This window comes from Narcine bancroftii, chromosome 5, assembly GCF_036971445.1.
Source record: "Narcine bancroftii isolate sNarBan1 chromosome 5, sNarBan1.hap1, whole genome shotgun sequence".
Taxonomy (NCBI): domain Eukaryota; kingdom Metazoa; phylum Chordata; class Chondrichthyes; order Torpediniformes; family Narcinidae; genus Narcine; species Narcine bancroftii.
In genome coordinates this window covers 209,308,834-209,380,922 of record NC_091473.1, presented here as the reverse complement: position 1 = coordinate 209,380,922, position 72,089 = coordinate 209,308,834, and the positions used below count along the sequence as shown (strand labels likewise).

Below are 72,089 nucleotides of genomic sequence, written 5' to 3'. Positions count from 1 at the left end.
TGCTTGTCGATACCCTGGTTTCGGGTGAACAAAGTGTTGCAGGTGGATATCCCGGTCTCGGGAGAACAAAGAGCTGCAGGTGAATACAGCGATCTCAGGTGAACAAAGAGATGCAGGTGGATAACCCTGACTAAGGTGAACAAAGTGTTGCAGGAGGATACCCCTGTCTCGGGTTAACTAAGATCTGCAGATGGATACTCCAGTCTTGGGTGAACAAGGAGCTGCAGGTGGATACTGTGGTCTCAGGAGAACATAGCATTGCAGGTGAATAACACAGTCTCAGGTGAAGAAAGATCTGCAGGTGAATACGCCGGACCGGGTGAACAAAGAGATGTAGGTGGCTACACCGGTCTAGGGTGAACAAAGAGATGCAGGTAGATACCCCTGACAAGGGTGAACAATGAGTTACAGGTGGATAATCTGGTCCCGGTTGAACAAAGAGCTGCTTGTGGATACCCTGGTCTCGGGTGAACAATGTGTTGCAGCTTGATACCACTGACCGGGTGAACAACGAGATGTAGATGGCTACACCGGTCTCGGGAGAACAAAGAGCTCTAAGTGGATATACCAATCGAGAGTGAACAAAGAGATGCAGGTGGATAACGAGTACTTGGGTGAACAAAGAGATGCAGGTGGATACACCGGTTTCGGGTGAACAAAGTTTTGCAGGTGGATATTCCGGTCTCGGGAGAACAAAAAGCCGCAGGTGAATACACCAGTCTCGGGTGAACAAAGAGATGCAGGTGGATAACCCAGACTAAGGTGAACAAGGTGTTGCAGGAGGATAACCCTGTCTTGGGTTAAATAAGATCTGTAGATGGATACCCCACATTCGGGTACACAATGGGCTGCAGGTGGATACTCTGGACTCAGGCAAACAAATAGTTGCAGGTGAATAACCAGGACTTGGGGGAACAAAAAGATACAGATGGATACTTTGGTCTCGGGTGAACAAGGACCTGCAGGTGGATACCGCGGTTTCAGGAGAACAGCGTTGCAGGTGAATAACCCAGACTCAGGTGAAGAAAGAGCTGCAGGTCGATACCCAGATCCCAAGTAAACAAAGAGTTGCAGGTGGATACGGCGGTCTCAGCTGAACGTAGAGTTACAGGTGGATAACCCGGTCCCGAGTAAGCAAAATTTTGCAGCTGGATACCCCAGTCTCAGGTGAGAAAGAGAAACATGTGGATAACCCAGCCCAGAGTAAACCAATAGTTGCAGGTGGATACCCCATTCTCGGGTGAACAAAGCGCTACAAGTGGATACCCCGGTCTCGGGTGAACAAATGAATTGATGGGATCTTCCCGCTCCGTCCCTGCGTTTCGTGTCCTAAATGCTGACAGGACTGAAACAAGCTCAAGCGTCTGCGCCTTGATATAGTTCCGAAATATAGTATCTCTATGAACTATTTTAGTAAAGGTAAGATTCTTGAAGTCCACCCTTACGTATCACTGCCGTTGTTGTCCTTGCTCTGTTGGTCGTTCTAAATTTTGCAAGAAGGCAACCGGCGTCGGCCCTCACGTTGACTGAGCCCAATATTTGCAAAGTGAACGGGTGGGAGAGAAGAAAAACAGCGAGCACTTCGGTACAAAATTTGGGGAGCAGAAGGGTGTGAGGGGAGAAGGTAATCATACCCTACCCTCCGGCCGATCAAGGGGCGAAGTAATGAAAACGGAGAATTCACATCGGACATCAGAGGGCCGTCTGCACCCTGGACCCGGCAAGACGTCACATCTCGGTCCACAAGTGACCGCTTCAACTCACTGGATGCGACACTGGCCCAGCTGGAAGGTGCGACGATGCTCTCGCAGCCGCCTGCTACTTTCTCCATGGTGATCGATGAATACCTCGGTTCCTCAAGTGATTTATGCACCGCAGAGCCTTTACTTGCGTCCACATTGACAGGAAGTCCCCATAGTCATTTCACGCAGCTCCGAATCATGGGTCCTCTACCGGCATCACCTACGGCTCCTACAACACTTCCACCAGCGTTGTCTCCGCTCCATCCTCAACATCCATTGGAGTGCTTTCATCCCTAACGTCGAAGTACTCTAGATGGCAGAGGTCGACAGCATTGAGTCCACGCTGCTGAAGATCCAGCTGCGCTGGGTGGGTCACGTCTCCAGAATGGAGGACCATCGCCTTCCCAAGATCGAGTTATATGGCGAGCTCTCCACTGGCCACCTTGACAGAGGTGCACCAAAGAAGAGGTACAAGGACTGCCTAAAGAAATCTCTTGGTGCCTGCCACATTGACCACCGCCAGTGGGCTGATATCGCCTCAAACCGTGCATCTTGGCGCCTCACAGTTTGGCGGGCAGCAACCTCCTTTGAAGAAGACTGCAGAGCCCACCTCACTGACAAAAGGCAAAGGAGGAAAAACCCAACACCCAACCCCAACCAACCAATTTTCCCCTGCAGCCGCTGCAACCGTGTCTGCCTGTCCCGCATCGGACTTGTCAGCCACAAACGAGCCTGCAGCTGACGTGGACTTTTACCCCCTCCATAAATCTTCGTCCGCGAAGCCAAACCAAAGAAGAAAGAAGAAGCATCCTGCTTCGGGAACATCTTCGTAGCGGGAAGGTTGGAGAAGTTGGCCTACGTCTCATGGTCCAGGGTACAGGTTGATTTAAACAGCTTCGAGGAGTTATTGCCCAGCTCCATCCTGTGGAATTACTTCATTAATGTCTGCGGGAAAGACTAGACTAATGAGGAAATCGTTAAGAGACTCGTGAAAATGAACGGCTCCAACTTCATTGAATCAAACCATGCACCGGAAAGGAAAACGGTAAATATCGCACTTTGCACTTAGTGCCCACCTAAACCTCAAACAGGCTATCTACTTTCGAAGTATTCTCCTGCTGGATATTCCATAAAATCATGCCTGCAGTACCCATCTGTCCATGCATCCGTCACCTATCCATACATTTATCCCTTCTGTCGCCCAAGACTTCTTCCCTCGGTTCTTTCTGTCCATGAGACTATCCATTGGGACACCCACCCACACATTCCTGCCTCTATCCACGCATTCGTCCCCCCCCCAAACCACCCATTGCCCAATCCCCTTCTATCCAGGCTGGCAGCCATTCATTGCTACTCCCTCACCCTCCCTCTATGCCACTCTCTATCTATCTACCTATCCATCCATCGGTCCGACCATGAGTCCCGACATTCCTCCATCCAACCAATATTCATCTTTTATTTATTCCTCCATGAAACGACATCCACAACCCATCTTCTCACACATCCATCCTCTCTCCAACCCTCTATTTCTCTAATATCCATGACTCCACCCGTTTCCCGCTGATCTCCATTTAAACACGAATCGGGCACCTCTTTCCTCTATGCATCTACCTTTCCATCCTCAGCCTATCTCTCCATTCTTCCATCCCACATGCCATCCACGCACCCTCTCCCTCCCGTGGGCATCCATCTGTCCGTCTCGCCATCCACCCATGAGTTCAACGCCTCCGTCTGGATGCAGTGGTGACACATCAGATATTGAAACTGCTGACTCGTTATAGTCCTGCTTGCCATTCTCCCCGTACCTCCCAGTCCAGTTAGAGGACATGGGACTCGCTCCTTCACGCACGCCAGTCTTTACTCCGAACACTCCTCATTTTCCCTCGCAGCTGATTCACATTTCTCCTTCTTTGGTTCTATACCCCTCCTCCATATTACCGGCTTCCTTCCTTCATCCCTCATTCCACCCAGACAATCATGCGTTGAGACCCGGAGAGGTGGTTCACTGGGTCCTATACAGTACTCATTGCTCATGTTGGAAGGATGGTCGCTATATTGTATTCAGATGCAGATCTATGTTTGTGCGTTTTACGCCCATCTGTCCCCAGCCACGTTCGGGAAGTCAGAAGAGTTTGGAAAGTGGCACACACAGTTCTGATTCCCGAGCCTCAGACTATTTAAAGGAGGTTCGTGTGGCGCTATGAGAAAAGAATGTCGATCACCCTAGTCTCATTCTTTGCACGGCTTCCTTTGCGCAGACAGCACAAACGCATGAGCACAGCATCGGCATAGAACATGGAACATTACAGCATTGTACAAGCTCTTCGGCCTGCGATGTTGTACCAACCTACCTGAAATAAAAACTCCCTACCTCATGATCCTCGATTTTCATTCAATCCATATGCATGTCCAAGAGTCACTCAAATGGCCAAATTGTTTCAGTCTCCATCAGCACCCACGATAATGAATTCCATGCATCCACCACTCTAAAAAAAATTGCCCCTGATGTATCCTCTAAACTTCCCTCTCTTCACTTTGTACACATGTCCTCTCTTGTTTGCTGATGTTACCGTTGTAAAAAGACGCTGGCTATCAATCCTATCTATGCCTTTCATAATATTGTCGACTTCTATTAAGTCTCCTCTCATCCTTCTATGCTCCGGAAAAGTCCCAGGTCTGCTAACGTTGCCTCAGAAGACTTGTTCCCCAATCCAGACAACATCCTAGTAAATCTCCTCTGTACCCTCTCAGAAGCAACCAGAGAGGGGGTCAAACAGGCTTTGACTGAGAGAGAGAGAGAATTCAGCTCTGCAGTTTTACAGTCAGTAGCAACAGCTGGGACTGGAACAGGACAAGCTGGAAACCTTGTTGGAAAACCCAATTTGGAAGACGGGTTGTGAGTGCTTAGTTCAGCCTGGTCAAAGCCCTTGTGGTCTGACAAGATGAGAGGACTGGCTGCCTAATATTTGACTTGAAATAAGAGAAACATAAAGGAACTCTGTGGTGACCTGAATAAAAGAGGTTATCATCTGGAGAACCCTGAAGGGGCAAGTTTCGTCAGCAAGACACTGAAGTGCCTGAAGGAAATACATCAGTTGTGGGTGTCCAGCGAACAACAAATATCTCTCTGAAAACTGACAAGAACCTTCCTGAGCGGTAACCATTTAGCTTTCAAGCACCAAAGCCTGGTAAACTTTATAAATGTTAAATACTGTGCACAATATAAGCATTTTCTGCAACAGTGAACTTGAAGGAATGAAAAGTGAGATTGGACTGTGAACCAAAGAACTTTTCTAAACTTACATACACATTACATAAATGTGCGCTTAGAATGAGAAGGGGATTAAGTTAGGTTAAGTTAGTTAATAGCGTTAAGTTAAAGTGTGATCCTGTTTTCATGTTTAAAGATAATTAAAAGCAACTTTTGTTCAAGTAACCATTTGTCTTTGTGAATATCTATTGCTGCTGGGGTTTGGGGTACACTGGGCTCATAACAATTGGAAGAAATATTGTATTTGAGGAAAAACATTAATCATAACACAATTTACTCTACCCATGAAACATATTCCATTTTTCAAATCTTCTTTAATTTTATTTTGTGGTGGCGCACTCTCTCATGGTGAACCGGCCCTGCATGTAATGCCTCATGGTGGGGCAGCCATGGAAAGATGGCACTGTCAGGATTTCTCCCTGCCTCACGTCTCCTGCCCAGTGCGCGCCTGGGGCAGTGATTATGATGTCACAATCCACAAGGTGACTGAGCTTATGCTGCCCTTAAAGGAGCACATGCTGAATTTGAATAAAAGCTGTTATTAACAATTTTCAATGTGGTGGTTGAGTCTTTCCTGGCTGTGTCCAGCACTACAATTTAATAAAAATAAATATTTTATTTTAAATATTTTTGTCAAATCTGATTGCATGTAAATACCTAAATATGTTATTACAAGTTCTGGCCATCTAGATTCAATTAGTTCCTTACATTTCTGATAATCTCCATTAGCTAATGACATAATTTCGTGCTTCTCCAAATTTAAGTTATATCTTGATATATCTCCATGTTATTTTATTCTAACTTTAAGTTGTTGCAAAGTATTTAAATAGTCTGTTAAATAAATCAAAACATCATCTGCAAATACATGTATTTTATATTCTTCTTGTTTCACCTTAATACCCACAATCTTTGAATCTTATCTTATTAATTCAGCTAATGGTTCTACTGATAAAATAAATAAAGCTGGTGACAATGGGCAACCTTGTTTACTTGATCTTATTAATTCAAAAGATGTTGAAATCTGTCCATTTGTCACTACCTTAGCAATAGGTTTTTAGACACCATTCTAACCCAATCTATAAACATTGAACCACATTTCCATTTATCTAAACCTTTAAAGAGGAAATCCCATTCTAACCTATCAAATGCCCTTTCAGCATCCAAAGTGACTGCCACACTCAGGTTTCCCCTTTTTTGAACCAAACGTATTACCAGCCCCCCTACATTATCTGCAGATTTCCGACCCATAACAAATCCAGTTTGATCCATATGTATCAATTTTGGTAAATATTTCACCAATCTATGTAGAACTGATCTCTGTCTGTCTGACTCTCTCTCTCTCTCTCTCTCTCTCTCCGAGAGAGAAAGCCTGTTTGACTCTTTCTGCTTTCAAAACCACATGATCCTCTTAGGACAGCAGGTTCCACTCCAGACAATCTACAGCTCCTATAAGCTCTTTCATCTTTTTCCTTTTAGTAAACTACAATCCATTAGTGAAGTCTCCTGGGCACTCTCCAAAGCCCTTGCAAAGGCTCTTCGAGCCGGACTCTCTAGCATGATCAGGGATCCAGTATTTTAAATAAGATCTGTTTTAAAGTGTTTGTATGTGACCTAAACTAACAAACCTTTCTCAATTTATCTCCCAAAAACATATCTATATTCTGTCACATCTGCCAACTATTCTCATTTCCATTTATATTATTGTCATCATCAAACTTCGATGTGGCGTGATCTATCTATCTGAGTTTCTCCAGCAGGTTGGTGGACTGCCCTCGACACAAGCATCTGCAGATTTTCTAGTTTAACCCCAGAGGCTCGTTGCTTTGTCTTTTGTTGACTGGGGAGGAGTATGGACCAACAGACAAAAGGTCATATGGCGAAGAGGCCTGGAGATGCAAAAGGTGAGAATTGACAGGGGAAGGTGGATTTGGTGCTGTGAATGCAGAGATGGGGTGAACGGGGCAAGGAAAGGGAGGAGAGAGACAGATAAAGAGAAAGAGAAAGAAGGAGAGAAAGGGAGAGGGAGAGAGCGCTACGGCAAAGGAGGCAGAAGGAAATATGGGGAGGGGGCGCTAACAGAATCTGGAGAACTCGATGTTCATGGTATTCAGTTGGAGGATGCACAGACAGAATATGAGTTGTTGGTCCTCCATTTTGCGGCGCTTTCTCCGAATCTAATTGTTACTCTATCTATCTATCTATCTATCTATCTATCCATCTATCTATCTATCTATCTATCTATCTATCCATCCATCTATATATCTTTTTTGAAGACTTTATTTAAAATTTTATAACATGAATACAATAGAGAATTACATTTAAAGAAAATTTTTTTAAAAATTAAAATGGTATGATTACAATATTACATCAGAAAACTACACTAAATACCCCCCCCCCCCATTAATTGTAACACAATATTAGTAATCTAACTTAAAATTAGTCCAGCCCTCCCCCCCAAAAAAAAATAAAGAGTGAAGAGTTAATAAAATTAACAATATTATATATGGAAAAAAATATACCCACTTACAAAAAAAGAGATAGAACTTAACCGAAAAAAAAATTCTAACAACAAAAAATTTTTTTTATCAATACTAAAATATCTCTTAAACATGTATTTAAATCAAACTTAAATGCATATAATTAGCAAACGGAGTCCACTTTAACTTATAAAAAGCCATCCTATCCTGAATTGAAAAAGATATCTTTTCCATAGTCAAACAAAATTTCATCTCCAAATACCACTTATCTAAAGTTAATATATTTCTATCTTTCCAACTAAGTGCTATACATTTCTTCACCACGACTAAAGCTAAATAGATAAAGGAAATCTGATAATCCTCTTAACCTAAATCAATTAATGATTGCATGTTCCCTAATAAAAATATATCGGGATCTAATACAAGATGGATATTATATAAACTGTTAAAAATAGATTGAATACCTTTCCAAAACTGTTGCAATCGATCACAAAGCCAAACAGTACGCAAAAAAGTATTGGCCGTCTCATCACATCGAAAACAAGAAATCAACTTACTAAGACCAAATTTTTTTAATTTCTCCGGCGTTAAATATAGCTGATGAATAAAATTATAATTAATCATCGCTAGTCTAGCGTTAATTAATTTCCAAATACTATTCTGACAAATTTCCATCCAAGCTTCTTCAGCTATTTTATGTCCTAAATCTTTTTCCCATTTCAACTTATCTTTATCCCAGACTTTTTTACTATCAATTTCTTGTAAAATACAATACAAATCAGATATATATATCCCTTTTTTGGTATTGAAAGTACATATTCTTCAAAACTAGATTCAGGTAATAAAATCATATGTCGACCACATGACTGTTTTACAAATGATCTTAATTGATAATATACAAATATAGAATTTCCACTAATACCATATTTCCTTTGTAATTCGTCAAAGGAACAAAAACAACCCTCAGAAAAACAATTTCTATCTTTACCCAACTAGGTGAGCCATCCATATTCATTAATGCACTAAGAAATTTAAATTGAGCTGCTTTGTAATAATGCTGAAAATTCGGTAATCTTAAACCTCCAAATTGAAAATCCCACATCAATTTTCTCATTGCTACTCTCGGAAATTTTCCCTTCCATAAGAATTCTCTAATCGCTTTATAAAAGTCCTTAAAAAAAACTTTTTTTTAAATAAAGAATTGATTGAAACAGATGTTGTATTCTAGGAAAAATATTCATTTTTATGGTATCAATCCTCCCTAGTAAACCCAAAGGTAGATCCCTCCACCTAATCAAATCTAATTTTATCTTTTTTATTAAAGGAAGATAATTAATTGAGTATAATTCTTGAAATTTCGTATTAACATTAATTCCTAAATATTTAATTTGTGTAGTCCACTTCAAATTTGTAATATTTTTATACACTGAATAATCATCTTTACAAATTGGCAAAATTTCACTTTTAGCCCAATTTACTTTATAACCAGATAATTGGCCGTAAATTTCTAAACATTCTTGAATTGCAGGTAAAGTATCCGGATCCACCAAATATAATAAAACATCATCAGCAAATAAATTAATTTTGTATTCCTCATTCAGAACTCTCATACCTTTAACATTTTCATTTTGACGTATTAATTGTGCTAAAGGTTCAATAACTATAGCAAATAAAGCAGGTGACAACGGACATCCTTGTCTAGTAGATCTTGTGAAACTAAAAGATTCTGAAATTTGGCCATTAACAGCAATTCTAGCCTTCGGGCTATTATATAAAGCCTTTACCATTCCAATAAATGAAGAACCAAAACTAAATTTCTCAAGTACTTTGAACAGGAACTTCCATTCCACTCTATCAAAAGCATTTTCTGCATCCAATGAAACCACTATTGGATAATTCAACTGAAATTTAGATTTATTTATCAAGGTTATTAACTGTAAAATATTATCTGACGTATACCTATTTTTTATAAATCCCGTTTGATCACCATGTATAATTTTAGGCAGATATTGAGCTAATCTATTAGCCATAATTTTAGCTACAATTTTATAATCTACATTTAACAACGATATTGGTCTATAAGAAGAAACCTGTAAAGGGTCTTTATCTTTTTTTGGTATAACCGTAATTATTGCGTTAGAACAAGACTCAGGTAATTGAAAAGTATTATAAGTTTGTTGTAATACATCCTTATAAATAGAAGATACATCAGCATAAAAAACTTTATAAAACTATAGAAAACCCATCTTCACCAGGTGCCTTTCCATTCGGCATATCTCTTATTGCCATTTCTATTTCATCATCTGTAAAAGGTTTATCTCACTCTTGTCTATCTTCTTGATTCAATTGTGGCAAGTTAATGTTTTTCAAGAAAGAATCTATTGTGTCTCCAGTTACATCTTTACATTCTGAAGTATACAATTGTTTATAGAAATTACAAAATTCCTCATTAATCTCCTTTTGATTAAAAGTAATACCTGATTTCTTTCTAATCGCTGGTACAATCCTAGATCATTGTTCCTTTTTTAATTGCCATGACAAAACATTATGAGCTTTCTCACCCCATTCATAAAACTTATGCTTAGTTCGATTCATTAAACATTCAAACCGATATGTTTGTAATTCATTATATTTAAATTTTAAATTAGTTAACTGATTCTTTTGCGTTTCGGTAGCATGTTTTTGAAATTCTTTTTCAGTAGCAGTTATCTTTTTCTCCAAGTCTTCAATCTCTTTAATTCTCTCCTTCTTTACTTTAGAGGCATAACTGATAATTTGGCCTCACAAAAAAGCTTTCATTGCATCCCATAAAACAAAATGACTAGAAACAGAATAACAGTTAATACCAATAAAAATTTCAATTTGCTGTTTTAAAAAACTAATAAATTCTGGTTTTTGCAATAGCAAAGTATTAAATCTCCATCTTGAAGCTTTCTGAACATCTTGTGAACTCAAATATTCTAATAATAGTAATGAATGATCCGAAACCAATCTAGCCTTATACTCCACAGATGTAACCCTATCCTGCATATGTGCTGATATTAAAAAGTAATCAATTCTAGAAAAAGAATTATGCTGCAAGGAATAAAAAGAAAACTCTTTCTCTATAGGATTAACTGTTCGCCAAATATCAATTAAATCCAAATCTGCCATCATATTAGTCACTTGAATTGCCATCTTTGACTTCTTAATTACTCTTGGGTACTTATCCAATAAAGGCTCCAACACCACATTCAAATCTCTCCCAATCATCACATTAGAGTTCGATTGTCCAAGTAATAAAGACATATCCACAACAAAAACTGTATCTTCAACATTAGGAGCATAAACAACAAGCAAAGTCCATGCCTCATTAAAGATTGTACAATTTAATTTTAATAATCTTCCACCATTTTTCTCTTCGTTCTGTTACTGGAATGGTAGATTCTTATGTACCAAAATTGCCACACCTTTTGCCTTAGAATTAAACGAAGAATAAAAAAACTTGCCCAACCCATTCACGTTTGAGTTTCAAATGTTCCTTATCTGTTAAATGAGTTTCCTGTAAAAAATCAACATCAACTTTTATTTTTTTTTAAATAGGCAAGTACCTTCTTACGCTTAATAGGATTATTTAAACCCTGAACATTAAGAGAAGCAAACTTCAATTTAGACATTTCTTACACTCAATAAAGCACAACAACAAAAAACAAACAACAAAAAAAGGAAAATAAGAGAGAAAAAAAGGAAGAACAAAAAGAAGAAAAAAAACCCTTAATTCCCCTTTGAAATTACAACCAGAGACACAAAAAAAATAAAAATAAAAATAAATTATGTATTTAAAAAATTAATTATTTAAAAAAAGATAATAATGAAATAAAGGCTTCACTCCCTAACCCAAAAATTAGAAAGAAAAAAAACAGGTCGGAGGTCACAATTACCTCCTCCTGTTTAAACCGTCTAATGCGGTAACTCCCCCAAAATATTGGGTGTGAGATAACTCACACGCAGCTGATGACTTCTGGGAATTAGTGCCCACCCAGTTCCCTCTCCCAACTCCCATCACTATTTGAAATCTTCTCAACAAAAATTTTTTTTTTAAATTATTTTTTAATCAACTTTGCCATTGCGACCACCGTTTCTTCCATTTTTTCTAGAAATCTGATTCCCATCTTGCAGCTCTGCCCTCTTTGGAGACCGTGGAGGACTACGTCGTTCCTGGAATTGTGTAATTGGCAAAGACTGAGCAAAATCCATAGCTTCTTTAGGATTGTCAAAGAACTTTGGTTGATATCCATCCTGAAAAACCTTCAGTACCGCAGGGTACCTAAATGTTGCCTTATATCCTTTTTTTCCACAGCAATTCTTTCACAGAATTAAATTCACGTCGTTGAAACATAATTTCCTGACTCAAATCCAGATAGAAGAAAACACGATTACTCTGAACCATCAAAGGAGATCTATTTTGCTGTGCATTTCTGATAGCCATACGTAAAATATTATCTCTATCACAGTAATTTAAACAGCGAACCAGAACAGGTCTTGGATTCTGTCCTGAAAAAGGTCTCCTTCTCAAAGCTCTATGAGCCCGTTCCAATATTAAACCTTCAGGAAACTTATCTTGTCCCAACACTTGTGGAATCCATTCAGTGAAAAATTTTCTTGGATCTGGCCCTTCTATACCTTCTGGCAAACCAACAATTTTCACATTATTCCGTCTGGATTGATTCTCCAAATAATCAACCTTTTTTGCTAGATTTTTATTCTGAATCTGTAACGTTTCAATTGTTTTATTCACATCTTGCAATTGATCTTGTACATCAGATAATCCTTGATCACACATCTCGTCTTTCAATAGTTTCGAATTTAAAAGCTCCATAATCAGCCATCTGTCGAGTATTAAAATCCACCAATGCATTAATCTTAGAAGTAAGATTGTTCATAGAATCACCTAAGTGCATTATTGAAGAATATATCTTATGTTCAAGACTCTTGAAAAGTATATCAGCATAAGTGGATTCAGACATAGTGGGATCCTCCTGTTCTTGTGGAATCAAAGGACCTTCTATCCCTTCCTTTAATTTAGTAGCTTTTCTTGCAGTTTGGCTCCGTGTAAAAAACCCCTGCCACAGACCCCCCAGAAATGTCAGGAGGCTGATGGTCAGGGTTACCTTTAAGCCAAATCTCATTAAAAAAACTTCATTACGTCAGTATCTGGAAGAGCTGTTGTAACTGGTGGTGCACTTCGCAGCGCCACCGCTATAGCAGTCGAATGACAGCTCTTTAACTCTCCAGCTGGTGGCGCCCCAGCTGATTCAGCTGTCAATGTCTCAGTAACAGCACTCACAGTGGAGGTTGTGTGAACTACACGCACCCGGCCAGCCCTTTGCTCTAAAGGCTGCCGAGTGCCATCTTCTGAGAGCCCTACCGGTACAAAGTGGATCTCCAGTGCCGAATCCTGCGCTTCTTCTCCTGGATCCATTCCACAATGAGTCCTGGCTTTTTGTAAACAGGTAGGCTCAGATAATTTCGGAAAATTTAATTTTTTAACAATCTGTTGATGTTTCCTTTTACTTTTTTTTAGCAAATGTACCATTAGGTGTTAATTCAACACCTCATACTATTTATAAACTTTTAAAAATGTTTTAACGGGCACTTAAAGACAAAACAATAAGTCAGAGTCAGGAGAGGACTGGAAGGCACGTCTGTTCCTTACGCCATCTTGCCACGCCCCTCCCCCATCTATATATCTATCTATCTATCCATCCATCCATCTATCTATATCCATCCATCCATCTATATATCTATCTATCTATCTATCCATCTATCTATACTTCTATCTATCTATTTATGTATGTCTGTCTTTATCTATCTATATGTCCTTCTATCTATGTATATCTATCTATATTTATATCCACTATCTATCTATTTATATGGTGTTTATATGTTTATTTGTTATGTACACATACACCACTTCGGTCCACGAGCCAGTCCCGCCCAATTTACACCCAAATAACCCACAACCCCTGGTACGCTTTGAACGGTAGGAGGAGACCCACGCAGACACGGGGAGAAGGTACAAGCCCCTTACAGACAGCGCGGGATTCGAACCCAGATCCCGCTCGCTGGCGCTATAACAGTTGCACGGACCGGGCCTCCCAATTGGCCTGTAATCCTCGCCCCGCCTATTTTGTTTTCTTGTATCTCGAAGAAGGGGTCAGGTCAGGAACGTTGGGAGCTGCTAGATCGACTGAGGTCGTCCCGTGTGTCTATGGTTTTCCGACAATGGCAGCGCTGCAGTCTGAGGTAAAATACGAAAGTCCACAGATACAGTGGTTGAAGTAAAAGCACAATACTGGAGAAACTCAGCAGGTCAAACAGTATCCCTTATATAGCAAAGACAGAGATACGTCACCAACGTTTCAGGCTTGAGCCCTTCATCAAGGTATGAAGAAATGGTAGAGGAGGGAGGCAGGGAGACCGTTATATGTGAATAAGGGAGGGAGAGCATACCAGCAAGCAAGGTGGGGCGGTGGGGGTGGCTCTGTGAATGGAGAGGGAAAGGGGTGGAGAGCTGGAGGAAAGAAGACGAAAACAAAGGGAAAGGGAAGGGAGGGAGAACTTAGAGCAAGCTGGCAGCAACCGGAGGTCGATATTAATGCCATCCGGTTGGAGAGTGCTCAGATGGAAATTTAAACGATACTCCTCCAATTTACGGGTGGTCTTGGTGGGTCACTTGATGAGGTCATGGGCAGACATGTTGGTTGGCCATTCTCGGCTTCCTCTCCGATGGGGGAACTGGCGTGATGACTGCTCCGGATTGCAGGGGTGGGGTAAGCAGGGGAGAGGACCCGTGTAATAATGAGACTCAGCATCCTCATGGTCATCGTCCATCCGCACGAACCCAGCCCCGCACCCGCCCCTCCACATGTCGCCGTCTCCCCCACACATGATAATGGTCCTTATCTGTGTGGGAATAGTCTAGTTGGCCTCGACGCTACCGATGCACGCCCGGGCAGTGTCCAGAACCTCCTGCATGAGCCACGGTAGTGCTTCAGACACTCGATTGGCTGAGCACCCTGCTGTGTTAACTCCTGGCTGCTCTCCCACTGTCAGGGATATCAGCAACCAAAGGGCTCCCGCACGACACCCTTCCCCCTCCGGCTTCGGTAATTCCTCATTCTCCAAGAGTGAGGCTACATGCTGGCCCAACCTCTGCACGCGGAGCTCCAGCCTGTCGTCTGGCATCGCGTGGCCACCCAGCCAATCCGCTAGCTTGCTGAACCCTTGACCATCGTCTGTCCACCCGAGGATCCTAATGTCCACCCACGACGTTTTCTGCAGTTCGCGGGTCGGCTCCTGCCGGCCCTATTCGTGACTCGGTAGACTACCACATATGCACCCGTCAAGACGTCCACACTCACATTGATCTCCCACATGTTAATTAGTTAGTGCGTGCGTGCGGCCCAGACTTGCCCACAGCGGCAATTATTGCGGGAAATTTATACCCGTTTCACAGAGAAGCGAGTCCGTCCAGACATGGGCTAACAAAGAAAGGATGATCTTTATTGTACACAAGGGAAACGAGGAAGACACAAAACAGCACTTTAAAAATATACAGGCTTTCCACATCGGATACCGCGATCTTCTATACCAGTGGCCACCTTCTCTCTCTCTCTCTCTCTCTCTCTCTCTCTCTCTCTCTCTCTCTCTCTCTCTCTCTCTCTCTCTCTCTCTCTATTACACACATGCAGAAATATTCAGTAACTTATACACTCTTACAAGACAGGAACACACTCTTCTTTATTTAATATTTCCCAAACAAAAACTTTTACAAAATCCATAATATAAAGATTAAAACTACAACTGTCCCACCCCTCCCCCCACCTTCAACAGACCCCACAAGGGAAGCATTAAAGAAAATAAAGAAAATACATACTGCGCCATTTAAGATATTACTAAATTCATATATTTCAAATAAGGTGACCACATCTTAACAAAAAAAATCATAATTATCATACAATTAGTATGTTATTTCTTCCATATAAATACAGGACCTCAACTCATTATGCCAACGATTTAAATTTATCTCAACTTCTTCTTTCCAGGAAGACGCAACACATTTACCAACTACCGCCAATGCTAAATGCAAAAATGCTGTCTGAAACTTATCTAAACCCGTCCATAAATGGAATAATATAATCCAACAAAAACATTTTGGATCTAATAAAAATTGAATTTTAAACAAATATTAAAGAAAGGCCCTAATTTTATACCAAAATGATTGAACTTTTTCACACAGCCAAACAGAATGTAAAAGTGTTCCAATACATGATCCACATCTAAAACACAACTCTGAATTACTAAATCCATATTTTATCAATTTCTCAGGAGTTAAATATAACTGATGCAAAAAGTTATAATTTATCATACTGTATCTTACGTTAAATAATTTATTCACACCGTTAAACACATCATCTCCCAGTCGGCCTGATCGATATCACAAGTTAAATCATTTTCCCATTTAATCCTGGATTTATCTAAATTTATTTTATCCATAGTATCTTGTAACAACGCATACATCTCTGAGATTAAACCCTTATTTGAAAAATGAGAAATCATGAACTCAAATTTTGTTAACTTGGGAATTTTAATTTCTCTTCCAAAATTATCTTTCACTAATGCTCTAATTTGACAATAAACAAACAGAGTTCCCTGAAATCCCAAATTTCTCTCTAAGTTGCTTAAATGATAAAAAAAATTACCCTCTTCAAATCAATCCTGCAATAACTTTATTCCTTTGATCTGCCAATTTCCTAAAAATCTATTATTCCATGTAAAAGGAATTAATTTGTTTTGATATATTGGGGCCTGAATCGATATTTTACCTTTTGAGCCTATCAATAAATTCATTTTGGTCCAAATCCCTAATAAGTGTTTCAAAACAGGTACATTGTATCTTTGTAATAAAACAGAATTCTATTTAAATACAAATTGATGTGGACAATGTTTCAATATTCTACCCTGGCCCAACTAAGGGGACACGAAACATCGAACATGTAAGTATAAATCTTAATTGAGCTGCCTCATAATAATTTTGAAAATGGGGTAATTGCAAACCTCCCAAAGCGTACTTTCAAGTCAATTTATGCATCGCTACTCTTGCTAGTTTTCCTTTCCATAAAAATTATTGGACTACTTTATTTAAGTCTTGAAAAAATGATTTCAAAAGAGAAAAAGGAATCGATTGAAAAAGATACTGAATTTGTGGAAAGATATTCATCTTAATACAGTTTACTCGACCTATTAATGACAAAGGTAAATCCTTCCATTTAATCAAATCAGCTTTAATCCTTCTCATCAGTGGTATGTAATTTAAATTATACAATGATTGAATATTTACATCAATCATTTTACTAAACACTTAGTTTTATCAGTCCATCGAAGTTTAGTAATTTGTCTGCACTGGTTGTAATTTCCTTCAGAAATTGGTAATATTTCACTTTTATCTCAGTTCACTTTGTATCCTGATAATTTACCATATTGTTCTAAACATTCTTGCAAGTAAAATAAAGATCGTTCCAGATTAGTTAAATATATCAAAGCATCATCCACAAATAGATTAATCTTATATTCATCATCTACTATCTTTATACCTCTAATATTCTCATTATGTCTAATAACTTGAGCTAAAAGTTCGATGACCAATGTAAATAGAGCTGATAGAGCTGGTAACAAAGGACAACCTTCATGAGTTGAACATGATAATTTAAAGAAAGAAGAGGTTTGATAATTTGTCGTCACCCTAGCTACAGGATTATTGTATAATGCCTTCACCCAACCAATAAATAAGGGTCCAAATTTATATTTCTCCAAAACTTTAAATTAAAAATTCCATTCGACCTTATCAAAAGCTTTTTCAGCATCTAATGCAGGTCAGGTTGCAGACATGAAGTGTTGATCAGTGAAATCACTCTAAGAATATTATCAGAAGCATACCTATTTTTAATAAAACCAGCCTGATCCGCATGTAACAATTGTGGTAAATACTTAGCAAGTCTATTGGCCAGTAATTTTGCTATTATTGGCCGATATGAAGCTACTTTCAAAGGGTCTATATCTTTTCTTTGGTATAATTGTTATTGTTGCACTTAAACACGAATCTGGTAAGGCTGGTTCCTGAGTTACCTGATAAAGAACGTCCATAAATAAAGAGGACAGATCATCATAAAAAAAACTGAATAAAATTCAGCAGTGAACCCATCGTCTCCTGGAGCTTTCCCATTCGGCATTTGTTGAATAACATCCTTTATTTCTAAATCTGTAAAATGAGAATCCAGTTTCCTCATGTCGTCTTTGCATAATATTGGCAAATTTAATTCTGACAAAAAATTATTCAATGGAACCATCTTCTCGAACTCCCTCAGATATAATTTCTGATAAAATTATTTTAAAAATTGGTCATTAATGTCCTGAAGTTTAAATGTAATGTAACTGAATTATCTTTCCTTGCAGCATTAATAGTTCTTGATGCTTGTTCTGTTTTCAATTGCCAAGCCAAAACTTTAAGGGCTCTATCCCCTAACTCATTATAATGTTGTTTAGATCTTTGAATCAAACAATTAAATTGGTATGTCTGTAATGTATTATATTGTAACTTCAATTTTGTCAAAACTGCCTTAATATCCTCTGAAATTCTTTTTCCAAATCAACTATCTGCTTTTCCAATGACCGAGTCTCTGTCAAAAATTTCTTATTTTCCTTTGATGTATAGCTAATAATTTGACCACTTGAAAACGCCTTCGAAGTATCCCATACAGTAAAATTACTCTGAATTGTATTCCTATTCAAATCTAAGAAAGAATCAATTTGATCCTGAATGAATTTTACAAATTCCTGTTTTTTCAATAACATTAAATTAAACCTCCACCAAAAGGTTTATTGAATAACTTTTGGTCCAACACAAGAAATGAATAGCAATGAATGATCAGAAATTATTCTACTCTTATATTCAGCTTGAATAAAACGTGATTGCAAATGTGCTGATACCAAAAAAAGTCAATCCTTGAAAATGACTCATAGTGAGAGGAATAAAATGAAAAATCTTTTTCAGTAGGATTTAACCATCTCCAACCCTCTATCAAGTTTAAGTCGTTCATCAGAGAAACCAATTGGGTCGCTGCTTTTGATTTTTTCACGATTTTCGGAGATTTATCTAATAGTGGATCTAATGCACAATTAAAATCTCCCCTAATCAAAATGTTTCCTTTAGCTTGACTTAAAGTTAAAAAAGCTTCAGATATAAATAGCTCATCATTGACTTTAGATGCATACACATTCAACAAAGGCCATGACTCAGCAAAGACTTTACAATTAATCATTAAAGTTTGGCCAGCTGATTCCACCAAAGATTCAAGTTCAAGTGGTATTTTCTTACGAATCAAAATCGCCATTTCTCTTGCTTTCAAATTAAAAGAAGATGAAAATACATGACCGACCCAATCTTTCTTCAATTTCAAATGTTCTCTTTCAATTAAATGAGTTTCCTGCAAAAAAAACAATATCAACTTTAATCTTTTTCATATAAGTTAAAACACATTTTTGTTATCGGATTGTTTAAACCATGCACATTAAATGTTGCAAAGTTCAAACTAGACATTGTTATAAGAATAAAACAAAAACAAAATTAAAAAACCCTCTTTCTATTCCTTCTATCCACACAAAAAAACCCTTCTCCAATAAAAGAAATTGAAGCTCCCCTTGCTAAGTAATATAAATTAAACAACAATTAAACCCCTCTCTAAACAAAGTAAAACTTACACAAGTAAAAAGGTATTTTTTTAGAAAAGGAAACTACAAAGGTAGTAACTCCCCATTTAAATGGGTGTGGAAAGAAATAAAATCCATCCCACAGGTAGCGGATGACTTCTAAAAACTCAACGACCTCCATCCCCCCAACCGGACTTATAAAATTATGTCTCAATCAGCTCACAAGCCCAATGAATTCAATCCCAAAGCTTGTTCCAGATCATCAAGCTCTTTGACATATTTGTCTTTCCATTACCATTTCAATTCATTTTATCAGATATCTTCCTCTTGGGTGAAGAGTACATTTCAGTAGCTCTGTCTGGCAAAGAATTGGCAAAAATTAAAGCATCGTGATCACTCTCAAAAAACATAAAAATGATTTTGAAAACTGCAGGATATCTAAAAGAGAATTTATAACCCTTCATCCAAAGCACCTCTTTAGCAGAATTAAATTCTTTACACCTTTTAATAACTTCTTGACTTAAATCTGGATAGAAAAAAAATCTTATTTCCTTATACCATCAATGGGGATTGATATCTGCATGTATTTTGGACTGCTACTCTCAAAATAGTTTCCCTATCTTGGTACCATAAACAATGAATCAAAGCAGCTCATGGTGGTTGACCTGTTAATGGTTTACTTCTTAAGGCCCTATGTGCTCTACCTAATTCCAAACCTTCTGGAAAAAATTCTAATCCCAATGTTTCAGGCATCCACTTTTTAAAATTTCTTTTTATTGGATCCAAACCTTCAATTCCTCCAGGAATTCCCACTATATTAACATTATTCTGGCAGCTTTGATTTTCCAAAGAGTCTTCAATAAGTTCTTCTTTTGAATTTCCATCCAAGAAAAGAATCTTCCACTTTTTCTATTTTTTTCTTTATTATGATCCACTTGTTCTTTACAAACTTGAAAGGAACCTTCCATTTCTTTTTAAAAAAACTTTATTTAGTATTTTTTCAATAAAAATAAACAGACTTTTACAGAATAAGTTGTCTAATAATAAAACAAAAAAAAACCCATCCCCTCCCCCCTCTCACAACAGATCCTTAAAGGGAAGCATTAAATATAAACAAAAATATTCAGTAATTTACAAAATTAATAAATTCATATTCTTCATATACGGTGTCCACATCTTAACAAAAAAATCATAATTATTATGTAAATTATATGTTATTTTATCCATATAGATAAACAACTTCAACTCATTATGCCATTAAATTACATTTAACTCCGCTTCATCTTTCCAAGACACAGCAATACATTTATGAGCAACTGTCAATGTTAGATGAATAATCGCCGTCTAAAACTTATCCAGCCCCAAGTCCACTAATGGAGTAAAATAACCTAACAAAAAAAATTGTATCTAAAGGAAATTGAATTTTAAACAAAGTTTGAAGAAAAATCCTAATTTTAAACCAGAAATTATGAACTTTATCACAAAACCAAACAGAATGTAGAAATATTCCAACACATAATCCACACCTAAAGCACAAACCTGAATTACTAAACCCATAATTTTTCAATTTTTCAGGGATTAAATATAACTGATACGAAATATTATAATTAACCATACTATATCTTACATTAATTAATTTAGTCAACCCATCATAACACATATTTTCCCAATCCACCCGACGAATCTCACAACTTAAATCATGCTCCCATTTAATCCAAAATGTATCTAAATTTTTTTAACCATTGTATATTGTAATAATGCATACATCTCTGATATAAAACCATTATCTGAAAAATCTGAAACCATAAATTCAAATTTAGTTAACTTAGAAATTTTCATTTCTCTTCCAAAATTATCTTTCATTAATGCCCTAATTTGATAATAAACAGACAGAGAATTCTCTAAAATCCCAAATTTCTCTTTAAGCTGATTAAATGATAAAATTTTACCTTCTTCTAAACAATCCTGCAATCTTTTTCTTCCTTTAATCCACCAATCTTCTAAAACTCTATTATTCAATGAAAAAGGAATCAATTTATTTTGATATATTGGGGTTTTAACTGATAAACTACCTTTTGATCCTATTAATAAATTTCTTTTAGTCCAAATTTCTAATAAATTCCCCCTCCTCCAGTTCCCCTCCTCCAGTTCCCCCTCCTCCAGTTCCCCCTCCTCCAGTTCCCCCTCCTCCAGTTCCCCCTCCTCCAGTTCCCCCTCCTCCAATTCCCCCTCCTCCAATTCCTCCTCCTCCAATTCCTCCTCCTCCTCCAATTCCTCACCCAGCAGAGAGTTCAGGTGACCCCACTGTATCGCTTCAGTGACTACGTTGTTTCGAGCCATGTAGTAATTGAAACAAGCAATCCAGTGTTTGAAAATTTCTCTGACCCTCGGGGCAGACTGGCCGATTATCAGCCACTCTATCTTTAGTGCTGCATCCATTTCTGCTAATAAAAGTGAAGTGCTAGTTGATGAAGTTGACAAAGATGAAGTGGTCAAACAATACTCATGACTTTTATTAGCAGAAACTCATGGTACAATAATGAAAGACAATATGTACATATACAGATATATCCAAGGGGAGTGTCCGTAACAGTAGAGATAATGCACAGCCAATATTAGTATCGCAAAGATCGGCAGAGGGGATACAGGCAGCTTGGAAGACATTCACCACACTTGCCAGACATGTACAAGCATAACTTCTTGTGTGAATATAACTTGTCGCTCAGTGTCATCAATATGAATGAGCTGGATATTGATTTCCGAATGATGGGTAAACTATACTCCTCTGTTAATATCAGTGGAAATGAGAGAGAGAGAGAAAGAGAGAGAGAGAGAGGAAGGGAGAGAGAGAGAGAGAGAGAGAGAGAGAGAGAGAGAGAGAGGGAGAGAGAGAAGGAGGGAGAGAGAGAGAGACAGAGAGAGACAGAGAGAGAGAGAGACAGACAGACAGACAGAGAGACAGAGAGAATCTGTTCTTCAGATTTTTCCTTTCACCAGCAGGAGCTGCGACTGCAAGAGGACAAACTGGCAAGATTTTGGAAAAATCAAAATTTGGAAGACGGGTTGTGTGTGCTTAGTTCAGCCTGGTCCACGTCCTTGTGGCCCATACAAGAAGAGATCACTGGCTGCGATATGTTTCACTTGAAATAAGAGAAATAAAAGAAACTTTGTGGTGACTTGAAAGAAAGAAGTTATCTTCTGGAAAACGCTGATGTGGCAAATTTCTTCAGCAAGACAATGACGTGAATAATTAGAAGGGATTCGTTTGCATCCAGCGAACAACAAGTCTCTCTCTGAAATCCAACAAAATCCTTCCTGCACGGTAACCATTTACCATTAAAACACCAAGGACTGGGGAATGTCAAATTCAGTGCATAGTATAAGAATTGCCTTCAACCAGAGAACTCGGAGGAGTGGAGAAGCGACACTTGTCGGTGAATTAAATAACTTTTCTAAACTTGTAACACGCAGTACATACAGGTGCACTTAGAATTAGTTGGGGGTTAAGTTAGTGTGATGAGTTAAAGTTTGATTCTATTTTCATGTTTAAAGATAATTAGAGGCAACGTTTGTTTCAATAAAAAATTGTGTTGGTGAATATCTATTTCTGCTGGGGTTTGGGGTCCTCTGGGCTCGAAGCACACTGCTGTCTTGAACCACATTCGTTCAAAGTATCCAGTTGGAGGGCATGCTACCTGCTTCAGGAAATATCCACTCAAGACCGAAGGAAAATGCTGAAGTTCGTGAAATGAAGTGTGACAAGATCGTATAGCTTCCTTTCCATCAATTCCTTTTCTTTTTCAATCTTTTTATTATTATTATAATTTATAAACACATACAGTTCAAAGAGATATAAAAAATACATAGTAAGTAATGAATTAATACAGAGATATTAAACAATAATATTACAGAATAAAATATATCATAAAAAATTTTTTAGATCAGTTTAGGGTATGAACTATCTCTAAAAAAAAGATATAATTAATAACAATATATGAAAAAAGAGAAAAAAACCTCAAAAAAGAAGAAAAAACAAATCTGAATTAAAAAAACTTAAAAAAAAACCTACAGATATAGCTAAACCACGCCGATCACTCCGATCTCATCTTACAGCCCAATTATCATACATAATCATAGAAAGAAAACAGAGCCAGATCAACTCACCACAAATGAAAATATTGAATAAACGGTCGCCAGGTTAACTCAAACTTAGAAGGGGATTCATAGACAGAGTTTCTAATTTTCTCTAAATTTAAACATAGTATAGCTTGGGTAAACCATTAGAAAACAGTGGGAGGATTAACCTCTTTCCAATTCAATAGTATAGATCTTCTAGCCATTAGTGTAAGAAAAGCAATCATACGATCCGCAGGAAGAGATATATAAGTCAAATCTATCATAGGTAATCCAAAAATTGCAGTAATGGGATGTGGTTGTAAATCAATATTCAAAACAGTAGATATAATGGAAAAAATTTCCTTCCAATAATTCTGTAAAGAGGGACAGGACCAAAACATATGTGTAAGGGAAGCTATTTCCAATTGACATTTATCACATATTGGATCGATATGAGAATAAAAGCGATGGAGTTTATCTTTAGACATATGAGCTCTATGAACAACTTTAAACTGTATTAGTGAATGTTTTGCACATAGAGAAGATGAGTTTACCAGTCGCAGAATTTTATTCCAATTTTCATTGGAAATATGAAGGTTGAGTTCTCTTTCCCAATCATTTTTAAACTTTTCAAAAGTCCCAGAATTTATTTTTGTAATTATATTATATAATTTAGATATCACACCTTTTGGAGGGAATTTTGAATATAGTATATCCTCTAAAACAGTCGTAGTCTCCCGATTGGGAAAAGAGGGTAAAGTCGAAACTAAGAAACTCCTAATCTGCAAATATCGAAAGAAATGAGATCGAGGTAAATCATATTTCATAGGATAATTGTTCAAATGACATGAAAGAGTTATCCAAGAATAAATCCGAAAAGCCTGTTATACCTTTAACTTTCCAGAGTAAATAAGCTTCATCAATTAGAGAGGGATGAAAAGGGAAATTTAGTACAATAGGAGTTTCCAAGATAAAATGACTTAGGCCAAAAAAATCTCCGGAATTGAAACCATATACGTAGTGTATGTTTAGCCATTGGATTATCAATTTGTTTATATAATTTAGTAAGAGTAAAAGGGAGAGCAGCTCCCAAAATAGAGCTAATTGAAAAATTTTGTATCAGTTTAATTTCTAAATTTACCCAATGGGGATTTAGAGATAATTCTGAATAATTCAACCAATACCTTAAGTAACTAATATTAATTGCCCGGTAATAAATTCTAAAGTTGGGTAATGCCAACCCTCCCTCTAGTTTAGATTTCTGTAAATATTTTTTCCCCAATCTAGGATTCTTGTTTTGCCAGATATACGAGGACAATTTAGAATCGACCTTATCAAAAAAAGATTTAGGAACAAAAATAGGTATAGCTTGGAATATATATGAAAATTTAGGTAAGATCATCATCTTAATAGCATTAATTCGGCCTATCATGGATAGGGATAATGGTGACCAATTGGTAAGTAAACTGCCGATCAGGTCCAATAGAGGGAAAAAATTAGTCCTAAACAAATCTTTATGTTTTTTAGTAATCTTAATCCCTAAATATATAAAATGGTCTCTAGCTATTTTAAAAGGCAAACTATCATAAATAGGAACCCATCCATTAAAAGGGAATAATTCACTTTTATTTAAGTTCAGTTTATATCCCGAAAAACTACTAAATTGGGCTAATAAAGATAAAACTGGAGGAATAGAATTTTCAGGATTGGAAATATATAACAATAAATCATCTGCATATAGTGATACTTTATGAATATCCCTGCAACGAATAATACCAGTAATATTGGGTGCTTCTCTGATAGCAATTGCCAAAGGTTCTAAAGCTAAGTTAAATAATAAAGGGCTAAGGGGGCACCCTTGCCTGGTGCCCCGAAATAATCGAAAATATGGCGATCTTTGGGTATTAGTAAAAACCGAGGCAACTGGGGAATTATAAAGAAGTTTAACCCAAGATATAAATATCGGACTAAAATTAAATTTTTGAAGAACTGTAAATAAATAAGGCCATTCTACTCTATTGAAGGCCTTCTCAGCATCTAGTGAAATAACACATTCTGAAGACTTATGTGAAGGAGTGTAAATAATATTCATCAATCTTCTAATATTAAAGGAGGATTAACGATTTTTAATGAATCCAGTCTGGTCTTCAGAGATAATATATGGTAATATCTTCTCTAGCCTTGTCGCTAGAATTTTAGAGAAGATCTTAGAATCAACATTCAACAAAGTAAGAGGTCTATAAGAAGAACATTCGGTCGGGTCTTTATTTTTTTTTCAAGATTAGAGAAATCGTAGATCTGTAAAATGATTGTGGTAGTTTACCCAATGTGATAGATTCATCAAACATCTTAATCAGCCAGGGAGAGAGAGTAGAAGAAAAAGCTTTATAAAATTCCACAGAATATCCATCAGGACCTGGTGCTTTCGCCGAGTTCAGTGAGAAAATAGTATTATTGATCTCAGAATCTGTAATGGGTTTACTTAATTCTAAGTTATCTTGAGGTAATACTTTTGGGAGTTTCAAATGTTCTAAAAAATTAAACATATTACTAAGGTCTTGAGGGGATTCTGTACTATATAAGGATGTATAAAAATTTTGGAATGATTGATTTATCTCTTCCTGGTTAACAATCAGTTCTCCATTCTGTTCGCGAATCTTCACAATTTGGCGTCTAGCTGAAATATTTTTCAGATGATTAGCCAACAGTTTACCCGATTTCTCACTATGCACATAAAAATCAGATTTAGATCTAATTAACTGTTTTTCAATCGAAAATGTAAGGCACAAATTATATTCCATCTGCAGTTCAATTCTTTGTTTGTAAAGTTCTTCAGTAAGATCAGTCACATATTTATTATCAATGTCTTTAATCTTCTCAACCAATAGATGAATCTTGTTTTTGATGCATTTCTTCAAAGCTACTGAATAAGAAATAATTTGACCACGAATATAAGCCTTGAATGTATCCCACAATATTCCATAAGAAATTTCCGTAGTGTAATTTGTTGAAAAGAAAAAGTTAATTTGTGCTTTCATAAATTTAACAAAGTCTAAATCTTGCAATAATGTAACATCAAAACGCCAGTGCTTAATAGTAGAAACAGAGTCTTTGAATTTAAGAGAGAGTTGTAATGGAGAGTGATCCGAAATGGCTATAATGTCATACTTACAAGCAGTTACAAGTGGAATAAAACGTGAATCAATAAAGAAGTGATCAATTCTCGAGTATGAATGGTATACATGAGAAAAAAAGGAAAACTCCTTATCTGTCGGGTGAAGAAATCTCCAAATATCAACAGCTCCAGAGTTAGTAAGGAAAGAGTTAATATATGTAGCCAATTTATTCGGTAGGAGCTGTGAAGGTTTCGACCTATCTAGCAGGGGATTCAGACAACAGTTAGAATCCCCACCCATTATTAAATGATATTCATTTAGATTGGGTAAAATAGTAAACAAAGATCTAAAAAACTCAGGGTGATCTACATTCGGGGCATAAACATTAACCATGACAACCTTAATATTGAATAATAACCCAGTAACCAATAAGAATCTGCCGTTAGGGTCTACAGTGATGTCATGTTGAACAAATGTAATAGAGGGATCAATAAAAATAGATACACCTCCAGTCTTAGAGCATGAGTTGGCATGAAATTGTGGGCCTTTCCAAGATTTAAAAAAACGCAGATTATCCTCCTTCCTCACATGAGTCTCCTGTAAAAAAATAATCTATGCTTTCAGTCTCTGGAATACTTTAAAGACATTCCTCCTTTTAAACATGTTGTTTAGACCATTAGCATTCCAAGAGACAAAATTAATGTTTTGATCCATTACTTAGGTCAACCCTCCAGTATATAAAGGGTTAACCAAAGCAGGGACCCATGCGCCCGGAAGAAGAATTAAGATATAAGGAAGGACCGGAAATGACGACGGGTCAGCCATATCTGTAGTTCTAAAAGAAAAATCAAGAAAAAACGAAAGAAAATGAAACATAAAAACCCCTGAAAGAAAAACAAAACCCACCCCCCACCCACAAAGCCCCCCCATCTGACCAGAGAGTGATCAGAGAAAAAAGAAGAGATAATACTAAACCTACCCCCATGTCTTCAGACGGCAGCTCCTAATATTAAGATAAGATCCGCCACCTAAACTTATAAAAAGGATAACTCAAGCTAAAATCAAATGCTAAATATTGAAAGAAAAATATTTAAAAAGAAATAAAAGAAAAATCGTAATTGTGTAATACCTGCTGATAAAACAAAGTCATAAGGAGTTAAATCATTTTAAAATTACTTTATGAAGAAAAACAAAGAGAAAATGGCGAATGTAAAAAAAAGCATGAAAAGTTTTAATAAACAAAAAATAAAAAATCGCCATTTTCAGTAACTCAGAAATAAAATAGTAAAGAATATAATCATATTATTAGTATAGATTAATATAAAATTAAACAAACACATATATTTTTTTAAAAATTCTCACAGAGGAGAAAGAAAATATATAAAAATGTGTTAAAGATGAACAGGATAATTAGAGCTATAATGATCTATTACTTTACGAATTGTCAGAAATCAGAATCTGACTATTAACCTGAAAAAGACCGATATCTACCGCATTTTTTATCAATCACTCGGGCTGAGAGGTCGCGCTAGACGGGAAATTAGCCGACAGGTAGTTCCGTGCTGCAGACACGGAGTCGAATATTTGACGAGCTTGGTTCTCCGGAGAAATCCTGAGCCTCGCAGGATACAGGAGCGCAGGTTTCCTTTCCATCAATTCCACCTGCAATTACTGTTCCCTCGGTGAAGCACACAATATATTAAAAGGCTCGTCCAACACTGTTGACACTTCGATCACCCTGCATCCGAGCAGAAATTAAACCACACGGTTGCGAGATCACCTCCTAATTATATAACTAATTATTTTCCACCGTTGTAAGAATGTTCAACGAATCAGAATCTGAAATAATTAATTTGACTTCGATCTGCTCCAACTGAAATTTACCGGCAAATACAAACTGCACTGCTCTTGTTTTCTTCCAACTTTCCATTGGATAACAGGTTGGCGTGTTCCCGATATTGGGAGCAGCGGAAAAAAAGTTTCTGGTTTTAATTGCTGGTGGAATCCGATATCCGGAACACCGACGTTATTTTCCTCCCTTGAAACATTTCAGTACTATTTTTACCGGATATTCCATCACGTTGATCAGCTCCTTCCTGAATTTAGACTGAGTCAATGCATAAATGCAAGTGTTTGTGCAGCAACTCAGAACCAAGAGCATGTAACTGGTTTGGTCCGCGATAAAACTCGGGTCATTCACAATATTAATGATAAACCTCTGTGAAATTTGCATCCACATAAAAAATATTAAATAGATCATCCAAAGCAATATGAAGTTTCCTGATACTGCAAAGAGTAAGACAATGGACTTCCTTCGACTCTTCACCTCGGAATCATCATGATCCGCATAATTCTTGCTGCCTTTCAGGGCCTTGCGGATTCTCGTGGCTGCAACAATATGCGCGACTGTCAGAACATTAAGCAGTGATATGAGGAGCATTGGGAGTAGAGGAGTGAACACTCGATGAATCCACGTGAATGATATCCATCCAGGATGGGTCCAAGCCTGATTTCCAAATGCACAGAACCAATCTGTGTTACCCACTGTCAATATGGGTTCAAATAAAATGAACCAAGGTATGTTTTTTACAGAAAAACAGCGGGAACACTATTGCGATCACATTGGGGTTGTTTTGCAGGAGCAAAACCTCGTCCTCAGCTTATGGGAACAGATCATCACATATCGGTCACATGTAAATGCGAGAGTCAACAACACTGAAATATCGGTGGTGGCGTGAATAAGTGTAGCCTGGAAAGCGCACACCAGGGTTATGAAGAGGAACGTTGTAGGAAAATATAACTTGTTCATATGATACAGTATCAGTTAAAAATAACGACCAGTAGATCCACCGTTGCCATGGCCACGAGGTAGGTAGAGACACACCTGGAGAGACCGCAATTCCCCCGCAAGAGGATTATGATGGACATCACGTTCGCTGTGACATGACAACGATGCATGGTCAATGTGTATATATATAAGCATTCATATCCGATCTCTAATATGGCAGAATTGCACCAATTTTTCGAAATTCCTCTACCAATCATCTACCCTCTACACTTCATTTGACAATTTTCGAAGCCTGATTTACATTCCTCAATCCGCAACCTTTGCCAATCATATTAATGATATTGTTTCTTCATTATTTATTAACTTACTGGTTCTGCCTGGTGAGCTCGTCCACACGTCAACAGCTCTTTTTACCAGGTGGAAAAATTGGATTGAATATGACAGAATAAATTTAATAGAGACAAGTTTAATTTGTTGCATTTAGGATGGACAAACCAAGGCAAGGTGCACATGATAAAACGCGGGGCCCTGAAGAGTGTTGTTGAACAGAGGAATCGAGGAATACAGATACATAATTCCCTGAAATTGACGTGACGGGTAGTTGGGCTCACAAAGAGATCTTTTAGAACATTAACCTTCATAAAATTAAACAATGACTGCCTAAGTTTGCAAATATTTACTGGTTGACGCCAAACTTGCCATACTGTTTTCAGTTTCGATTACCTAACAAAAGGAAAGATATCAATACGTTTGAAAGTGTGCAGAGACTTACGAAGTGTTTGAAGGAATTCTGGAATTGACATGGAGGGAAATTTTAACAGCAAAGATCTATATTACCTGGAGCGTAGAAGAATGAGGAGAGTTTTCATAGATTAATTGCAAATAATCTTTTTTTCTCCCACCGAGTTGAGATGTACAAAGCAGAGAACTTGCTGTATTGGTGAATCGAAGACGTTTGTGGGAATATAAGGAGGAACTTCTTCACACAAGAATTTGAACGAGCTGTCAGGTGAAATAATGAATGCGGCATCAATAGTAACATTTTAGAACCATTTGGACAGGTCCATGGCTGAGAGGGCTATACAGGGATCTGAACTGGTACACTTGCGTGATCTAGGCAGAATAAACATTCTGCAAAAATGAGAAAGATGGAGGGTCCTATTTCCATGTTATAACGTTGCATGGTGCCCTTTGATCAAATATACGGGCGGAATCAGTTTATACATACTCAATCGGATACTGAGCTTCAAATTCAATACATGACTTCACTATGAGATCGGAAGGAGCAGCCATGATCTGTAAAATGGCGGTGCTGGCTCGACGGGCCGAAGGGCCTACTCCAGCTCCTATTGTCTATTGTCTATCGTGAAATGGGTGTGTGCAATACTCGGTGAGTTACAAATGCCATGTTCCTATGTGAGGGAATACCATGCACTGATTAAAATAAGATAATGAATATAAGGCCACTCCAGGAATGTTTTGCTGAATTGATCACATCACTGTAAATTATAATTTTATATGTCATATGTTTATGTGTTTTATATGTTTATTATATGGCTGGCTATAGTGTTTACCTTGAAGTGAACGAAACAAATGGAATTCTCTGGTGATCTGGATTAAGATGTTATCATTTCAAAAACTGATGTTGGGGCAAGTCTGTTTGGCAGGATACTGATCAGAGGAAATCAGTTTGTTTGTATGTCAAACTACCAACAATTCTCTCTCTTTTTGAAACCAATTAGAACCTAATTTAGCCTGGTCAAAATTCATAAATGTTAAATCTTGTGTACAGTATAAGAATTATCTGATACCAGTGACCTTTGAGAAGTGAGAAATGACTAATTGGACTATGAAAGGAAAGAATTTCCTGAATATATACACATTACATACACGAATTAGAATTAGAAGGGGGTTTAATTAGATTAAGTCTATAGTATAAGTTAAAGTTTGTTCCTGATTTTATGTGTAGAGTAACTTTAAATTAACTTTTGTTGAAATTTGTTTGTGTTAGTGAAATTCTCGTGCTGCTGGGTTTAAGTTCTCTGGACTCGTAACAGAAAACAATTTAAAATCACTAGCAAGGTAACGAAACACATGAAGTTAGTAAAGATACGGGGTGTGAGGGTGGAATATACTGAAATATTTAGCAATTTCACTCTCACATACTTGCTTCGTTGAACTGATGCCAAAATAATCATGGGGTCGAACCGATATAGATATATAATGATACAACGCGGGGAGATGTGCCAGATAATTGCTCACTTCACCGGAATGGAGATCGATACACAGCACTAGTGTCAGATCATGGATTGTTTCCGAATATTTGATTTTACTCGGTAGAAAGCATGGAAATTAAAATCAAACATCATGAGTGGCTGAAAATTGATGATGCGACCAAATCCCTGGAATGTAACAACCGCACACAACGGAGAGAGACAACACAGGCGCCGCACAGAGAATATAGAACGTGGATGTTTAACAGAAAATAACGCATGAATGTATCTGTCAGCACATTCTCTGTCAAAGTCTGACTTGCTACATATGATTTAAATATCCTCCTCCCACCTTAAAGCAATCCTTTTTTGACGTTGACACTGGTATTAGATGTCCCTGATCATCCACGTTATCCACGCTTTTCATAAGAGATGTGAATATTTATCTAGGCGCACCTTCGCCTTCGATGTTCCATATAAAATTTTCTTTAGAATTAAATAGATTTTAATCCAAGGAATGTTCAGGCAAACAAATTCACCACCTCTCAAATGCTTCTGCTTAAACTGTGCAAGGCAACGACCAGGACTGTTAACAAGACTAAACCTTTTCCTATTCCCGGTTGCATCAATTGCGGTTTGACAACCTGAGCATTTTTTTTATTACTGCTTAAATATGGATGGAAGCAATTTTAGGGAGTATTGTTCTCTAACATCTCTCCATTTGTTAACGCGTTCAGGCAGCTAAACCAAGATCGTTTGTTATGTCAACGATCCCATGGATCAGGATGTAAAATGGAAACATGAAGCCGCGTTGTTAACCGTATTCGTTTAATATTATGTCAAAGTGAGAGGGAACTGATGGATGAAACCGGAGGGCGAAATCACCGGGTCAAGGAACAGCAACGAAGGGAAATGACATTATTTCATGAATATCTGAAGGAAAGATGAACCAACGTCTTATTCAAAACCAAAACTGAGAGTAGAACACAATGGTTTTCTATGTAACAAGAGGGAAGTTTGGAAGAGAGACAATATCAGAGCAGTTTCCAAGAGAGATGCAGCCTTTATACAATCGCATCACAATGCAATTGATTCTGTGCTGGAGCTCAACCCCTACGGGATCGGCTTCTCGCTGCTGTAAAGCGATATGTGAGGGGAGAAGTAATTTTTATCTCGCTGAGAAGCAACACTGATAAGCTGTGTCTTTACTGAGTGCGGTCCAACATTTGGAAAGGAATGAGAATCTGTATGAACAATATCCTGCCCTTCCGCCTTCCTGATGAAAGGCGCTGCTGACCCTATCGTGTGTGCTGGGAACGTCATGTCCGGGATCGGCACGACGTTCTGGCGATGTGACCGTGCACAGCAACGAGGAAGGTCTATTTTATAATAGAAATACGAAGTACTGCTGATAAGGTGTTAACGAGGGAATCGGAGTGGGATAGATGATCTGTTCATCAAACAAAACTGTAAAAGTAAACATAATCGCGTTTATAGGTAACGTATTTCAGATTAAACGTAACACGTGGGAAATTAATTAAATTAATTCAACGATCGGAGTATATTTTTGTGTTCGTAAAATGTGAATGGTCGGTACAAAAAAAACCAAGTATCACCGAGAACTGTTCTTAAAAAAAAACCCGGACATTCGTTAAACCAACGTTGTTTTCTTGAATATTTTATTTAAAATAAACACATATGAAACAAAGAGAAACCATATGTCTCATTGTTAGAAATGAATGATTGAATACATGTTGATTTGTATACAGAGAAAAAATGAAAGCTACAAATAACCCATCTAAAACCACCTCCCAACCTCCGTCCCCACCTAAACCCCACTATAAACTGCACTAAACTATATAAAAAAAAAACTAAATTACGAATATACTATAATGAATTATGGATTAATATTACATTGGTTTGCTTTAGAAAACACTCAAAAGATCCCTAAAACATTACACAGGAAACATGATTTATTGTGGGAAGTCTTCAGTGGTCCAGAGGATTCAAATGAAGTATTTATAATTTTAAAACTTATGTTCGACCTTTCGCAATGCAAATCCATAAAAATACAGAATATTTAACTCTCAAATTATATGAATTTTTTTCTCTTCGACTACAACGTTGGATCTCTGTTTTCCATCTTCCTAATGTTAAAGAGTAATCTGATTTCCACGTAACTGCAATGCATTTCCTGGCTATCAACAGAGCTAATTTAACAAATCTGATAAACATAATTAAGGAGTTATATTTTCCAAATTCTCCATCAAAAATACCTCAGGATTCAAGGGAAAAATAGCACCTGCAATCTGTTGCAAAAATTCATGAACAGAAATCCAAAAAGGTTTAACGTTTAATATATAATTGATGTAAAATATTATTCTGTAGACATCTATATCTTACATTAATAGTATTAGATTTAGCAGCTTTACATAAATGTAGTCAAATATGTTAATCTATTGCTATATTTAAATCATGTCCCCATCTTTCCTTTGGCCCAAATAAACCTAATTTAGGTGTTGTATCTTGCAGTATCAGATATGTTAATGAAATAAACTTTGTGACAATTCCGTTAGTAACCAATTGTTCAAATTCTGTACAGTCCTTTAATACAATTTCTGGTCCTAATTTAACTCTCAAATAATATCTCAATTGAAAAAATAAACAACAAAGAGTATGACGTGGAATATCTTATCTAATTCTCAGTTCATCAAATGACATCAATCTCGCACTCTGATAACAATCACACAATATACATTCCTTTACTATGCCATATGTTTAAAAATCGAATATCTTTGAAAAAGGCATGAGAAAATTATCTAATGGAAATTTTTGGTGGCAGAGAGTTTTCATCATTTTCTAATTTAATTTGATTCCAAATATTAAACAAATATTTCATTAATGTCAACAGTCATTAACTTTGGCGCCCATTTGTAAATAAATTCTTCAGCTGTACCTTCTCCAATTTTATCTAACTCAATTTCCACCCGTGATAGTTTAATATTTCCAAATGTGGAGGGAAGAAACCTTAATTGTACTGCTTTATAGATAATTCGTAAATTAGGAAATTGTAATCCACCTAGTTCATAGTTCTGTTATTTTTCTACCACTATTCTCGCCTTCGTACCTTTCCAAAGACATTATATAACTTGTTTATTTAATTCCTGAAAATAAATATGGTATTGACGTTGGCAGAGTCTGAAACAAGTATTGAATTATCGGAAAGATATTCATTTTAATACAATTGACTGCTCCAATTAAATTAATAGGTAAAATTATCCAACTTTTCAAATCCTTATATACTTTATTAAATAATAGAATAAAATTGAATTTATATAATTTTTTCAAGTTATTATCTGTACGTATTCCTAAATACTTAATCCCAGCGTTAGACCATGTAAATCTAATATCTCATTGACATTATGAACAATCACACCATATCTTCTTTTTATCCCAATTTATTTTATAACAAGAAACATTTCCACAATCTATCAGTTGTTTATAAAGTCTAGGCAATGATAGATGAGTCTGAGTCAAATATACAAACACATCATCTGCATATAATCTTATATTAAGTTTGATTTACCATAAAACTGTTGATCAATACAAATAATATGTTGCAAGAGTTTCAATAGCCAATGCAAACAAAGCAGGAGATAAAGGACAACCTTGCCTACTTGATCCAGTCAAATTAAATAATTGAGATATTTGCCCATTATTTCTTAGGTTAGCTTTAGGATTTCTAAAAAAAGTGGTTTAATCCAATTTAGAAAATTAAAAACAAAACAAAATTTACCTTAATCTTTCAATACAAAAATCCTATTCGAATTTATTAAAAACTATTTTCTGCATCCAATACAACTGCTACACTTATATAACCTCTTTTGTGCTAAACGAACTGCACTTAATAATCTTACTATATTTTCAGAAGTTTGGCTATTTTTGACAAATCCAGTTGAACTATATTTATTCAGAGTCAATTATTTATTCAATTTGCTAATATCTTCGCTATAATTTTATAATGAACATTTAACAATGAAAGTGGTCTACATGAAGCTGACTTTAATGGATCCCATTCTTTTGTTTAGGAATAACTATAATTATCGCCGTTGTAAAGGTTTCTGGAAGAGCGTATGCACTCGATGCTTGTTCGATTATTTTCATATATAAAGGAATTATAAATTCTTTAAATTATTTATAAAACTTCACAAGAAATTCCACATCCTCTCCTGGAGATATATTATTCTGTAAACATTTAAGTGCTTCCTTAACTTCTTGTTCAGTAAATGGTTTATCGAAATTATGTTAATCTAGGTTATACAGACGTTCAATTAAGTTTCGAAGAGTAATAGCTAAAATACATGTCTTGATGGGATAACACCTGGAAAAGGGCAACTCTTTCATAATCAGGTGCAATACTTACCCGGGAACCCGAAAGCAACCACAGTCGGGTAGTATAACATAATCGCCTGCATCATTGGAGGCAACGAGGAAAATAGATAGGCAATGACTGGAACTCTCACCTTGGCATTGATGTGGAGACTGAAAGAGATAACTCTGATCGAATGCAGCTGAGAGCGGCTTGATATACAGCCTTCATCTCTCCCAGGGAGGTAATCAATAAACGGTAATTGATATTACTTTCAGAGAAATAAGCGTCGCATAAACACTGCTCACATTCTTGTTTGTGCCCAACGATGCAGATGCGGGAATTTAAAAGAACGTTTGGGAATAACAAAATGGCGGCACTGTTAGCGGAGAACTCAGCGCAAACCGTTCCGCAAAACGTGAAGCCCGTATGTGTTTCACCGTCTAACTGCACCCACAATTGGCACCCGGCCCACAATGTTCATCATAGAGCCCGATATTACTTCCAATTTCAGCATCTAAAGTCTTGATTATCTGCATGAAAATGTTATGATAATCCGTGATCATTACATGAGGGGACAGTTGAAAGGAAATGCCAACCTCCACGGATTCGCTCCATCACGAAAATCAAGATCACATATTTCCATCACGTTTCAGCACCCGCGAGTCCTGTGGACTTACCCACGACCAATAAACAAGTCGTGTCTATTATAACTGGAGTTTGATATATCAGTGACTGCTAAGGCGCTTGTGATAAATTGCGAGAATATAGAAACTATTCGTGATTCTTCAGTATTGTGGGGAGGGGGGAGGTGAGGAGTCTCCTGAACAGCGGTTCCAACAATAGTCAACGTCTTTTCATACATCTACAAGTTTGTTACATGCAGATCAGAAGGACACTTTCTGCATACAAGAAAAACATGTAACGGAACAGCCCAGGTACTGGGCATTCGGCCCACAACAGTATGTCCACACCGACCATGATATCCAGTTAGAAATACCATATCTCTCCACATGATTCATATCTCTCTCCCCCTACCCCAAACACACACACACACAAACATTCGCGGGCCTGTTAAATAACTCTGGAAATTCACTCGGGGATCTACTTCGACCACCTTCAGCATACTGGCATCCTCTAGCATCCCTGTTCACATTCGTGATGCCCGTTTACCCAATTCTTCAGGAACTCTCCAGCAGTCCAATATGAATACCTCCACCGCAGACTCCGTCGTTTCATTACCTCATCTCACCAAGTTCACTGAATGTACTTTTTTGCAGCCGCAGATCCCTTCATTTCTCCCGTGTCGTGATCACCACCCAATGGGTCATCTACGCACTTCTCATTCTCAAACGGATGTTGTTTTCCCCATTTTTTGTTGTCCGGTTTGCGCTGAGCTCTCCGCTAACAGTGCCGCCGTTTTGTTATTCCCAAACGGTCTTTTAAATTCCCGCTTCCCTGTATTCTGAAGCACCTCGTGACTGATGGGTCGCCATAGAATATAGAACCCTACACCTTAGGCTCTCATTGAACTGGTGACACAATTATTTTTTTCCACAATGCCGAAGATGATTGGATGTTGATATGAGATGTTAGTATGACTAACATTGTGAATGTGCTTTATAGATTAGTTCATTACATATTTATTCATTAATTACATTCCACCCCGGTGAAGAAAGTTAAATATGCTACTTGTGATTTATGTTTTAGGTGTAATAAGGAAGTATATAGTTTCTTACATTCGGTTGAATATGTGAGACGGTTAAAACATTTTTTGGATAAAATTTAGTGAAGTTATATTTATACTTAAGATTCCATTTGACCATATGATATTTTTATTGTAATATTAACGCATTATTTTAGAGTTAAAGTTAAACAATTTTCAAATTTATTTTTTTGAGTTTGGCTTTAGCATTAGCTGGGATATGCCTTGCAGTTCCACGGAAGAATTATAGCAAATTGAATATTCAAAGTTGGCATGCGAACATGAGGTTATGTATTGCGTTAGAGAAGATAACATATAATCTACAAAATATTTATCCTTTCAGTTAAAGTTTGTAATGCGTACATGTATTGCAATTGTTCTAATTGTTAAAATATTTTACCAGACAGGGGTGGTGTGATCCCAAACCGCGGCACGAACTGAATGTTTTGGTTTAATTGCTCTTCTCCATTTCGTTTTTCTTCTTTATTTATTTTTAGGTTGGGCGGGATGGGATGGATAGGGATCGAGTTGGACGTTTTGATGGAATAAAATATATATTGTATTTTATAATGAATGTATCATTTATTGTTGATTTTCATTTTTTCAATCATTATTTAAAGATAGAAAAACATATTCAAAAATCGTCAAAAATTGTTTTTACAAATACGTATATAAAACAACAAAAAAAAAACTCAAAAAATCCCAAAAGATACACAATACAAAAATCCCCAAACCCACTCTCCCACCCCTTCCGCCAGCACCCTTAAGGGGACTCAAAAATATAAATTCTATACTAAAAAAATTATAAATGTTAAGAACAATTCAAAGTATATCTAGATACAAATATTCCAAATACGGAAACTATTTGCTAAGAATAAAAGAATAATTATCTTGTAAATTATAGGTAAAGCTTTTCCATAACATATCTTGTTATCAATTCATTATGCCAACCTACTATATTAATCTCTCTATTGTCTTTCCAAGTTCTTGCAACACATTTACACGCTACTGAAAACACCAAATGAACAAAAGCAATTTGAATTTTATCCAAACATAACCACCCTCAACGAAATCAAATTACCCAACAAGACAATCGTTTGGTCTAATGGTAATGCAAAGTTATACAATTTTTCCAAATCAACTTTAATTCCTTGCCAGAATGATTGAACTTTAACACAAGTACAAACAGCATGTAAAAAAGTTCCAATACATGTATCAGAGGTAAAACGTAAATCTAAATGACTAAATCCATATTTTTTTTAGTTTCTCTGCAATCAAATATAATTGATGTAAAAAATTACAATTCACCATTCCATATCTTTCATTAGTCAACTTAATTACATTTTCCCGATACATATTTGCCCAATCATCTTCAGGAAACATAAACACTAAATCACTTTCCCATTTAAGTTTAGATTTATCCCAATCTGCTTTATCCATATTATCTTGTAACAAATTGAACAATACCAAAGTGTAACCCTTCTTCAGTACAGAGGAAATAAAAGACTCAAATCTCATTAAAGTAGGTAAATCAATGTCGCTACCATAATGATCATTTATCAAGGCTCTAAGTTGGTAATACACAATCAAAGAATTTACTGATACATCAAATCGCTCTCTCAATTGATTAAAAGAAAGAAATTGTCTCTTTTCAAAACAATTCTGTATTGTTTTTATACCTTTAAAATCCCAAATCTTGAAATAATTATTAAACATTGAAAAGGAAATAAGTTGGTTATTATACAATGTGGTTAAAATTGGTAATTTATCTTTTGATCCCAAAACCCTATTTTTAAAAATCCAGATCTTAACAAATATTTCAATAGCGGCATATCATATTCCTGTAACAAATTCAAGTTCCAGCGAAATATAAATTCATGTACCTCGACCTCAGAAATACATGTCATTTCTACCTTAGCCCAGCTAGGAAGTTTATCTAAATCCATCAACCTACTAATAAATTTCATCTGGACCGCTTAATACTAATTTTTTAAATCTGGTAACTGAAGTCGACCTGACGCATATTTCCATGTAAGTTTATACAGTGCCACTCGAGCTAATTTTTCCTTTCCATAAAAACTCCAGCACGACCTTATTTTAATCTTGAAAAAAAGCCTTTCGAAAGTAAATAAGGTATTAACTGAATTAAATATTGAATTCGAGGAAAATATTCATTTTAATACAATAGACCTTACCAATCAATGTCAATGGAAGATTTTTCCACTTAATCAAATCTGCTTCAATACGTTTTCATTCAGGCACATAATTTAACTGATACAATAACTGATAATTAACATCTCAAACACACCTAAATATTTTTTTTTGTCCAACTTAATTTGGTAATAATTTTAAATTCTGAATAATCTCCTATTTCAACTGGTAAAATTTCGCTTTTATTCCAAATAACTTTATATCCTACCAGTTCTCCAATTTCGACAAACACTCTTGCAACTGCTTCAATGACCGTTCCGGTTTCATCAAATATATCAATAAGCCATCTACAAATAAATTAATCATATTCTTCAATCATAGCCTTCATCCCTCTAATTTCATCATTTTGCCTAATAGTGTGTGCTAATGGTTCAATAGCCAACGTATATAAGGCTGGAGGCAATGGACAACCCTGCCGAGTTGAACGATTCAACCTAAATCATAAAGAGATCCGACTATTTGTCACCACGCTAGCAGTCGTGTTCGTATATAAAGCTTTAATCCAATAAATAAAAAAAGAAACGAATTTCAAATGTTCTAACACGTTAATAATAAATTCCCACTCTACCCTATCAAAAGCCTTTTCTGCAATAATTTCAACCACCATAGGATGGTTAAACTGCTTTTGGTATGCATTGACCAAAGTAATTAATTGAAGAATATTATCTAATACATTTCTGCTCTTAATAAAACCTGTTTGATCAGTATGCATTAACTTAGGTAAGGACGTAGGAAGTCTATTAGCTAATACCTTGACTATAATTTTATAATCTACATTTAATAAAGAAATGGGTGTATATGAAGACACTTTTAATGGATCTCTAACTTTTTTGGAATAACAGTTATTAAAGCACTTGAACAAGATTCTGGCAACTTCATTTCTTCAGTAACATGTTTTAACACATCTCCACCTACATTAGGTAAATCATCATAAAGAAAAGTTATAAAATTCAACAGGAAATCCATCATCCCCTGGGACTTTCCAATTGGCATTTCCTGTATCGCTTCCTGAATTTCAAAATCTGTAGATGGAGATTCCAATTCCTGAATATCTTTCTCTTCTAATACTGGCAACCTTAATTTAGATAAATAAGATCTACTAGAACCATTATCCTGCTTCTCCTCAGAAGTATATAATTTATGATAGAATGAATAAAACTGATCATTAATTTCCGGAGGCTTATAGGTAATTATTGAATTCTTTTTAACGGCTTTAATAATCCGAGATGCGTGTTCAACTTTCAAGTGCCAAGCAAATACCTTGTGAGCTCTATCTCCTAACTTATAATAATGTTGTTTAGTTCTATTAATTAAACGCTCAAACTGATAAGTTTGTAAAGTATTATAACATAATTTCAATTTCGCTAATGCAGCTTATTTTAAATCTTCGGTCACATCCTTCTGAAAATCTTTCTCTAACTCAGCAATCTGGTTTTCCAACTTTAAACTCTGCCATATTCTGCTTCTTAAATTTCGTAGAATACCTAATAACCTGCCCCTTCGAATAAGCTTTTAAGATGTTCCACACTACAAAATAACTATCCACAGAATTAATATTCTCAGACTAAATTAAAGATATATGCTCTTTAACAAAAGTAACAAACTCTGGGTTTGTTCAATAACATTGCATTAATCCTCCATCTACATGACGAACGTACCACTTCTGAAACTTCACAGGAAATAAACTAATAATTTATTGCCATTGCAGGCAAAATCTTCGCTAGGATTCTCCAATAGAATAATACCTAGTGTCGCCGAGAATATTCTCCCAGAATCACAGTGCGGCTTTCGCGCAAACAGAGGAACCACTGACATGGTCTTTGCCCTCAGACAGCTCCAAGAAAAGTGCAGAGAACAAAACAAAGGACTCTACATCACCTTTGTTGACCTCACCAAAGCCTTTGACACCGTGAGCAGGAAAGGGCTTTGGCAAATACTAGAGCGCATCGGATGTCCTCAACATGGTTATCCAACTGCACGAAAACCAACAAGGTCGGGTCAGATACAGAAATGAGCTCTCTGAACCCTTCTCCATTAACAATGGCGTGAAGCAAGGCTGTGTTCTCGCACCAACCCTCTTTTAAATCTTCTTCAGCATAATGCTGAACCAAGCCATGAAAGACCTCAACAATGAAGACGCTGTTTACATCCGGTACTGCACGGATGGCAGTCTCTTCAATCTGAGGCGCCTTCAAGCTCACACCAAGACACAAGAGAAACTTGTCCATGAACTACTCTTTGCAGATGATGCCGCTTTAGTTGCCCATTCAGAGCCAGCTCTTCAGCGCTTGACGTCCTGTTTTGCGGAAACTGCCAAAATGTTTGGCCTGGAAGTCAGCCTGAAGAAAACGGAGGTCCTCCATCAGCCAGCTCCCCACCATGACTACCAGCCCCCCCCCCCCACATCTCCATCGGGCACACAAAACTCAAAACGGTCAACCAGTTTACCTATCTCGGCTGCACCATTTCATCGGATGCAAGGATTGACAACGAGATAGACAACAGACTCGCCAAGGCAAATAGCGCATTTGGAAGACTACACAAAAGAGTCTGGAAAAACAACCAACTGAAAAACCTCACAAAGATAAGCGTATACAGAGCCGTTGTCATACCCACACTCCTGTTTGGCTCCGAATCATGGGTCCTCCACCGGCATCACCTACGGCTCCTAGAACACTTCCACCAGCGTTGTCTCCGCTCCATCCTCAACATTCATTGGAGCGCATTCATCCCTAACGTCGAAGTACTCGAGATGGCAGAGGTCGACAGCATCGAGTCCACGCTGCTGAAGATCCAGCTGCGCTGGGTGGGTTATTTCTCCAGGATGGAGGACCATCGCCTTCCCAAGATCATGTTATATGGCGAGCTCTCCACTGGCCACCGTGAGAGAGGTGCACCAAAGAAAAGGTCAAGGACTGCCTAAAGAATTCTCTTGGTGCCTGCCACATTGACCACCGCCAGTGGGCTGATATCGCCTCAAACCGTGTATCTTGGCGCCTCACAGTTTGGCGGGCAGCAACCTCCTTTGAAGAAGACCGCAGAGCCCACCTCACTGTCAAAAGGCAAAGGAGGAAAAACCCAACACCCAACCCCAACCAACCAATTTTCCCCTGCAACCGCTGCAACCGTGTCTGCCTGTCCCACATCGGACTTGTCAGCCACCAACGAGCCTGCAGCTGACATGGACATTTTACCCCCTCCATAAATCTTCGTCCGCGAAGCCAAGCCAAAGAAAGAAATCCTCCATCTACATGACGAACATACCCCTTCTGAAACTTCACAGGAAATAAACTAATAATTAATGGTCTGATAGAACACTACTTTTATATTCAACTTGCTATGCTCTACCCTGTAGGTGTGCTGATACCAAAAGGTTGCATCCTAGAAACCTAATCATGTCGTGATGAATAAAAAAATTCTTTCACTGTAGGATTAACCTTCCTCCAAACATCTACCAGATTTAAATCTTTTATCAATGCTTTAATCTGAATTACCATCCTTGATTTCCTTATACCCTTCGGGAACCTTCCAATAAAGTATCCAAAACACAATTAAAATTTCATCCAACTAAGATATTTTCATTAGCTTGAGTTAACAATAAACAAACTTCTGAAATAAACTGCTGATCTATATTAGGAGCATAAAGATTAAACAAAGCAAGATTCACCCTTTAAACTCGACCTAAATTTCCCTCTGAAGATTCCAATTCAAATGATAAATTGTTATGAATAAAAATCGCCACTCCTCTTGCCTTAGAATTAAAAGAAGAAAAAAAACCACATGCCCAACCCAAACTCTTTTCAATTTCAAATGTTCATTTTCAGTCAAATGTGTTTCTTGTAAAATTAAAATATCAATTTTCATTTGTTTTATATAAGTTAATACCCTTTTTCTCTTAATTGGATGATTTAATCCATGAACATTAAATGTTACGAAATTCAAAGTAGACATTTTACTATTAATGTATTTACACTCTATAAAATAGCACTCTCCTTTATAATCCTCAATAACACATAAAAACAAAACCCACCCCTCAATTAAAAAAATATTTAAAAACCACCCACCAATAAATCCCACCGAAAAATAGTAACAGCCTAAAATATGGGTGTGGTAATCCCATTAGTCGCAGATGATAGTCAAAGGTATCAGTGTTATCCACCCCACCCCACCCCCAGCCAGATACACATTCATTATGTAATTAAAAACACTCAAATATAGTAAATATATTCAACCAAATGATTCCTTGCCCAATGATTGTTCTGGATATTCAATGTCAAGAGGACTCCGTGTCCGTTCTTCTTCCTTTCCATTCTTCCCATTGTCATCATTCTTTCTATACCCATTCCAATTCCCATTTCCATTCCCGTTTACCTTCCTCTGAGATGACGATGGTGAAGATGGCCCATTTCTTCATAATTCTGGAAATGGTTTCGCAAAACCCAAGTCTCAAAAAATTGAGATTGAAAGTTTCCCTAAAAATCCTTCAAATGTAGCCGATCCAGTTCCAAACCTTTAGGAATAAGCTGTTTACCCAGTACTTCTACGATCCAATGCTTAAAAATGTTTATTGGATCAGAAGCTTCCAGGTCCTCTGGATGACCAACTATTTTCACGTTATTTGTCTCGATTTTAATTTCCAATGAATCAATCTTCATCAATAAATCCCTTTGAATCCCACAATCTACAAAAGAACTTTCTACTTTTTCCCCTTTTTCTTTATTGCGTTCCACCAGATTTTGACATTCAGAAAAGATTGTTTCAATTTTTATCTTGTATTATCTTGTATAATATCAACATATTTTATACATCTGTTAATATCACTCTTAACTATAGTCATTTATTGTTTCGTAGTTGACATTTATTCACATAAATTATTTATTTTTATTTTCACCTCCATAAATCCTTGGGTTATTTGTTTTGACATATTATCCATTTGAAAAGCAATCCCTTCCAAAACAGTAAATACTGAGTCCAATGCAGATGCCATAGCCACTTTTGGAGGTCTGCTTTCTTCAACTGCTGGCTCCTCCTGTGCAAATTCCAATAAGGTAAATTCTTCTTCTCCTCTAGTCACCATAAATCCATTGACTGTGCGGCTGGTGGTCTGGACACCCGACGCTGGCACCCTGACGTAATCAGAGCGCCGGCGCTCGGGCTCCCCCACAGCCCGCACCTTTTCCGACGATCACGGACCAGGGAAGATCCGCGCATGCCCGGTAGAATTGGTCATCCGACGCTACACAGCGTACCCCAGCAATGTCTCGGGCTCACGGGCCACTTTGTCAGTCGGGCCACCAGCGCGCACGGCTTCAGGTGCACGCGGATCGACCACGACCGAATTGACCAAAGTGCCGGCGCCATCTTGCGCTTGCTTGATCCGCGCCTATGTCATGCTTGATCGGGCAGGAGTCTTCTGAGGATTGGAGACTCCCAACAACGACTCCATGTATTCAGTTGTACAGATAGGCCTCAGATCTTCTATACTTTTATATGGTAATTGCTTCTGAAGTTGAGGTTTAGATTTCTTCACATTGAAACATTTGAATCACTGTTCACTGTTCTTCGAAAAGCTGTAAATATTATTTTTAACCACTTTTATACTTTTTAATATCGGGTATACTCAATTTATTTTTCTTCTTTCTTTATTTTTTGGGGAGTTCAATACAGAATTGTCTGGGGTTGGAGGGATAGGGGTGGGGTTGGGTGGTTTTTATGGGATAAAATATATATTGTATTGTATACTTAATGTAACATTTATTATTGATTATAAATACATTTTTAAAAATATACTATATCCTTCCCGGCTCATAAATTTCTTTTTTATATTCATCTAACTGTCTAATGAAGAGTCTCCTAAATACCCCAAATGTTTCAGAAACTATCACGATTTCTGGTGTCATTCCATTTCAGGCAACCACAACTGTATGTAAAAACCTACCTGTGAAGTCTACCCTCAACCTTTCTCCTTTCACTTTGTACATATGTCCTCTACTGTTCACTATTCCTGCTTTGTGACAAAGGCATTGAATGTCAACCCTGTCTGTGCTTCGAATAATCTATTAAGTCTGCTCTCATTCTTCTTCGCTGAAAAGAATGAAAAATTCCTTCTCTGATAACCGTGGCTCATAAGACTTATTTTTCAAACAATGCAACATCCTTGCAAATCTCCTCTTCCCCCTCTCCAAAGCTTCATTCACATAATGAGGTGACCCGATGGAACACAATACTCCGTGTGGACTCAGCAAAGATTTGTAGATTTGCCACATGACCTCTGGACTATTGAACTCAATCCCAATATTAATGAATTCCTAAACCTCATTTCCCTGAAGAGCTATGCTATCAACACTTACAGCATCTTTGAAGGTGCATGGATTTGGGGCCACTCTTGTCATCGACCATTAATCCTTCTTTTATCCTTCTGGTTTGGCCTTCCAAATTGCATCACCGCACATCTATCCTGTTCATCTCCACATGCCACTTTTCTGCATAACTCTGCATCCTTCCCCTTTCCTTTTGGAACCTACAGCAACGTTTAGCACCATTCAGAACTCTCCAATTCTTTTCTTGTTGTTCTTCTTCTTCTTCTTGTTCTTCTCATCCTCTTCGTCATATAAGATTTAGCAAAGTGGCCGAGTTTCTCACAATAGCTGTAGGTAGCCAATCGAGCCAGGCACTTCTGTCTGAGGTGCCAGCTCTTATCACAGAAGTAGCATTTTACAGGAGTTCACCCTTGTCTTTCCTTCGGGTTCCAGCACTCCTGGATGTTTCCTTTCTGGTTTCTAGCGTTTCACTGAACCGCATGGCACTTCTCAGTGTTTTGGCTAGAGTGACTGCCCAGTCATAGGATAAGTCCTCCGTCTCCAGCAGTCTCTGTCAGATGTAACTGGAATTAATCCCGTTGACTAAAGCATCCAACTTCAAGGCAGTGCAGTGTTGTTGCACATTGACTGCCCTAACATCACATTCGTTTGCCAGTGAGTCGAGGGTCAGTACGTAGGCAGCAGCATAATTTTCCCCGGGTTTCTGGCGTCTAGTCAGCAACTGGTGTCGAGAATGCACCACATTCAGTGGCGCTGCATAGTAAGCAGTCAGACGTTCCCGGCCTATAGCCAGAGTGGTGGATCCTTACCAAATGGCAAAAGTGACCTCACCCACAGAGAGTTCAGGTGACCCCACTGTATTGGCCCAGTGACTACGTTGTTTCAATCCATGTAGTAATCAAAACAAGAAATCCAGTGTTTGAAAATTTCTCTGCCCTCGGGGCAGACTTCCCGATTATCAGCCGCTCTGGCTTGAGTGCTGCATCAATTTCTGCTAATAAAATTGAAGTGCTAGTTGATGAAGTCGACAAAGACGATGTGGTCAAACAATAATCATGACTTTTATTAGCAGAAACTCATGGTACAATAATGAAAGACAATATGTGCATATACAGATATATCCAAGGGGAGTGTCCTTAACAGTAGAGATAATGCACAGCCAATATTAGTATCGCAAGGATCGGCAGAGGGGATACAGGCATCTTGGCAGACATTCATGACAGTTGCCAGACATGTATAAGCATAACTTCTTGTGCGAATATTTACTTGTCGCTCAGTGACATCAATATGAAGGAGCTGGTCATTGATTTCCCAATGATGGGTAAACTACACTCCTCTGTTAATATCAGTGGAACTGAGAGAGGGAGAGAGAGAGAGAGAGAGAGAGAGACAGACAGACAGACAGACAGACAGACAGACAGACAGACAGACAGACAGACAGACAGACAGACAGAAAATCAGACAGAGACAGAGAGAGAGAGAGAGACATGAGAATTCAGTTCTGAACTTTTAACCGTTCAGCAGCAATAGCTGCGACTGCAAGTGTACAAGCTCGAAAGCTTGTGGAAGAATCAAATTTTTGAACACGGGTTGTGAGTGCTTATTTCAGCCTGGTCCAACGATTTGTGGCCCATACAAGAGGAAATTACTGCCTGCCATTTGTTTTACTTGAAATAAGAGAAATAAAAAGAAACTTTGTGGTGACCTTAACGAAAGAGGCCTCTGGCCTCGTAACATTCTGCTGTCTTGAACCACATTTACAGGCGCATCGTTCAAAGTATCCGGTTGGAGGCCATGCTACCTGGTTCAGGAAATGTCCACTCAAGACCGAAGGAAAATGCAGACGTTTGTGAAATGAAGTGTGACAAGATCGCACAGTTTACTTTCCATCAATTCCGCCATCAATTTCTGCTCCCTTGGAGAAGCACACAATATATTAAAAGGCTCGAGCTACGCTGCTGACACTTCGATCACCCTGCATCCATGGAGAAATTAAACCATACGGTTGCGGGATTACCACCTGATTCAATAACTTATTATTTTTCACCGTTATAAGAATGTTCAACGAATCAGACACTGAAATAATTAATTTGACTTCGATCTTTTCCAAAATGAATTTACCCGCAAATACAAACTGCACTGCGCTTTCTTTCTTCCAACTTTCCATGGGATAACAGGTTGGCGTGTTCCTGATTCAAAGAAAGGCAGAGAGGAAACTCTCTGTTTTTAAATGCTGGTGGAATCCGATATCCGAAACGCCGACTTTATTTTCCTCCCTTGAAACATATGAATAGTATTTTTCCCGGATATTTCATCACGTTGATCATCTCCTTCCTGAATTTAGACTGAGTCACTGCATAAATGCAAGTGTTTGTGACGCAACTCAGAACCAAGAGCATGTAACTGGTTTGGTCCACGATAAAAATCGGGCCATTCTCAGTGTTAATGATAAACCGCTGTGAAATTTGCATCCACAGGAAAAATATTAAATAGGGCATCCAAAGCAATATGAAGTTTCCTGATACTGCAAAGAGTAAGACAATGGACTTCCTTCGGCTCTTCACCTCGGAATCATCCTGATCCGCATAATTCTTGGTGCCTCTCAGGACCTTGCGGGCTCTCGTGGCTGCAACAATATGCACGACCGTCAGAACATTAAGCAGTGATATCAGGAACATTGGGAGTAGAGGAGTGAACACTCGATGAATCCACAAGAATGATATCCATCCAGGATGGGTCCAAGGCTGACTTCCGAAATCACAGAACCAATCTGTGTTACCCACTGTCAATATGGGTTCAAATAAAAAGAACCAAGGGATGTTTTTACAGAAGAACAGCGGGAACACTATTGCTATCACATTGCGGGCTGTTTTACAGGAGCAAATCCTCGTCCTCAGCTTATGGCAACAGATCATCACATATCGGTCACATGTAAATGCGAGAGTCAACCACACGGAAATATCGGTGGTGGCGTGAATAAGAGTAACCTGGAAAGCACACACCTGGGTTATGAAGAGGAACGTTGTAGGAAAGTATAATTCGTTGATACGATACAGTATTACGTCAAAGACAACGACCAATAGATCCGCGGTTGCCATGGCCACGAGGTAGGTAGAGACACACCTGGACAGACCGCAATTCCACCGCGAGAGGATCCCAATGGTCATCACGTTCGCTGTAACATGAGAACAATGCATGGTCACTATATATCAAATAAGGCGTTTATTACACGTTTACCAGACATCTTACTGTGATGGATTGAGCATCGGCAATGATGCCACTAAAGGAAACATAACAGTGGCAAAATTAACAATTAACCCAACATTTTGCACAGTATTCATATCCCATCTCTAATATGGCAGAACTGCATTAAATGTTCGAAATTCCCCGTCAAATCATCCACCCTCGACACTTCTTTTGACGATGTTCGAACCATGATTTACACTCCACTATCCGCAACATTGCTAACTTTGCCAATCATATTAATGATATTATTTCCTCATTATTTATTAACTTCCTGTTTCTGCCATATGAGCTGGTCCACACGTCAGCAGCGCTTTTTCTGTACAAGGTGGAAACATTGGATTGAAAGTGACAGATATAATTTAATGGAGGCAAGCTTGAAATGTTGCATTTTGGAAGGACAAACCAAGGTAAGATGTACACAGTAAAACGCAGGGCACTGAAAAGTGTGATAGAACAGAGGTATCAATGAATATCGATACAGAATTTCCTGAAATTGACAGAAGGGTTAGTTGGGGTCAGGAAAAGACGTTTTAGTAAATTAACCTTCATAAAAGTAAATAATGACTACCTAAGTTGGCAAATTTCTAATGGATATGGGTGACCCTAAACTTGGCGTATTGTGTTCAGTTTCCGTTATCTCATGAAAGGAAAGATATCAATACGTTTGAATGTGTGCAGATACTTATGAAGTTTTTGCCAGAATTCATGAATTGACATGGAGGGAAAGTTAAACAGCTTAGATTTATGTTACCTGCAGCGTAGAAGAATGAGGAGAGTTTTGATAAATTAATTGCAAATAATCTTTTATTCCACCGAGTAGAGATGTACACAACTGAGAACATGCAGTAGGGTTGAATCAAAGACGTTTGGAAGAATGAGGAACTTCTTCACACAAGAATTTGAATGAGCTGCCAGCTGAAGTAATGAATGCGGCATCAACAGGAACATTTTAGAACTATTTGGACAGGTCCATGGGTGGGAGGGGTATGCTGGGGTCTGAACTGGTACACTTGAGTGAATCTAGGCAGAACAAACCTTCAGTATAGATGAGAAAGATGGAGGGGCATATTTCTAGGTTATAACGTTCCATGGTGCTCTTTGGTCAAATATACAGACGGAATCTGTTTCCACACACGGAATCGGAAACTGAGCTTCTAATTCAATACATTACTTCACTCGAAGATTGGAAGGAACAATGATTGGCGTGTGCAATACTCGGTGAGTTAAAAATGCATTGTTCTATCCGAGGGAATACCATGCACTGATTTAAAAAAAGACATAATGAATGTAAGGCCACCCCAGACATATTTTGCTGAATCGCCCACATCACTGTAAATTATTATGTTTTATGTTAAATATAAATATGTTTTTAAAAGGGATAAACTGTGGGGGTTTGGTGTAGATCATTTCACAAAAGACGTCTCATTGAAAATGGAAGAGCTATGCATATGCAGAGATTTCAGATTCACATTGAATTTACAGAAACAATGAAGAATGCTTATGCAGACTGACTTCACAAGTCGGTGTTGTGAAGTAAATAGACTGTTGTCTTTAAAGAAACCGATGCCCTGACAGAAACTGATTCCGGTGCCAGCAATCTGTCTGGTTTCAGTTTGCTGTTCTAAAAGAAATCTTTTTTTTTGCAAAGAGAGAGAGACACACAGAGGGAGAGAGACAGAGACAGAGACAGAGACAGAGACAGAGACAGAGACAGAGACAGAGACAGAGACAGAGACAGAGACAGAGGGAGGGAAGGAAAGGAAGACAGAGTGAGAGAGAGAGAAAATTCAGTTCTGCAGTTGTCTTTGACGGCTGAAACATGGCTAGCTGGCAGCTTGTTGAAATCCCGTTTTGAAGACAGGTTGTGAGTTCTGAGTTCAGCCTGTTGAAATTACAACAGATCTTTACGAGATGAAATGGCGTGTTTCTCTAGAAATAAAGGAAACAAGAGAAATTCTGTGGTGACCTGGTGTAAGAAGTTATAATTTGGAAAACACATGGTGATGCAAGACACTTATCGGAGGAAGTCAGTTTGAGTGTGTGTCAAACAAACAACAAATCTCTCTCTTTCTGAAAACAATTAGAACCTTCCTGAGCCTGATAAAAATTCATAAATGTTAAATTATGTGCACAGTATAATAATTACCTGATACCAGTGAACATTTGAAATGAGAACAGAATAACGAGAATTTTCCTCAACATATACAAATTACATACAAGAATTAGAAGGGGGTTAAATTAGTAATAAGTTAAAGTTTGTTCCTGATTTTATGTTCAAAGTAAATTAAAAGCAACTCTTGTGTAAGTTTGTTTGACTTGGTGAAATTCTATTACTACTAGGTTTTGAAGTCCTCCGGACTCGTAACAGGAAACAATTTAAAATCAGCAGCAAGGTAACGAAACACATGAAGTTAGTAAAGATACGTGGTGTGAGGTGGAATATACTGAAATATTAGGCAATCTCACTCTCATGCACTTGCTTCAATGAACTGACGCTAAAATAATCGTAGGGTAGAACCGATGTTGATATGCAGGCGAAATAATGATACAACATGGAGAGATGTGCCAGATAATTACTCGCTTCTCCAGCATGGAGATCGATACAGGGCAGAGATGTCAGAGCATGAATTGTTTTCGAATATTTGATTTTACTCGGAAGAAAGCGTGAAAATTAAAATTAAACATCATGAGTTGCTGTAAATTGGAGATGCGGCCAAATTCCTAGAATGTAACAACCGCACGTAACGGAGAGAGACAACACAGAGAATATAGAACGTGGATGTTGAACATAAAATAACGCATGAATGTATCCGTCAGCACTTTCTCTGTCAAAGATTGACCTGCTACATGTGATTTAAATATCCTTCCTTGACGTTGACACTGGTATTAGAAGTCCCTGATCATCCACAAATCTCATATAAGGTATGAACATTTATCTTGGCGCACCTTCGCCTCCGATGTTCCATATAAAATTTTCTATAGAATTAAATACATTCTAATCCAAGGAATATTCAGGCGAACACTTTCACCACCTCTCAAAACCTTCTGCTTGAACTGTGTAAGGCAGCGACCAGTACTGTAAACAAGACTATATCTGTGCCTGCTCCCGGTTGTATAGAATGCTTTTGACAACCTGAGCTTTCTTTATTACTACTTGCATACGGATGGTAGCAATTTTAAGGAGTATTGTTCTCCATTTGTTAACGCTCTCAGGCAGCTAAACCAAGATTGTTTTTTAAGTTAACAAACCCATGGATCAGGATGGAAAATGGAAACATGAAGCCGTGTTGTTAACCGTATTCGGTTAATATTATGTCAAAGTGAGAGGGATCTGATGCATGAAACTGCAGGGCGAAATCACCGGTTCGAGGAACAGCAACGAAAGGAAATGAAATTATATCATGAATATTTGAAGGAAAAATGAACAAATGTCTTATTCAAAACCAAAGCCGAGAGTAGAACACACTTAACTTTTTATGTGGCGAGAGGGAATTGTGAAAGAGGGACAATATCAGGGCAGTTTCCAAGAGGGATGCAGCCTTCCTGCAATCGCACTTCGATGGAATTGATTCTGTGTTGGAGTGAAATCCTTAGGGGAGCGGCTTCTCGCTGCTGTTAAGCGAAATGTGCGTGGAGAAGAATGATTTGTCCCGCTGAGAAGCAACACTGATAAGCTGTGTCTTTACTAAGTGCGGTCCAGCACTTGGAAAGGAGCGAGGATGTGTATGAACAATATCCTGCCCTTCCTCCTAAAGTAGTGAGAAGATCATGATTAAAGGCGCTGCTGACGCTGTGGCACGACGTTCTGGCGATGTGCCCGTGCACAGCAACGTGGAAAGTCTATTTTATAATAAAAATACGAAGTACCTCTTATAAGATGTTACCTAGGGAAGCAGAATGGGAGAGGTCATCTGTTCATCAAACAAAACTATAAAAGTGAACATAATCGCGTTTATAGGTCAGATTAAACGTAACACGTGGAAAATGAATTAAATTAATTCAACGATCTGAGTGTATTTTTTGTTCGTAAAATGTGAATGGTCGGTTGCAAAAAGCAAATGTCACCGAGACCTATTCTTCAAAATAAAAAACCTGCCGGTGGTTCAAATTAACAGCAATGCATTTCATTGCTATCAACAGAGCTAATTTAGCAAATCTGACAAATATAATTTAGCAGTTGTATTTCAAAAATCCCCATCATTATAACTCCGGATTCAACTGAATAATAGCACCTGTAACCGGTTGGCAAAAGTCGCTCACAGAAATCTAAAAGGATTTAACGTTTGAAAAAGACCATGTAGAATGAAGAAAATTCCATTATCTTCACCACATCTAAAATATTGATCCGATATATCTGAGTTCCATCCATTTAATTTTTGAGGCGCAATATATAATTCATTTAAAACATTATTCTGTAGTAATCTATATCTAACGTTAATTGTATTAGACTGAGCAGCTTTACACAAATGTCGCCAAATTTGTTAAATTATTTATATATTTAAATCATGTCCCCCATCTGTTCTTTGGCCCAAATAAACATAACGTAAATTGTAATTTCAGATATTCTAATGAAATAAACTTTTTGACATTCCGTCAGTAACCAATTGTTCTAATTCTATACAGACATTTTTGGTCCTACTTTTACTATCAAATATGATCTCAATTGAAAAATCAGAAAAAATGAGTATGATGTGGAATATCATATCAAATTCTCAGTTCATCAAATGAGATCAATCTAGTACTCTCATAGCAATCCCCTACTTTATACATTCCTTTACTATGCCATATGTTTAAAAAACGATTATCTTTCAAAGTCAGGAGAGGATTAACTAATTCGAATTTTTGGTGAGAGAGATCTTTAATCATTTTCTAATTTAATTTGATTCCAAATATTAATCAAATATTTAAATAATGTCAACAGTCATTAACCTTGGCTCCCATTTGTAAATACATTCTTCAGCTGTTCCTTCTCCAACTTCATCAAACTTAATTTCCACCCGTGACAGTTTACTATTTCCAAATGTGGAGGGAAGAATACTTAATTGTATTGCTTAATATATAATTCTTAAAATTATGAAATTATATTCCACCTAGTTCATATTCCCATGTTTATTTCTTTCACTATTCTCACCTTCATACCTTTCCAAATAAATTTTATTGCTTGTTTACTTAATTCCTGAAATAATATTTTTGGTGGTATTGAAATTGGAAAACTCTGAAGATATTTATTTTAATACAATTAACCCCTTCAATTAAAGTTATAGGTAAACTTATCCATCTTTTCAAATCCTCATTTACTTTCTTAATGGAATATAATTGAATTTATATAAATATTTCAAGTTATCTGTATGTATTGCTAAACACTTAATCCCAGCGTTCGACCATGTTTATTGAATATCTCATTTGAATAGTGAATAATCACTGCATATCTTCACTTTCTTCCCAATTTATTTTATAACCAGAAATTTTTCCACAACCTTTCAGTTGCTTATAAAGTCTAGCTAATGATAGTTGTGTCTGAGTCAAATATACAAACACATCATTTGCAAATAATCTTACGTTCAGTTTGATTTACCACAAACTCTTTTAGCCGTTGATCAATACAAATAATTTGTGCAAGTGTTTCTATTGCCAATGCCAACAAAGCAGGAGATAAAGGATAATCTTGCTTAATTGACCTAGTCAAATTAAATGATTGAGATATCTGCCCATTAGTTATTAATTTAGCTTTAGGACTTCTGTAAAGTGCTTTAATCCAATTTACAAAATTAAATCCAACATAAAATTTACTTAAATCTTTAAATAGAAAAATCCTATTCGAATTTATCAAAAGCTTTTTTTCTGTACCTAATAGAACTGCTACACTCATATCTTCTCTTTTTGTGCTTCACAAACGATACTTAATAATCTTACTATATTTTCAGAAGTTTGTCTATTTTTAACAAAACCAGTTGATCTATATGTATTAATTCACATAGACAATTATTTATTCTATTTTCTAATAACTTCGCTTTAATTTTATAAACAACATTCAACAATTAAATTGGTCTACATGAAGTTGATTTTAATGGAGCTCTGTCTTTTTTCGAAATGACTATAATTATTGAAGTTGAAAAATTTTCTGGAGAAGCTTATGCACTCGACGCTTGTTCTATTACTTGTTTTAATAAATGAATTATTAAATCTTTAAATTCTTTATAAAATTCCACAGGAAATCAATCCTGTCCTGGAGTCGAATTGTTCTCTCAACTTTTAAATGTTTCCTTAACTTCTTGTTCAGTAAATAGTCTATCCAAATGATCTTCATCTAGGTCATACAGACGTTCAAGTACGTTTCGAACAGGGGCGGCTAAAATCAATGATTTGTCCAGATAACAGACGGAAAAGGTCAACTCTTTCATAATCAGGGGCAATCACTTACCTGGGACCCCGAAAGCAGCAACAATCGGGTAGTAAATCATAACTGTCTGCAACATTGGAGGTAACGAGGAAAATGGATAGACAGTGAATGGAAGAAACATCTTCGCGATCATGGGGAGACTGACAGAGATAGTTCTGTGCAAGAATGCAGCTGAGAACGGCTAGATATACAGCGTTCATCTCTTCCATGGAGACTGCGGCCCTCGGATCATTAATAAACAGTCATTGATATTACTTCTAGAGAAATGAGCGTCGCATAAACATCGTTAACATTCTTGTTTGTGCCAAACGATGCAGATGCAGCAATTTAAAATAACGTTTGGGAATAACAAAACCGTGGCGGACAGTTCAGCGCCAACCGTTCAGCAAACCGTGACGCCCCTTTGTGTTTCACCGCCTTACTATCCTGCACCTACCGTCCAACCCACGATATTCATCACACAGCTCGATATTCCTTCCAATTTCAGCATCTAAAGACTTGATTATCGGCATGAAAATGTTATGATAATCAGTGATCATGACATGAGGGGTCGGTGGAAGGGAAATGCCAACCTCCACGTATTCGTCTCAGCACAAAAACCAAGGTCGCAGGTTTCCATCACATTTCAGCAGACGGACGCTGACCTCTCCATCAGCAGAAGCGCTCGATCGTTTATTTTGAAAGTTTGATCATTAGGCTTCATGCACCTCAGCCCGCACATCAACACCGAATACAATGGACAGATTAAACTAAATAACGTCCGATTGGCAGTTACTTATCTTGCGGTTTCCTTCATGTTCATGCGTCGGATCAGAAGCCGATTTGTTTTCTTCAATAAGCCTCTCATGTTTACGGGCAGATTTTTACCATCCGTGTGTCCTGTGGACCTGCCTATGACAAATATATTAGTTTTTTCTGTTATACCTGCAGTGGATATGGTCCTGGGTAAAGTCATACGATGTGACGGGGGTGGGGGGGGGGCTCTCCTGAACAGCTGTTCCAACAATAGCCACCGCTCTTTCACGCATCTACAGGATTGTTAAATGCAGTTCAGGAGGACACTTTCTGCACAAAGGAGGAAGATGTAACGGCACAGCCCAGGGAACTGGTCATTCGGCCCACTACAGTATGTCTACACCAACCATGATATCCATTTAGAAATACCATATCTCTCCACGAGATTGATGTCCCCCTGCACATTCGTGCGCCTGTTAAATGTTTCTGGAAATTCACTCGGGGATCTACTTCCACCACCTTCAGCGCACTGGTATTCACTCGCATTCCACTTCAGATTCGTGATACCCGTTCACCCAGTTTTTGAGCAACTGTCCTGCAGTCCAATATGAATACTTCCACTGCAGTCGCCATCAAGCGAAGGCCTCCGTCGGTTCCTTATCTCTTCTCACCAAGTCCGTTGAATATGCGTTTCTGCAGCTGAAGAGCCCTTCATTAGTCCAGTGTAATGGTCACCACCTCTCACAATCTTGTAGACCTCTATTAAGTCCCTCATCCTTCAACGCTCCAAAGGGAAAGGTCCCAGCCCTGCTTGCCCCAAAATACTCATTTTCCATTCCAGGCGACATCCTGGTAAATCTCCTCTGGGCCCTCTCCATTTCGAAATAACGGCACATGATAAGAAAACTCTAAGAGGGGTCGGGGGGTGGGGGGGGGGTTTAGCCTCCTTCGTGATCAGCGGGCAAAAACCATAAAATATACCCAACAGTGTTCAAGAAGTTAATGTCCAGTGTTATAGATTAATTTAACATGGCTGATGAAATGATGGACATGTCTTCCGAATTGGGAAAAATTTTCAACTTCGTCTTAAAATTCGGACAACTGCAGTGCTGGTACCAAAGGCCATCTTCTTGTTGGCTTAAAGTGTGTTTAGCACATCCAAATTTACCATTCAGACATGCTCCAAAATGGATTAATTAAGAAATGAATTCCACTAACAAATATTCCCTTCTTTCGATAGTTGGAGTGCCATTACCCTTTCCTGTTTCCAAATTAACCGATAATTTTGTTGTTAAACATACTTCGAGATTTTAGTTTCAATTTAGAATTTTTTTTGGATCCATAGATTTTACTATATTATGTAATTCTTTTTTCCACTTTCTGTACAAGTTTCTGCTTTTCACGAATGTTTAAGTTTGGTTTTCAGACTTTACAGGATTTATTTATTGATAGCATTTTAGGTTCATATGAGCAAATATATTTAAATTTCTTTAGATACATAAATTGGGATTTTTTAAAAATTCACTATTATTGAGAATTCCTCAGGTCCTTGCTATAAACACAATATGAGTGATTTCAAACTGAGCCAAAAAAACTGATATCATAAATATATGATTTTCTATTAAAGTCTAGGTATAACTCCCCAAATAAGATTTAAAAATTATGGGAGCAAGATCTTCAGTTCCCATTCGCAGAAACTACCGAATTCTATAACCGATTTGAGTTTTGTTGTAAAAAACCCTGCACAGACACAAAACTGTATAAATCAGAGCCACTGATTTTACGGACTGCCTGACCTAAACATCCCTGTGATGAGCAGACAGGAAGCAAAATTCAGAACATCCTACAAGAGGGTGAACCCTCGCAAGATGCCAGCCCCTGGTGGCGTTCCTGGTAGGGGTTTGAAATTCCATGCCAAGGATCTAGCTGGAGTGTTCACTGATATTTTCCATCTCCGAATACTGCACCTGGAGGTTTCCACCTGCTTCAACAGCGCATCATTCATCCCAGCGCTCAGGAAGAGCCAGGTTGAGCTGCCTCAATGGCTATTGCCCAGTAGCACTCACATCTACTGCACAAGGTTGAGGGGTTGGTCAAAGTCAGAACTAACTCATACCAAAATAAAGATCTGGATCACTACAAATAGCTTACTGCCATGATCAGGGAGATATATAACCTGGTTCGGTGGTGTCACAACAAAAACCTTCACTTCATGGTTAAAAAAAATTAAGGAACAGATTGTCGACTTCAGGAGGAGGAAATCAGGAAAGCACCAACCAGACCTCATCAAGGGGTCAGCAGAGGAAACGTTTCAGCACCAAATTTCTGTGTATCAACATCTCTGAAGATCTATCCTGGAGCCTCCAGATCGATGCAATCATGAGGAAGGCTCGCCAGAGGCCACACTTTGTGAGGGCTTTCAGGAGATTTGGTAATTCATCAAAAACTCTTTCAAATTTCTACCGGTGTACTGTGGAGAGCATTCTGGCTGTTTACATCACTGCATGGTATTTTATTTCAGAAATGTATGATTCACTGCAAAAGAAGAAAAATAAACCTGATTTGCATAAAACAAAAATTAAATGGGAGAATGATTTATCAATTCCAATACCTAAGGAGGAGTGGAGGATTATGTGTGAGGATAGTGTGACTAGACTAATTAATGTGAGACGTTCTTTGGTTCATTATAATTTTTTTTTAACATAATCTCTACTTAACTCCTGAGAAGTTAAAAAGATATGGTTTCAGCCCTTCAGATTTATGTTTTCGATGTGGAAAAGAAATTGGTACATTTTTGCGTTCGGTTTGGCTTTGTGAAAAGGTCAAGTCATTTTTGGTATAGAATTGTGGAGATTATGGAAGGTTTATTTAAATTCAAGCTAACTGTTGATCCGTTTTTATTTTTATTGGGATACTCCACAACGTTGAATTTGGGTTTAAAATTAGAGAGATTTCAAATAGCAGCTGCCAGGAAATGTATAGCGATTAGATGGACGAATAATATTGAATTAAATATTCAAAGATGGCGTACTGAATTGAGAATTTGTATACCTTTAGAGAGGATAACTTATAATTTGCGTAATGATTATTCTTTATTTATTAAAATGTGTTAACAGTATTTGGAATATGTAGGTTTGGAAGTATGATGTTAGTTAGACAGGACTGGCACCATCCTCGGCATTAAATTACTGATTAAGGGGTATTTTAGCCCCATTATTATTATTATTTTTATGGTGTTTTGGGAGGGTGGAGGTTTGGAGTGAGGGAATGCGAGGGTCGAGGTGGGTATATAGGGAAGAAAATTATATTATCATTATTTTATTTGCTATATTTGCATTTTATATTTTGTTCAAAAAATAGTTATAAATAAAAAATGTGTACTGTGGAGAGCATTCTGAATGGTTGCATCACTGTCTGGTAGGGTAGTGCCAATACACAGAACAGGAAAAGATGACAGAGAGTCGTGAACTCAGCCAGCACCATCATAGGCATCAGTCTTCACTCCATCGAGTACATCTGCAAGGGGCAATGTCAACAATGCAGCCTCCAACCTCAAGGGCCCTTCCCACTCAGGCCATACCCTCTTCACACTGCAACCAGGAGCAACGGTAGCCAGAAGACGAACTCAGAGCGGTGCAAAAATGCTTCTTCCCCTCTGCCATCAGATTACTGAATGAACTCACTTTCTCTTTAGTTGTATTTATCTATTTATTTATTTATTTTAAAATGTACATTTACAGCTTTATTTGTTTTTGTAATTCTCCCCAAAAACAACAAAATTCGCCACAAGTTCCTGACAATAGATTTTGACTCTGTGGTGTTTCCACGTTCTCAATCAATCATTACCCCAGCCGAGGGTGTGGGGATTTGGGATCTCGGTTTGCGTCACTCTCTCTGCAGGAGGACCATGAGATGGAGTGAAATGGAAACATTGTCCGTCTCTCTGCTTCTCTTTCCCTTCTGCTTTGGAATTGTGTTTCTGGGTCTTGTGCACAGTCAATGTCTCTGCGGGCTGAGACTGTCCAACTGATGAGGTACCGGTGTCGCTGTGCTCTGTAATGTACCTTGTGGCAGCTCTGTTCCTTGTGTCTCAGGAGGAAGAAACATCTGAGTCGAAGTTCTTCCCTGTGAGAAAGAAAAGGAAACATGATTATCGAGGGAGATTTAGGTTCTTGGGAGTCACTATCTCGGGAGAACAAAAATAAAATATTAAAAAAGGACGGGTTGTTATTTTAATAACCAGGTTAAACTACCCGATAACACTGTACATTAACATTTTGCTTCATGAACATGTCTGAGTATATTTTATGGTTTCTGGGCACCGATCATGAAGATCCCTTTCAGGTTTTCCAATCACGTGCTGTAATTTCCATTAGATCTATGGAGAGGGTTAAGAGGAGATTTACCACGATGTTGCCTGGATGTTGCCTGGCCAAAATTAACAGACTGTTTCTCTTTGGAGGAGACATAATAGAGGTCTACAGGATTATGAGAGGCATTGATAGGGTGGACGGTCAGCGCCCGTTTCCCAAACAACAGATGGCATGTAAACAAAGAGAAGGGAGGGAAGTTTCGGGGATTCGTCAGTGGTAACTTCTTTACACAGAGACTTGCGGGTGCCTGCAAAGCCTTGTTGGGGATGTTGGTGCAGGAGTGAATATTAGCATATTTATCAGGTGCTTGGTCAGGGACATGGGTGGAATAGAGTGTTATGCGGTAGGGAGCGCTCAGTACTTTTTAAAGAATTTGTGGCCCAGCGAGCATGCACTGTGCTGTAGTGTACTATGTTCTATCTTCTCTAACAAATTTTGTGATTTCCTATCATTTGTTAAGTCGAATTCGAACATGAAAATGACTATGATGTGCACCATGACCTTGAAACTTAATATTCTGCATTCGAACTTGGACTTCTTCCCTGCTGATCTTCGTGTCGTGGGTGACAATCGTGGTGAAAGGTTTCACCAGGACAGCGGGACCGTGGGAAATCGGTATGAGTGCAACTAGAATCAATCAATGTGGCTTGACTATTGTTCGACCCTGACATAAGAGGCATCAGATGAAAATAAGCGGCAAAACATTTAATGTCAGTTGAAATATCGCAATGCGTCAACATCAATACGTGATTAAACATGCTAAATATAAAATATAAAATGTGATGCAACTAACGTGAAATTATCTTTGTGTGCACCTTGAGGTTATCTATTAAAACCCATAATTTGGCTTCAGGAAGCAAACTATTTGGGACAAAAATTGTTGTCCAGTGTAATTTGCACAAAATGTCATCAATGATAATACTTTGAAGATTATTGTTCACATTATAAATGTTATTTTGCACCAGATGTGTTCTAATTAACCAGGTTAATCTCGTGTCACAGAAAGTATACGCACGGTGACGAAAGATATTAAAGTGATTTGTTCGTCCAGTCTCTTGACAAGGACAATTAACTGCAGTGATGAGATGAATAACGATCATTTACCATGGATGAGCCTGATGTGACTGAGGGGACAATGACATCAATGATCTCCGTGGAATTTTCTGCCTTTCTCCAAGAGTTGATTAAACCAATCACCAGTAAGCGTGGGTTTTTGGAACTTTGTGAACAACACTTCGCTTCCTCGTGTAGAAAATGGGATATCCAGTAATTTACCAGAGAGAGAGAATTTACTGTAATTGCCGCAGTTGAAATCCCTGGTAAGATATTGCAGTTTACTATTACTTTCTGGAGCTACTCCACTGTAGAATAGTTGCCGAGTGGTTCTGCAACGTTCAGGTTTCATGCATCTGATTTTAAAAATGTATTTCGATATTTTTGACGTCTAATTTTTGTCCATTTTAACAATTATGTTCTGGTTAAATATTTTAAAGTGTTAAGATTGTTCATTTTCACCAAAGTATCTGGTTCAGCGAGAAGGGGTTCAGGCGAGCATGAGATGCATTCATTCAGGTTTGTTCCTTCTTTGATCGTGAGCCAAGCAACCCCTCATACCGCATTGTGATGGATCTATCAAGTGCGTCGTCGATGGTGAATCTACAACACTTATTCTGGGATACGGAGCCAAACCTCTACAGTCTTTTATGAAGAAAGTAGATATTTGTATTTCTATTGATGTTGCTCTTGCATTTAACAAGCTGCAGCTTCCCTGGCGTTACTGGTAAACTACATTGTTGGTCGGAGTTTACATCGATGAAGGAAATTGAAAGGTACCGCAACAACCTAATCATCGTCACGCGGCATTCAATGCGCTTGTCAGTTTACCTCTGACACGCAGGTCATTTCAACCCAAAACAAAATACTATCTGTCTGAATGCATCCTCAATTTCAACAACACTTTGAAAAATTCCCTTGTTTCCTGTTCCCTGTTTTCTTCATTTTATTCTAAATTTATCACTCCACTCGGTAAATTTGTTATTGATTTAAGAAACCGCTCTTTGTGTCTATTGTTCTGTTCCTCTCAATGTTCTTGCCAGCATTTGTAACTCCAATCATGGTCCATGCCTTGATGACTGAGGCGAGCAACAGCAAACTGGCGAGAGTATCGTGGACTTCAGAGACCCTCCTCTAAACAGCTGGAAAATGTTATCGGAACTGCCGCTCTTATCCGCCCTTCTCCTCCATCGAAACACGCTAACGATCCAACTCAGCCCGCCTCGACATAAAAAAAATATCATCGAACCATACAACCTGTGATCGTGTGGATTTTCTGAAATTAAGTAAAATGAGACGGGTTTGTAACTGACTCATTTCTTTTTATGTTTGCAGTTAATTTAATCGCAATTGTGATCCTCTCGCGTGGACAATGTGGCCTCTCCAAGTACTTCACCCAATATCTGGTGGCAATGGCAGCGGCCGATCTAGCGGTGGTTGTCATTAATAATATATTGCAGCATATTAATAGTATGTATGTGTATGCAGGTTTCTTGTTTATAACGCCTGTCTGCGCCGTGTCATTTGTACTGAGTGTTGTGACTATAGACTGTTCTGTTTGGTTAACGGTGGGCTTTACTTTCGATCGTTTTATTGCCATTTCTTGTCAAAAGCTGCGTGAACGACACAGCAGAGAGAGAACGGCGACAGTGGTCATGGACACAGTGGTTACAGTGAGATGCGCCAGATGTGTCCCGTTTTACTTTACCATGGAGCCTGGTGTCATAATTGACAATGTTCCTTGGCGCTGCGTGTTGAAGCCTGAATACTTCACCTCAGCGGCGTGGAAAGGATTTGAATTACTTGACAGTATCTTGACACCGTTGTTACCAATCGCTTTAATTCTGTTGTTCAATGCGCTTACAGTCCGACACATCATAGCGGCAAATAAAGTCCGCTGAGGACTTCGGAACAGTAGCGAGAATTAGAAAGATTCAGAAAGGGAGAAAATTGAAGAAAGTCAATGATTTTACTGTTCGCTCTGACAGCAAATTTTATATCTCTTTGGATGCCCTATGTCATATATTCATTGATCTGGCAGGCGCAAAATTATGGGTACGCAGACAAATACTTGAAAATGCCGACTTATATCCTGTAACAGACTGGATATATGGTGCAGATGTTCAGTATGTGCACAAACACCTGCATCTATACTCTGACTCAGCGGAAATGCAGGAGTGAGTTTAAGAGTGGAGTGATTTACGTCCACACATTCAATGGGCGGCTGTGTCGATAAGCAGCAAATCCAATTTGGATGGGTTTTCCAAAATAAATGCTCTGGGCAATTTCAGGTGCGATAAATATGATGTTCGTTTGCTGTATCCATTCTGAGGGTTGCCCAACGGAAACAGACACTTCGACCACGATGTTCATAGTTACTCTGATGTCAACCCACGGGAATGCCGCTTTTGGTCCTTATGTTGAAACCTGCTGAGGGCTATGGTGACTTGGCTTCCAATATCCGTGGGATCGAGGTAAAGGGTCGGTGAGGCTATGCTGCATTAATGTAAGACCTTTGTTAGACCCACTGAGAATGTTGTATTCATTTCTGATCACTTCATCACAGCAAAGATGTGGATACAGAGGGCAGAGGAGATTTCGAAGGATGCAGCGCTGAGTGCCTGCATGAGAGGATAATTTGAGTGAATTTTCTATGTTGTCCTGGATAAGGGATGACCTGACAGACGTGCACAGGATGGTGAGACGCTTTGATCGCTTTTTCTCAGGGTTGAAAAGGCTAACACGATGGGTGCCTGAGTATAGGTTGGTGGAGGCAGGCACTATAGGATGTTTTAAGAGACTATTAGATATGAGGGGTGGGTGAGGTCTGGGTTGATATCGCGCTCACCCGGTGATCGCTTCTCCTTTCTCGCTGTAGTGATTATCACACGTCCACTATCTAGCTTGACAGGCAGGAGGTCACTGCAAATGGTCACTGCTCAATTACTGCTTCTGTAGCAACACCTTCTGGTCCCCCTCCTTTCTACTGAGTTTTCTTCGTTCATGGTGCTACCGAGTGTTCTGCGGTATACCTGGAAGGGTTCGCCTTGGTTGGAGGCCAGCCCAAGAGAATTACAATTCTGATTTCAAACCAGAGCAGATGGGGTTTTTAGCTTTGTCAGACTATCCATCTAGGGGAAGGAGACTCCGATGTAACACCTTGCACCCGAGGTCTTTGCTGTCATGTCCCTGCTAACTTGGCCATACCGGATGAAATCCGGGTGTAAAGGGTGGGACCAGACCTGCGCACTCTGCACTCGTCCTCAAGAAATCCACTGTGCAGGCTCAAAGGACTTGTCCACGTCTGCGACCACCCTCCCCGAACATTCATCAAGTCCTGCAGCGATGGAAAAGGGGCGAAATGTGACACTGGATGCCGCATTCCCGATCTCGCCTGCTGGCGGTTCAGGTAATTTGTCTGCTACTGACCCCAGATACTCCGACATCATTCGCAAATGCCTTGAATGACAAAGTAGCCTTTGCAAGGGACAACACTGCTTGCTCCACAAGGAGAGGGGCCGAGACGTGGACTGTCCCCTTCTGAAAATGTTCGTTTGCGATACCCAAGCCATGAAATGTTTACAGGGAGCTCATAAAAATGGAAGGAACTGGAGTGGGGAAATTCTAGGTGTTGTTAGAGTATTTCATTAGGTCAGCACAGCACTGTGGGACGAAGGGCCGTATTGTGCTGTATATTTCTAATTTCTGGGTTCCATGTTCTATCTATTTACAGGTGCACGTGCCTTATAAACTTTGTAATTGAGGCCGATACTATCGCTTCTTCTGGTAGCTACGTCTATGATAAATACACACTTCTAGGCCTCTTTAAACATTTCCCCAGTTACCTTCAATCAATGCTTTCTTGATTTGGATGATCCTGCTCTCTGTGCCACTCATAACTGAACAAGCACCTTTAAGGTCACTTCTTGGCGATCTTCGCTCCATAAATTCAGCCGTGACTCATCGAATCCCTCCTTATACTCAAGCTCGCCAGTCCTGGAGAAATTGCTGTGAATACTGTACACACCATCTTCAGCTGATAGTATCCATTTTTCCGTTTTCGCTAATTATATCCACGGTGCCCCCAAATTTACTGCAATCTGGAATCTCCGGCAACCCCGTACGATCTCTGCAGAAAGACATGATAGGATTTACACCCCGAATCTTGTTACACTGGAAGTCAGATGAGTATTCTTTATATTATTCAATGAATTATGGATATCATTTTCTATTAAACTAGAGAAAATCAAATACATATTAAAATGGATCGCTGGAAATTTTTCCACTAGTCAACCCTCTATGCATTTTTCTCCCAGTTACGAGTGCTCATGAAGTAAAAACCTAACGGTGAGACGGTTGTACCAGTATAGTCGGTATTATGCTGTCAGCAAAGGTGCCAAAGTGGTCAGGGTTTGTATCTGAAGGTGTTTGTGAACATGTGTGCTGCAATTTCTCATTACAAAATTGAAAACAAAGGAGCACAATGTATATCTGCCTAACTTGCACGAAGTGGTCTTGTTGCATAATTATTACATTTTCCCATATTGTATCTGTGACCTCCCTTTTGGCCAGATGAGCGATACTGTTTCCACCCTGCTGTTTCACGGAAACATAAGGGTGAAAATAGCGGGGTGGAAACAGAGGGGTGGAAAGAGAGGGATGGAAACAGAGGTGTGGGAACATAAGGATGGAAACAGAGGGGTGCAGTCAGAGGGTTGGATACAGCGGGGTGGACCTGAAGTGAGGAAACAGCGGGGTGGAAACACAGAGGTGGAAACTCAGGGGAGGAAACACGCGGGAGTAATCAGATGGTTTGAAATAGAGGAGTGGAAACAGAAGGATGAAAACAGTGGTGGAAAAAGAGGGGTGGAAACCAATGGGTCATAGATTTCAAGGTGGGGTGTACATCCCACTGGTGGGGCGTGGGAATATTTTGGTGGGGATGTTGGCTTAATTTTATTTTATTTGGGTGTAGGAATATTTTGGGGAAAAATAAAAAGTTGTTTTGAAAAAATAAACTCGTTATGTTGGGAAAGATGTGACTTGGCAACCCTATCAGTACAATACAATTGTGGTAAATTCCAATTAAAATCACTTTGTTCTTTTTATTTTCATACCGTATTTTTGCTCTTCCCATGTTTCTCTGTTGGTTCTCTTATTTTAACTGTTGTTATCTGTGGTTAATATTATTATTCCACTTCTTCTGACCGGTCTTATTATCATCCATTCCAAATTATCTCATTTGGCTGCGAGGATTTCAAATGATCTCAACAATCATGTCTCCGTCCATTCCCCTTTACTTTTTCAGTTCAGTAGTGAGTGAGACCTTTGTGCAGTACCGTATTGATGGGGAAGGGGAGGGGGTTGCCCCAGGCGTCAGCCTGAGGGGGTCGGCAAAGTCGGAAAAATATAGGGTCCCCAAAAAGTAAAGCACGAGGCTAGCACCGTTTAGATGTACTTTTTGTGAGAAAAAAATGTCAGAAACCGCGTTTGTTTTTTAAAAAAAAATTTTAGGGCCAGTATTCGTCCTTTGATTCGATCATGAACTTTTATTACATTTTATTTCAATTCTAAGACTTAATAAAATATTGATTAATCTGTTTCAGGGAGCTCGTGCTGTTGTATATTCAACATGAGCAGACCAAGCAAGTAAAAGGTTGGTCAATATTCAGTGGAGTTTTTGAAGTTTGGGTTTATACTTGTTGTCCACAATGAACTGCACCTTATTGCCTAATACGCCAACAGACTTTGACAAATGAATCAATGAAAGCAGGCCGTCTTCAAGCTCATTTGAGCGTAAAATATCCCAATCATGTCAATTCGAAATTGGCATATTTTAAATTACCGAAAGACATTTGAAAATAGTTCAAAAATCACTTCATTACTTGCTGCCCAAACTACAGCCCTGAATTGTACCCTTGAAAGTAGCTAGAAATGTCTCTCCTGATAGAACAACGTGGGAAGAATCATACGATTGGGGAGGAACTAATTAAACCTGAAATATCATTGTTTCTCAAAACAGTTCTGTAAAAGGATGACAAAGAGGTCCGAGCAATGACATTGAGTAATAGTACAGTCTGCAGCATAATAGATGACGTGGATCAATATGTTAAAAAACAGCTTATTGAAAAGTTGAAATCACGATAGTTCTCAACACAACTGGATAAATCTCCCGTAAAGAACAGTGACGCTCTGTTATGCAATATACTGATCAGGAGGAGTTTAAGAAGAGATACTGTTTTGTGAATCATCAGAAACATTCAGTACTGCAGTTGATATCTACAGCAGGTGAAAGTGAAATACCAAAAGGAAACATTGCATCTTGTGCTGCAGATGGTGCCGTCTGGGTGGGGGAAAGAGTAACTTTAACTCGAGACACTTTCCTTCAATTCATCCCCACCTGGGATCCACAACTTGCGATCCTTCAGCTGCTAGGAATTGAGGGGCTGATCGGTGAGGAAATACCGCCCCCACTCCCAGTAACTGAAGGGGGAATAACCCCAGGGGCCACCTCAGAGGAAATGGTGCTCTGCAGATTAATTAACGCTAGAATGTACGTTAACGAAATATATGAATGATATGACACAAAGAATGTGGGAAAATAACAATAGTTTCGTCTATGATTTATGGTGAACAAAGTTTATTTTGGGGAGATGATACTTCCAGCTGACCTGAGCCTGCCTTCTCCACGCAAACCCGCAGACATATGGAGGGAGTGGGCGTGTTTGCTGGGACTGCGCGAGGGGTTGATATCTGACAGGAATTGGGCACCGGTCTCAGGCGTGACAGGCCCGTATCGTAACCAAGATACTAACGAAGAATGGAAGGGAATACTCAAAGCAATTAGGCCTCGGTCTCTGGCGTCCTACGCACGATACTAACGAGGAATAGATGAAGATGTGTAATCTGCCATATGGATGTCACACGGATGGTGCAAAGCAATGAACAGTCGACATTTCAGACGGAAACGCCTTTATCATGAATAGCCGCCAGTAAAAATTGCGTAGGATGATACGGTGATTGTACAGGTTTGCTGGGTGAACGCTGAGTACCGACGATCTAATTCTAATCTATTTGTTGGTGTGGGGTTGGGGTGGGTGGGGGGAGATGTGAGAACAGACGTCCGGGAAGTGAACGGACTGTCAACAGCTTTGATTTGCGGAATGTGGAAGAAATCGATGGGAGAGAGGTTCCTTTCCCTTCACAACGTGTGGTCTGAGGATGCATTCACGAACCTCTGATTTCTTTCAGAATTCCAGCGATCCGACCGACCCAACCTGTTGCCTCCAGTTGGCAGCTGTTCCAGCAAAAGCAAGGTCCTGTTCTCCTTGATGTGGGCCAATCTTGTTGATCAGACGTGGGGACAGGCCCTAACGTCGCTTCACTGAAATTCATTTCTCAGAACGTGTTTTCACGAAGTTCTCAGGACACCTACCAAGTGCATCGCGCAGTGCCTCCCTTTCTTGCCCAGTGTCTCGGACTCTTGTCAAATACCCTCCAGAATGAGAAAGTGCCTTGTGGTCGAAGGAAGTGCCTCGCACAGTCTCCAAATGCCAGGCATACTCTCCACTCACTCTCCCACTCTCGCCAAATGCCTCACAATATTGACAAGTGGTTCTCGCTCTCTGCAAGTGCTCCGCCCTCTCTCGGGAGGTGCGTTCCACACTGTTCAAATCCTTTACATTCTCACCAAGTGCCTAGCACTCTCGCCAAGTGCATTCCACTCTGGCTTGGTGCCGCTCCAACACGATAAGTGCATTCCACTCTCGCGAAGCCCTCGCATTTTCTGCAAGCGCCTTGCACCCTTGGCAAGTGCTTTGCGCTTCTGCCAACTGCCTCTCACTCTCGCCAGGCGCCTCATACGATCACCAAGTGTCTCGCACTCACACCAAGTACCTCCCACCCGCGCCAAGTGCCTCAATGTCTCGCCAAGCATCTCCCACACGAGACAAGCGACTCCCACTTTCACCAACTATCTCATACTCCCGCTAAGTGCTTCCCACTCCCGTCAAGGGCCTCGCATTCACGCCAAATACATCGCACTCTCAGGAACTGCTTCCACACAAACGCCATTGCCTTTGACATGAGCTGTTCCTCCATGCATAACCAAGTGCTGAGTAATATCGCCACTTGGCTCCCGCCCCCACCATGCGCTCCATCACCATCAAAACTCAGATCTCACCCATCCAGGTCATTTCTCAAGCTACAGCCGTCCCTGCAGTCCACAACTTGTTCAAGATTTCACCTGCCTCTTATTGTCAGGCCAGAGATTTGGACCAGTTTTCCAGCACCCCTGAGATCTCTTGTGCCATCACTTTCTGGAGCAGCCGACCACGTGGCTCCTTATCAAAACCTTTGGTGAAAGCCCCGTCGGCAGCTCTGTCTTCATCAATTTCCTTTGTTACCTCAGAAACCCTAAACTCTTCAGTGTTCTGTGACCTCCCTGCACATGTCCACACGGATTCAGTCCCTGAATCCCCAAATGTAAAGTAGATTGTGAATGGTCATGTGGCATTTCCGTCTGGAACCTGGTGGGAACGTGGGTTGTGGAGGGTCACGTGATCTCACCGTCTGGAACCAGGTCGGAGATCGCATTACCTGCCAATCAAGGTTGGGATCTGCACACCCATTAGTGCACACTTGATCACTGGCCCGTTTAAATCACTTAGTGATGACCTGGGCCAGACTCGCCAGCTTACTGCCCACCACATGCAACTGATCACTCCCTTTGATCCTTGGTCCTGACTATGAACTACCCCAGATCGCAAACTGTGGACATCCCTGGAGGAGTAGTTGGCAAGGTCTGCACTACAATTCGAGTGGAACCGTAGTCTTGTTTGGGGATATTTACCAATGGTACAGGGAATCAGGAGCCTTTGTTAGGGGGGCATGGCCTGATGGCGAAGGAACAAGTGTAATTCCGTCTTCTCTCAATTGGACTAATAAATACCCAAATTAAAATACTTCAAAAAGTCTTCAAAGTTTGCTTTGAAATTGTCTGAACGCTAAACGACTATAATGGCTGCTAATACAAAGATGTTGAAAGCACAGATTCAGAATAAACTTCCTTTTAAAAGTAGAGAAGAAATGAGGCATACTTACCAAGTGGAATCAATGGAATCAATTGGACAGCCACCTAAGCAGCAACACACTCCACTTCATTTAAGTATTACTCTGGCACCCTCGCAAGATGGCACCGGGCTTCCAATATTTTCCTCTTATCTTGATCAGCGCACCTGTGATGTTAGGCTGTAGAATTGCTGGAATCCATAGTGTCGGGCCCAATGTACGATATTGCTGTTGGTCCCGGCAGTGTGGAGGCCTGAGACAATGCATGGAAGACATGCATGCATGGGCCCTGGTGCTGCTGGGCATGTGTGGTGCGTCTAGAGTATGCCATCTTTTGGACAAGGTCTGGGCTGTCAATGAAGTCGGCCAACAGCAATCTGAACGTGTCGGTCTGGGTCTGCAGGTGTTCAGACCAGAAGCAAGCTGATGAAAATGGCAGAATTAAAGGAACAACAAGGAAAAGCCTTTGGCCAAACTTAAGAAATGGAAGAAGAGTCACTGACTGTTACTGAAGGGAAAAATGGTAGGCCTCATGGAGTCTATAGATATTACTTTTGATGTTGTTTTTACAATTTTGGAATCTATAGCTCTTCAAATGAGAAATATGTTAACACAAATGTCTACTGATTGACCATGGATTCATGAATATGACTGAAAAAATGAATAATATTTGTGAAGTTCTTCTGTTAAGAAAGATATTTCTGTCATTAAAGCTGATGTTAATAGATGCTTGAACATGGTGGATATAATTCAAGACCATTTGAAGAAGATGGAAGGTGCGGGGGCATGGCCTGATGGTGGAGGAGGAAGAAGTGTAATTCCATATTCCACAGTTGGACTAAACAATACCTGAATTTAAATACTTGGAAAAGTTTTAAAAGTTTGCTTTGAAGTTTTCTGAATGTTTAAAGACTGTAATGGCAGCTAATAGAAAAAAAAATCGAAGACACAGATTCAGAAGAAACTTCACTTTAAAGGTTTAGAAGAAATGAGGCCTACTTATCAAGCAGCAAAAGACACCAGCCCAGCTGAGTATTAAACCGGCACCACCACAAAATGGTGCTGGGCTACCAATTCTTTCTTCACATGTCGGGAGTGCTGCAGAATCACTGGAGTCCACAATAGACTCGACGCATT

The 72,089-nt window shown here is 38.6% G+C and overlaps 1 protein-coding gene across 1 annotated transcript; it reads right to left on the bottom strand.

The window, feature by feature from the left end:
* Positions 1–48,340: 48,340 nt before the first annotated feature.
* LOC138765500 (probable G-protein coupled receptor 139) lies at positions 48,341–49,243 on the bottom strand. Its single transcript, XM_069942529.1, has one exon. The coding sequence runs from the start codon at positions 49,241–49,243 to the stop codon at positions 48,341–48,343; it is 903 nt and encodes a 300-aa protein (XP_069798630.1).
* Between the last annotated feature and the right edge of the window lie 22,846 nt (positions 49,244–72,089).

What these genes read in the sequence shown, in the direction of transcription:
- LOC138765500 (XM_069942529.1), bottom strand. Translation starts at nt 49,243, where the DNA reads ATGACCATTGGGATCCTCTCGCGGTGGAATTGCGGTCTGTCCAGGTGT.